Below are 72,089 nucleotides of genomic sequence, written 5' to 3'. Positions count from 1 at the left end.
AAAAAGGCAAAGGAAAGACAAAACTGGCAGCAGCAGAGAAAAAAGGTAAGTGTGTTCCTCCAACGTTTCCACAGCCATAGCTGCGGTGTCAAGACAGAGCCATCCTTTAGAGAACTGGTATTAAGAGAAGCTTAAGGAGTGTTTCTACAAGTTTTCAAATGTGGACTTTAAACATTCTAGCCCTGGCTGGTTTGGCTCAGCGGTTGGAGCGTCGGCCTGCAGACCAGAGAGACCCGGGTTCAGTTTCCGCTGGGGGCACATACCTTGGCTGCAGTTTGTCCGCGGCCCCGGTTGGGGTCTTGTGGGTGGCAGCCACTCGATGTGTCTCTCTCACTTCGATGTTTCTCTCTCTCTCTCTTCTTCCCTCTCTCCCTATCTGAAGATAAATGCAAAAAAAGTGTCCTTAAAAAAAAGTTATAAAAAAAATCCTATAGTCCATGAAATGATGGTAGAAAAATATGCTTTGCTCTATGTACATGGAAGTAAAAGTAGAAATTGTTTCCACTGATAATATTTGAGGGTAAAGCCCCTTTCCCTATCTTCACTCAGTGAGTCATTAGGAAACAGAAGGCAAAAAGATTGTCAAAACAAAAACAGTAATTCAAGTAACAATGCCCGGAATATAGGTCATTACTACACCCCTTCCTATCAGTTGGATTCTATCCAGGTGACTTCTCCTATTGATGTGTGTACTTTCATTGGGAGAAGAATGGGGAAAGGATGTGACATGTGTATGCAAGGACTTCATCTTCAGGATTTATCTCCTTCCTATGAAGTTCAGAGTCACTGCCTTTTGAAGAGGTAACCAGGTAACTAAAGTTAATGCTTCTTCCCTCGGGAAGTTATTGATTTCATGGAATAGGACCCAGGACCGTAAGCTGCATTTCCCAAATCTAAAATGTTAACTTGAGACACTATAGAAGAATTTCTGTAGAGAGATTATACCCTCATTGTTGTTAGGAGGAGAAGGCTGTGGCGGATTTTTCCCTCCTGGAACTCAATTCTAAGCAACTTTCAATGTCAAGTCATGTTGCTGTGGGCCTTTGCATGATCAACGGCCTTATCTAAAGATGAGAGAATGTTTTCCATCCTTTCTGTTCTCTCAGTACAAGCTGACTGCTAAAGAGTATCTTCCTTTCATTAATAGGTAATTATATGGATCTAAGTTATAATAAAATAATATTTCATTTTGAAAAGCTATCCTTTGGCTTAATATTTGTTGTCATATTAATTTTGAGTCAAGGAAAACTCTTATTTGCCTCTTTTGCAGATAAACCTAACGGAGTTGTCCCATTTAGTGGGAAAGGACATGTTCTAGGAGAAAGTTCACCTTCATCTGGGAAGTTGAAAACCCAAGATCTTTTAAGTCAAGATCATTCAGCAAAAGGTGTAAGACTGAATTCTAAAATTGAGGTGAAATTTGAACAGAATGGTTCAAGGAAAAAAACTTCTCTAGTCTCTCCTGTTCTTAATACCAGTCACCAAAATGTTTTAAGTAACTACTTTCCTAGAGCATCAGTTGCCAATCAAAAGGCTTTCAGAAATGTGACTGGATCTCCAAAAAACAGCACAGAAATTGGTGACATCAATAAAAACTCCCTCTCTTCTAGTTCTCCAAGAAGGACTTCGTCTTCTAAGATCGCCCTGAGAAATTCTTTAAAAGCAATAGAATCAACATCTGTGACTGCATCCCAGAATGCAGGTGGGTCTGAATATGAATTCCCAAGTAAACGACGCAGACTGGAAGACAAGACTGTTTTTGACAATTTTTTCATCCAGAAAGAGAAAACACAAAGTGGTGGTAACGATCTAAAATGTAGTTCACTTCCTGTGGCTGCAACTCAGAATTCCAGCAGTTCATCCGGTCAGAGCAAAATGGTTAATTGTCCTGTTTGTAAGAATGAAGTTTTAGAGTCTCAGATTAATGAGCACTTAGATTTGTGCCTTGAAGATGATAGCATCAAAGTCAAAAGCGGAAAAAATCTTTGAAAAGAAAATGGGTCTCACATACAACCAGTGCTACCTCACCAACAGAGTTTCAGTCACTCAGGAAGTTCTGGTTAGTACTGAGACTTGTAGTTACAATCTAGTTCATGTAACCAATACAGATGTGTTTTATATGCATATAAGACATTGTAATTTAAAACACTTGTCTGAAGGCGCCATATTTATATTCACTCTTGCTTTGCATACGGTAGCCCAGTTTGTTCTGCATGTTCACGTGCATAATTTTCAGATGCTTTTGTTCTTTCTGGCTCTTAAATGTTTTTAGATCTGTTCATCTTTTTATTTGCATACTTTCCTAAAACTGTTTAATGAGGAGTTAAATATTTGGTTATTAATATTAAAACTCGTTCCCAGTACTGTTAATATTTATAGTGTCAGGCATAGTAACCAAAAACACAATGTAGAATACAAAGTATGTTAGTTGTTAGGGTACTCAAGGTATTTTTAAATGTTTTAACTTTATCCTCCCAAATCTTAACAGGAAATATATTTTATATATTTGAAAGAATTTTATTTCTGTTTTACTTTGGTGGCAGCAGATTTTAGGTTAAAGTAGATAGAGTATAGTAAAACAAATTTCTTTTGACATATTACTAGTAACAAATAGCCACTAATAATTTTGTAGGCCAGAGTTTTAGTTTTCTCAAAATTTAGCAAAATGAGTGGCTAAAATTTGGTGCTAAGTAACTAATATATATAATCTAGCAGAGTTGCCTAGTTTCTGTAACAGTGGAACATTATCTGAAAACGGTATTGTGACCTTTTAAACCAAAGTTGAAACCATTATAATAAAAAGAATACTATTTGTTCATTTAAAACTATTTTAAAATTCTTTTTCAGGGATACATAAACTTTTATCAGTTTACTTTTGTCTCAGGGCTGTAGCTCCAGCATGTTGGCGTATTCCCAAAACGTTAGTTCACAAGTTTTCTTTTTTCTTAATTTTGGTACAACGTGACTTGTATACACATAAGGTGCAGAGATCCTAAGTGTGAAGCTGGGTGAACACATCAGTTACCACAGGTGTCTTCGTGCTGCCTGTACTGAGCCAGTGCCCACAGCCCCTAAAGGGAACACTGTTTTCTTCTGTCACAGCAGGTTGGTTGAGCTTGATCTGAACTTCATAAAGTAGTACTTGGTTATGTGTAGCATAAATTCTGTTTTTCACTGCCCTGTAGTATTTGTGTGAATATGCCCAAGTTTATACATCCATTCTAATCCTGATGAACATTTGAATTATTTCGTCAGAGCTGGCTATTATGAATAATGCTGCTAAGAACATTCTTATCATTTTTCCTGGGTTTGTACCCGGGATCAGATCGCTGGGTCACAGGGTATTTTTATGGTTAGCCTTGGTTAATAAATATTGCCAGTGTATGCTGCTACCAGCAGTGTATGAGTTCCAGTTGCCCAATTGTTAACACTTATCAATCCTTGTCATTTTAGCCCGTCTGGTTGAGAGTTCACAAGTTTTTATATCTCTTAAGTTTGAAGTTGAGAAATAGTATTTAATAAATAGTATTTAATAAATATAAATGACTTAAAACGTGTGTATTGTTACTTTCATAGATGATCAGTTTCACTAATTCAGTTTAACAAATGTGCAGTTATACATATTTGAGCCAAAATTGTACAAGGTTCTGGGGCTACAAGTAAATAAGACACAATGTCCTCAAGTAGCTTTACAGCTTTGGGAAGGAGACAGCAGATTAGGTTCCGTACAGCGAGTGCCACCACAGCTTCTGCTGGCTGCAGAACTTAGGGACTTCAGAACAGCCCAGGGCTTCAGGGGGTGTTTCTTGGAGGAGATGACATCTGAGTTGCTCTAGGGTGAGTCCAGTTGGCCTGGTATGAGAAAGGACGGAGAAGGAACCCAGAAAATGCAAGGAAATCGCCCATTCTACTGGGAGAAGTAAGCTCTTACAAAGGAACAGTATAAAATGTGGGATAAAATGGCAGAAGGAGAAAGTCTGAAGACAGACCCAGCTTAGAATTTTGAGGGCTGAGACCCTATCTTATGTCGTTTGTGTGGTCCAGGTGTGTGTGTGTCCACGGCGGGGCGGGGTGGGGGTGCACTGGGGACTGGACTGGTGTGTAAGCCAGTGAGCATCTGAGAAGTGTTTTTGATTCATTCTCTGGGGCGACACAGATGGCAGGAAGACAGGCAGTAGCAGGGATGGAGAGAGGATGAGCTGGAGAAATACTTGGGTGTAAAATCAACAGGTGGTCAGTTTTAAGGGATGATGGAGATACCATCACTAAAGAGAATACTGAAGTTTGTAATTAAGCCTTCACTTTAATCTGCTAAAACCTTTTGAGAAAACTTGCATACTAAGAATTCTATTACTCCCAAATATGAGTCATTTACTATATTATATCAGAGAAATAGTTTTCTGTTCTACTGATTTAAAGCAACTTTCCTATCCTAATAACAGAGCTGGTGATTATGGGTTCACCTTTAAATGCTATTGCCATTCATTTTGGGTAGATGGGGAGTAAACTTTATTTCATTATTTTTTTGTTGAAAGTATTACAGATGTCCCTCTTTTTTCCCCATTGACCCCCTCCTCCCTGTACCCACTCTCCCTCACCTCCTATTCTTTATTGATTTTAGAGCGAGAGTAAGGGAGAGGGAGAGATAGAAACATTGATGAGAGAACATCGACTGGCTGCCTCCTGCGTGCCCCCCACTGGGGATTTGGCCCATAACCTGGGCACGTGCCCTGAACAGGAATTGAACTGGCCACCTCTTGGTGCCTGGGTTGATGCTCAACCACTGAGTCACACTGGCCGGGTGTATTTCGCATTTTTAAAGTCAAGGTCATATGTTATCTAGCTAAACTAACTCTAAATTTAGAGTGTTTTGTCTCAACAACAAAACATTTACTGTTCCACAGCTCTGAGACTGTATTTTTTTCAAAGCTGATAGGATTTTTAAGTAAATTAGAAGGTCAAAGTGAAGCAGCTGCTATATCTCGGCAAACTTGGTTTCCAGCTGTGACCCTGAGGCACACAGTATTGCATCTCACTGGGCTAAACTGCAATTTGTTCATCTTCATCCAGAGACAATGGTCTTCTATTATTGTGCCTCTGTTTTGTCCTTTGAGGCCATTGTTGCCTTTCTAGCCATTTGTTGTGGTGGTTGTTGACTAGCAGCATATCCACCAAATGAAGTGAAATTCTCATGTTCAATTATCATTACAGATCAAATTGCATAGGGTGTTGACATTAACAGAAAAGGATGCAATGTGATTAGCTCTGGCTTGCTTTTTTTTTCTAACATTCCATTAAAATATTAAAAGTTATATGATTGGCCCGGTGTGGCTCAGTGGTTGGGCATCGACCCACGCACCAAGAGGTCGCTGGTTCGATTCCCGGACAGGGCACATGCTCAGATTGTGGACCAAAACCCCAGTAAGGGGGCATGCAGAAGGCGGTCAATGGATGTTCTTTCATGGATGTTTCTCTTTCTCCCTTTCCCTTCCTCTCTCTCTAAAATCAATAAAGAAAAAGAAAATAGAAGTTATGATTACATACATCGCCATCACATGAAATAAAAATTAAAAGACTTTCATAAGTGACTCTGGAACCATGTCATCACTAAAGTTTACAATGCTGTATATTGTGATATAGAAAAAAGCTGCTATTCACTTTCTTCAGTGCTGGTGTTAAACCTACCACAAGATTTACCCTCTTGTTTACTGAACACCAGGTGGCGCTCTTGGTAAGTTAAATTTCTCCGAAATACCCAGGGCAAAGTAAATCCAAATGGACGAGAGAAACTGCCAACTGTTAACAGTAATTGCCGGTTCTGATTCAGAGAAAGGAAAGGATAGCTTATGAGCTCAAGTCCTGTGAGATGGAGCACACCAAGCCAAGAGGTGTGCTTGTTCAACAAACAAGGACTCACCTACAGGGCACATTCATCTCCCTCAACGTATTTCTATTTCATTTTCACTCTAAACACAAGTCTTAATAAGAAAGAAAGAAACCAGTACTCACATATAGCAAAACATGGTCATTCCTGCCCTGGCTGGTGTGGCTCAGTGGGTTAGAGCATCATCCCCTACACTGAAGGGTTGGTGATTCAATTCCTGGTCTGGGCACATGCCCGAGTTGTGGGCTCGATCCCCGATCCCAGGTAGAGGTCATGCAGAGGGCAGCCAATTAGCGTTTCTCTCTCTCTTCCTCTTTCTCTAAAATAAGTCTTTAAAAAAAAAAAAAAAAATTGGTAACCCCCAACAGGAAGCCTTCCTGACAAGGAAAGACCTATATGCTTTTCCACTGCTTCTGAAACGTTAGTACTCTTCCTTTCAGTATGTCTGTCACTGCTCTCTGTCGTATACTTAGTCAGAAAGTTTCTGCCCTTTGCCCCTACATCGGAAGTCCAATAGAACAAAGAGGAGCCTCTTAAGATTCTTGGTGTTGAGTGAATGAAATGGCTACGCATTTCTCAAATTCCACTGTTATCTGTGTTTGCAAAAACACCTTAAGGAATACTGATCCTTCTCTTTAGTTCTCAGAAGAATCAGTTTGTGTATTTTCAAGCCAGATTACTCTGAAGCATTCCCCGCAAACTACATACAACTGACCCTTGCACGTGGATTTCTTTTTTCAGTATGGACTGGAGTGTATTTTCCTTGTGATTTTCTTTAAAGTTCTTTTGTCTGGCTTACTTTATTGTAAGAATACAGTATATAATACACATAACACACAAAATATGTTTTAATCAACTGTTATTTGTAAGGCTTCCAGTCAGCAGGCTATTAGTAATTAAGTTTTGGGGGAGTCAAGTTACCGGTCATTTTTTACTGTGGGGATTGGCGTCCATACCCCCTGTATTGTTCAAAGGCCAACAGTATGTGAAAATCTGTATCAACATTAAAGCTGGGAGGGTATTTGTTTTTTTTACAAAAGATTACTCACAGGATTCTTTTATGTATTTGTATACATTTAAAATAATGAGATAAATATAAATGTATATACACATATAGTTTCCAGTAAAAGACCCACCCACACTTACTTGTTCAGCTGCATTCTTAACACCAAATGTTCAAATAGCCACCTCCATAGGATCCGCAAGATGAAGTCTAGCTTCCTAACATGCCTAGGAATCATCCGTATTGTACCTTTGCAGACTGTTCGTGCTCCGAGCTGTGCAGTATTTCACCGTGTGCGCACAGCACAGTGCATGTGTGTGTCCGTTCTTTCCGTTTTGAACTCTTGGCTGCTTTCCTACTTTTTTTGTTTCACCCGAGGATATTTTTTCCATTTATTTATTTATTTTTTAATCCTCACCCAAAGACATTTTTGCATTTATCTTCAGATAGGAGGGAGACAGGAAGGGAGAGAGAGAAACATCGATGTGAGAGAGACACATCAAGTGGTCGTCACCCACATGACCCTAACAGGCTGGGGACAAACTGCAACCGAGGTAGGTGCCCTTAGCAGGAACCGAACAAGGGTTCTCTGGTCTGTGGGCCGACGCTCTAACCCCTGAGCCAAACCGGCCAGGGCACCGTTGATTTTTTTTAGAGTGGAAGGGAGAGAGGGAGAGCGAGGGAGACAGAGAAACTTCGATGTGAGACACATCAGTTGGTTGCCTCCCGCACATGCCCCAACTGGGGCCAGGGATTGAACCTGCAACCCAGGTATGTGCCCTTGACCATGAATCTAACCTGTGATCCTATGGTGTGTGGGCCAATGCTCTAACCAGTGAGCAACCTAGCCTGCTTTCCTACTTTCTACTACATTTCATTATATTTTCAGTTGAATCTATTATTTGGGGGTGGGGGGTACCTTATTCAATGTTAATTTGAGGTAGTTTTGTCTTTTTCCATTTCCTTGTTGAGTTATATCAACTCTTGTTTCAAAGCTTCCTGAAGTTCTTTTTCCCCTTTTGGTCCAATTTTGGTTGAGATTTTGAATTTCTAATTTCAAGGGTTTTTATTTCTGCAGAGTCCTGTTTAAGGTGTTTAATTCAGACTGGGTATTGTTCCAGGTCTCTTCTGCCTGCCGAGTTTTCCTGAGCTGTAATGGATTTTGTTTTCTTCTTATGGTAGGGTTTATATACATCGTCTTCCTTGTTCTGCTCATTTGAAAGGCATAGTTTTATTTTTTACCTGCAAATACAGTTAGCTCTCTAGGCAGGGACAGGGGTGTGTGTCTTCTGGGGTTTCTGACTCAAGTGTTTACTGTTGGGACAGATAAATGCAGCATTTCTTTGTGGAATGGGGGCGGGTAGCAAAATTACAGTTATGAAGTAGCAACGAAAATCATGTTATGGTTGGGGGTCACCACAACATAAGGAGCTGTACTACAGGGTCACAGCATCAGGAAGGTTGAGAACCACTGCTCTAAGGTTTGTTTTTTTGCTTCCTTCTTTCACTTGGTCATCAAGCCTCCAGGAGACCTCGTCCCCCCTCAGAAATGGTATGCTCCCCAACAGGCTGCCTGCAATCTCATGAACTTTTCAAACGTCCTCTTCCTGATGCACTGGTGTCAGACTTATCAGTGCTTCCTTCGCTCGAGGTAGGGTCCCTGTGTCCCCCGTGTACTGCCACCACTGGCCCCGTGGCCCTCGTCCCTTCCCCAGTTTCCACCTGACTCGCCCTCCACGAGTTCTGAAGCTGGCTCTAGTTCCGGTGCACAGTTCTGCTTTCATGTAAGCAGAACTTTCCTGCGTCTCCATTGTGCTGCGGGTACAGGTGAATGGTGACTTCGTTCCCCTTGTCTGTACAGTGCTGAGAAGATCATGAAAGTGATTCAGATTTAGGCAGATGCCGATATTTATTGAAAAAGCAGAGGCCAAGTACCTCGCTGTAAACATGAGCACACAGCAGGAATTACCAGACTTGTGAGGGAAACTTCCAACAGAAAGAAACTAAAACAAACAGAACAGTTAGGTATCACATCCATTATGGAACAGGTTGGTATTTATTTTCTTTTTTCTTTATTGATTCCAGAGAGAGATGAAGGGAGAAGGAGAGGGAGAGAAACATCGATGAGAGAGAACATCAGTTGGCCGCCTCCTGCATGCCCCACACTGGGGATCTGGCCCACAACCTGGGATGTGTCCTGACTGGGAATCAAACCGGTGACCTCTGGGTACATAGGTCGATGCTCAATCACTGAGCCACACCAGCCGGGTGGTATGTATTTTTTTAATTTAGATAAAAAAGAGAGCTCTTGATTAAAACCCAATAGTAGACATGAAAGCCCTGCTGGGAGGACTGGAAACAGATGTCTCCAACGTCAAGGACAGAGACACACGGCAACAAGAAGAGCAGCAGCAGGCCCCAACCAGCAGCTGTTCCACAAAGAGCAGAGAACAGAGGAGAGAAATGATGTAATGCTTTAAGAAAAGGTCCCCGAAGGTAGGGCACAAACTCAGTTTGCATGCCTAGCATCCTGGCTGAGCACAGGCCCACACCAATGTTGTAGGGCTGCCGAGCCCCGGGGAAGAAGGATGATTCTATGAGCGTCCCCAGAGGAAAAGCAGATTTCATTTACAGAAACAGCAGTGGCAAAGGCTTCAGATTTCGCAGCCTCCACACTGGAACCTAGAAGCAGTGAGGCAATGCTTCAGAATTCTGAAGGAAAACCATTTCCAAATTAAAATTTGAAACGCATACAAATTGACCAATTAAGAGTAAAACAAAGACACTGGTCTCAGAAACTGTACCACCCACGGACTCCTTCAGAGGAAGTCTCCAAGGGCATGCTTCACCAGACTGAGGCAGTCAACCAAGAAAGAGGAACTATGGGATCCCGGAAACCTTACAAGATCCAACCCAGTGGCGAAGGGATCCCCAGAACAATGGTGAGAAGGGATCCAAGAAAGACAGCTGTGTGGCTGGCACAAAGGGCATTCACTCCACAATGTCGCAGGGTAGAGGCCAGAGGGAAAATGATTAAGAATCAAGACATTAAGGAAAAAAGTAAATTGTGGAAGACAAGTCATCCTGGTTACTGTTGTCTCCGCTTTAAAGTGCACATGCAGTCTAACTGTTTCCCTGGTCTTGACCTAACATAACAAGGAAAACGTGGCGTGTGCTTGCACACTGTGGCGGGGATGGTGAAGGCGGGCTGGAAAGAGGCCTACACGCATATCCTCGTGCTGGGAAGTTAAAGATAATGCCTGATGCTGGAAAAAACGAGGCACAGCGATGTCATGATGGTTTAGAACTAACTGGGCAAATACCCAAGAATCACTTTGGCAGCAGATACTAAAACTGGAACAATACAGAGAAGGTCAGCACGGCCCCTGCGCAAGGATGACCTGCAAATTCATGAAGCCATTCCATAGGAAAGTCACTTCCCGGATCCTGTCTTTTTTAATCCTCACACAAGGTTATTTTTCTCTTTATCATCAGAGATAGAGTGGGAGGGAGGGAGAGAGAAAGAGGAAGAGAGAAAACATCGGTGTGAGAGAGACACATCGACTGGTTGCCTCCTGCACGACCTGACCATGACCAGGGACGAACTGCAACCATGCCCTTGACTGGAATCAAACCCGGGACTCATTGGTCCGCGGGCTGACGTTCTAACTGCTGAGCCAAACCAGCTAGGGCCGATCCTGTTTTATTTATATGTGGAGATAAAGTCTGCTCTGCTGCCCTGGCCTGTTTGGCTCAGCGGTTAGAGCGTCTGTCTGCGGACCAGAGAGACCCGGGTTCAGTTCCCGCTAAGGGCACGCACCTCGGTTGCAGTTTGTCCCCAGCCCCAGTTGGGGTCTTGTGGGTGGCAGCCAGTCGATGGGTCTCTCTCTCTCTTCCTCCATCTCTATCTGAAGATAAATGCAAAAATGTCCTTGGGTGAGGGTTGAAAAAAAAAGTTTGCTCTGCTTATTGTGCATTCTGAGAGAAAATTGTAAGGGTATTTATAGAATACCATAGAAATATAATTTTGGCAGAAACAGTCTTAAACATAATGCAAAGGAGACCTTATCCAATAACCTCTATGACACCCTGTTCAGAGATAAAATATCCAGTAAAAAAAAACCAACTTCAGCTGCTGCAGGTAGGCTCTCCCTGTCTTGGGAAGTGGCTGATGTGTTCTTGTAAAAGTCCTCCGTCCACCTCACGAGGCCATGCCCTTTATGTATTTCACTGGCCCATGCATCCCCTTGAACACTGCCATATTTCAGGTGAAATTTACTTGCTGGTGATTATGAAAAGAATCTGCATTAAAACCAAAAGCAGAATCTGGGGAATGTATCCCCGACCTTAGAATGTACACAAAAACTATCTTTGAAGTAATGAAGACTGGGTATTTATAAACAGTTGAAAACAATCCAATGTACAATTATGTTATGAAGTACAGGGTTGAAGACGCGGCACTGCAGACTACGGCTGGAATGCAGCTCTCCTTGGACTATGTGCACTTTGGGAAATCCGACTTCATTAAGGTCTCTAAGTCTGGAGCTATTGTGCTTTTCAGATGAAAAAGGCTCAAAAGGTCACACAATCAGGTGGTTGAGCCAGAACTAAACAGATTTGTTAATTCTGTCTCTGCTTTTTACTACACTACCTAATTTAATGAGTTTCCATCTCTAACTCATTTGCCCTCTCCTTTAATTCACCCAGCTATATTTAGTACAATTTTCCAAATGCCCTAAGATAGGCTGAAAAACACACACCACACAAAAAATAGCTCAAGGAGAGAGAAAGGAACATGTACACTGATCTCACTTTATAAGAGCTCTGAAATTTTAGTCTATGACACAGAAATTAACTTTTTGCATACACAGGACACCTGTGACAACTAGAGACAAATGTCTAACGCCGTCCTTTTGCAGCAGAGCTGCTCGAAAGCATGAGTGTCAGAGTTGTTTTAAAAATCCTACTGAGAGACAAGTGCTGCGAATCTAAACACAAAGCTCATGGACCCCTGGGCAGTCCAGTGACCCCCAGGGTGTCTCACACCACTGGACTCCCCGTGTGCTGTTCTCTCCCCACCGTTATCATTTAGAAACAGTAAGAGCAAATGCTCTGGACTAAGCCAGAGCGGTGGGGCAGAAAAGCACATTGTCTGATGGAGGGTCCACTGAGAAAGTATATGATAAAGGCTTAAAAAACAAAAGAAGACAGATGGAAAGAACAATCATAATTTTTCCAAGAACATTTATACATCGTTTTAATTAGATTAGCTTTACAAGCAACTTGAGAGCTCTTTCATAATGAAACACTGCTTTTCAAATTACATGACTTTATAGTCTGTCTGTATATGAATCCTGATATTCTTTACCTGCTGTTTATAAAGGTCTGTGTTTTACAGCTGGTTAATGTGTTGAATAAAAACAGCATCAGAAGCTTTCTCTTTAACCAGAATTAAACACATATAGGCCACAAATAATTTTAAATTTTGTTTTAAATAAAAGTCCTGCTTGGTGACATGGTAACGGTCCCACTAACATGCCATGAACAGATTTTAAATGGATATTAAAGAAATGGCTATCCTGATTTCTTGATCCTTTCACAATGATCCCCAAGAGATTACATACACTCTACCAAGAAAATACAAAACGTAAGACCTGTCTGGCAGCGCAACCCAGAGCGGAGCTGCAGAGATGGACAACTGAAGGGCATGGGGCTCCCAGACTAAGAGGCTGTTGCTGTGCACCTCGACAATCGGACAAAGTTCCCATCAACACAATACAATGTGTACTAGACTTAAAAGTGATAGTGCTTGAGTGGGCTGACGCAGCGCACTGCACTGCAGACCGTGGCCAAGGCAGCTCGCACCCAGGTCAGACTGGCAGAGGCACTGAGTGCAGGGACGTTACACCGCATGACCTGGAACGAGGGGAGGAAGTAGCACAAAACTGAACACGAGCAAGGAAAACAACACAAACTCCAGTTTTGTCCTGCAAGTTCTCCTAAGTGAGACCACAGTACTGAATATTAATCCCACCCTAGGTCCACACTGTCGGTTTCATTAAACATTTTTTTCATGTTTTACATGAACAATATCAATCTTTTAATAAAAATTACTGAGCTTTCCATAGAAAAGGTTGCTAAGTGAATACAAACTATACAAATGCTAAAACTGTAGTAAGTTGAAATATACAGAAATAGTTCTGTACACTCACATTATTTTGGCAAAGAAGATCAAGGACAGAGATAGAAAACTGAAGTGAGCATTCCACCCATAATGCATGCAAAGTATGGATGCTACCTGTGTGCTCTGCCTAGGACACTGCAGTCTAAGACACCTGTTCCAATCGATACTTATGTAATCAAGCCTGGGAGGCCTTGTGTGATTTTGTCACATTTCCTCTTTTTCTGAAAAGTCAAAAAGAAAACTCATAAAACATTAACATTGTCTTGCTGTTCCCTTCTCTTGTTTTGTCAAGCTAACCACACCTCCCCTCTCGGTGCCGACAGAGCCCAGCACGCGTGGGCGCCTAGCCGTGCTCCGAGGAGTCGCGAACACGAAGCCTGCGATAACTCGGGTCAGTCGCGAAGCACGCGGTCTCCCCTCGAGGCTACCAATGGGAGCAAGGTTCTGATCTGCGGATCAGATGGATCATAGGAACAGGACAACATAATAGCAAAATTGGACGTGCAATCAACCTGCAGGAAGCAAGAGGAAAAGTCTTAGGAAGGGGGCTGTTTTCTACACTACAGGACACTACACTACAGGATACACCTGAATGCTTAAGAAAGCCCTTATGCTGGGAACTTGATGCTGAAGATAACCTCAAGTTCACTTAGTGCCAGTCACTGTCGTTTTTTTAAAATTTAACTTAAACTATATAACTATTTTTCTTACGGTGTATTTTTTCTAACAAAACATTCAGAACGAAAAGTTATTGGTAGTAAATGGTGATGGTTTTACTGTTTAGTTTCATTATTAACAATGTCAAAAAAACAACAGCAACAATTTTTAAGAATTCAAATTAGTGTAAGACAGGACTACAAACAATCTGATTTTCAGCTGGTAATTAAAGTGCTCCTTATTTTAAGTAAAAAGAAAATTAAAGTAATCATCAGTCACTGGCAACAATCATTATAAGAGGTCTTTTAGGGCAAAATTTAATAGTACGAAGAGGTTTACAAAAATAGAGTGATGCTATTTTGGGGAATAATACTGTAATTTTTTCTCAATTCAGTTTTGATAAATTGTACCTGATCATACAAAAATTACTTCAAATTCAAACTTGACTATATAAAAAAGGGGAGAGATGAACTGAACTCAGCTAGATGGCAGATCTGACAAAATATAAGAATGAAACAATGCTACCTAGGGCACTTATTTCATGTCCAGATGTAAATACCATTCTCAGTTGATAGCTTATATTCTTCCATAAGCAATCACAGGTTTGGAGTCAGTCATGCAGTACAAAGCCACACAGTCAAATCTTCTTTCTGATGCAACACAAAAAAGTTGTTTCTGTTTCCTTATTAATATGTCAACTGGTTGTCTATTTTTCTTTATCCCATTTATTTGCAGTCACAAGTTAACAAACAGCATCAACAATTATTGTAGGTGAAGTGGGATATTGCTGGATCAAAGTCTCTCTATAAGACGTCTTTACTGATTGAATCAGAAGGCTTATTTAGTTCAACCCTCACACCTTTCTCACCTGCAAGGTAAAACAAACAAAAAAAACAACAAAATTCATTCGTTAAGCACCAGAGAGCTTCTGTTACTGCTTCCCACTGAGTTCCTAACCGTATGCACAAGGTTTCAACTTTGCAAACACATGTCATCTGCAAACTATCACCTTGCTACCCTCGGCACTGTACTATGGGGAATGCATTACTCTGAGCTAGTAAACCTTCAAAGGGAAAAGACATTCTCTACACCAAGATTTTGTCTTTTTATTTAAAAAGTAATTTGAATTGTTATAAAATAGCAGTGTGTTCTGCGTCACTAAAAGCACACTACTGGGCTTCTTCCAAAATACATAGAAAACATATAAACATCCTACTTTTATAGTTTTATAAAAGGTTGGTTCATGAAAATACAGCCAGTTAATCAGTAACATGAACAGTGAGCAGACTTTGGGAGATATAAGGTAGGGTTAAAGAAAAGACAGGTACGGGGTCCATCAGATGGAAAACTAAGACCGCCTGCCCTAGGAGACAGTCCGTAAGCGGGGAGTGGACGCTCTGGCACAGAGGACCTCATGCTCCGTACAAGTGTGTTGACCTATGGCCACCACGGCAGATAGGGACTCTACACACCTGTCTGATTTACTGATTCTGGCATTTCCATTCACCTCTTTGTATCAATTTTCTTCCTGCCCACATTCAATGTGAAAGACCTGGAGTACTCTTTAGCGCATATTCATTTAAAAAGGGAAAGATATTAACTTCCCTCTAAGGGGAGAATGAGAGGAAGCCAGATGGCAGGTACCAAGAGTTCAGCAGCCTATGATTGAAAATGATAATCACAGAGAAACTCCGTTCGTATTGGAATAATTTTCTCAGACTTCTTTGCCTCAAACTTTCCTAAACTTTGGACAATTTGGGGGGTTAAAGATAACAATAAAGATGACTTCAGAGAAGTCCTCTTTTAAATAATAAGGGAATTAAGGAATTTGACAAAAGCAAGGACTGTGGGCATTGTCCTTCCAGTGTACCCTGGCCCCAAATGCTATTTACCTGTTTGATATTTTACTTTAGCTCGTGCTCTCTCATCTGCATCAAAATACCAAACAGTTATTGCGTACCTAAAAGAAAATTTAGAATAGGGTAAGAATGATCACACTGGGGAACAAAAGTGATATGCTGTTGCAATGGTCTATAAAACATGTAATGTCAAAATAATGTCTCAATCGGAATTATTACCAGAGGATAAATGAGCACAGTAACAATCCAATTATCCAGTAGCCTCAATGCTCAAGAGTACAGCAGAGAAGCAGGAGCAGCTAAAATTGATGTTGCAAAGTTGATGAGTTTTTATGACTTTCATAATGCCTACTTAACCTCCTTGATCTGTTCTGCAAGCCCAGAGCAGACCAGAAACACACTGAGAAGGCAGAAGAGCGACTGCTGGACCACACAGCACGAGCTCTGAAAGAAGACAAGAGGAACAGAAGGACAAGAAGGCCTGGGCTGCTTCAGTGACAGGAAGGGCTGACAGTCTCCACAGCTTATGAGGACATCACTATATAGCAAAGAATCATGATGGATGTTTACAATTTTATAACCTCGAGTCATCAAGAAAGATTTAATTATGTTAAGAATTTTTTAGGATTTTTATTGAAACAATTAAACTAGGTTTAGACATAAAATTTAGCTAAACATCTTTCTGAAAAATGAGGAATCTCTGGTTTATTAAAAAACTATAAAGTGCAAAGTTATACGTTTTGATACCAATAATGGGGAAAATGTATACATACTATAGGAAGTGACAGCGTACTATGATCACTTCTTAGTAGAACACCGCAATCAGTTCCAGTGTCTTGCAGACTCTGGCCAGTTTTCACTGGCGGGAAGCAACACTGACCACATGAAGAGCCAGTAAGCATGACAGAGCTAGATCATGTCAAATATTTGAAGTGAAGAGTCAAAGGCAGAGTAGAGTCTGAGTCTGAGAGTTTGGACAACTGGGGAAACTGAGGCCCACAGTCACTCAGCTGGTGAGTGACAGAGCTAAGGTCACACAGTCCAGTCTCCTGACTTTTAGATTCTGCTGTTTCCAACACCTTTCTTAACATCTAGACTCTTCTATTTTTCCAAGGGGCCCTGGTAATATGAGGGGGGCACAGATACATGATTTTATATCTCTTTTGCCATGCCCCTAACTTTTAGTAACTTAGTAATCAGAGTTCTAAATATCTGGATCAACTCCCCTCTCTAGTCCTAAGTCCTTACCAGAAAACAATGGTAAAGTACTACATGTCATTCTATGTCTCCCTCCTTATCTCCCATTGATCTACTTAAAGAACCCTTCAAACCGGAACTGGAACCATCCTGTCCTTTCCTCCCAGGGCTTTACTGACACTAATGTCCTCCTTGCTTGGTGACATTCTAGGCTCAGCTGAGCTCCTCTTTCTGCTGGACACCTGACCAATCTCTACAATTCATACTGCTGTCTCCCTTCCTAGAGACTCCTCCTATAGCACTTATCCTCCCAGACCATTCTCAAGATTCCATGAAAAGGGAGGTCTGTGAAGGGGTTTCTGGGTCCGAAAAGGTTCTAAAACAGTCGTGGGAGAACCGAGCATGGGGTGCCCAGAGGAGAGATGGGATTCGGGCAGATGTCAGGTTATGAGCAGGGCTCCCCGGTTTCCAGTCTCTGTTTCTTAAGATCTCAAGCCACAAACTGCTCAGCTTGCTACTCATAATATGAATTAGGGCTTTTAAAGACAACAGTGGCTTGACAAGAAGAAAAAAGTAAGAGATGACAACGGCCTTTTAGAATCTGAACTTCATCCAAGGCTGGCCTGTCTCTAAAGTCCTTATTAAAAGCCAACTCTTCTCAGATGCCTGAGGGTATGCCTCTTCTCACCAGATCCAAGCACCTGCTTGCCAGTAATTCGCTATAATGATGTTCAAAGTCCTTTTGATAATGAAAAATAGGTATTTAATACACAGTGCTATTTTTTTTACAAATATTTATTTTTACAACAATTTCTATAACATCTTCCATTTTAACAATCTTAACATTTTAATTGAGCCACAATAAATATAAAAAAAATACTTAAAGAATACATTAAACATAATAGGTTTAGAATATTAAACCTTGTAAAAAAATATATATATATAATGCAGAAAAAGAGATGATATTAAAACTAAAGGGTTACTTTTCTAACCTTAATTCCCACATATGACAATCTTTTCTTTCCTCTATTCTTTTTTCTCTTTGCTTCTACTCCCTGGTTACCTCTCCTATCACTTTTCTACATCATCTCTCTGTCTCTCTCCCCACGTCCCCTCACCACCTTTTAAAAAACTGCCCTTTTCCTTTCTCTATCTCTTCTTTCTATTCCAAGTGAACAGAGTTGACCTTTGAACATCACAGGTTTGAACTGTGTTGGCCCACTTACACACAGATTTAAAAAAAAAAAACTGTATTATTTTATCTTCCTTGTGATTTTTTAAATAACATTTTCTTTCCTCTGGCTTGCTTTATTGCAAGAATACAGTATAAATATATATAACGTATAAATGTGTTAATTGTTTATATTATCAGTAAGGCTTCTCGGTAGGCTATAGTTACAGTTTTGGGAAGTCAAAAGTTACAGATTTTCAACTCACAGGGTCTGCACCCCTTTATCCACACACTGGTCAAGGGCCAACTGTACTCTCCCAAAATCACAGGATGGACAGCAGTTAAAAGATGAACAAAACAAGGAGATGGGACTGGAAAGATGACAGGGCCTGTGCTTCCATTCTTACCCCGAACAAGGAGTGGCTGTGCCAAGAAAGTCGCATGTGGTGCTAACTGGGAACAAATATTACTGAATTATTCAAATTAAAAGTTGTGATGGAGGATTATAATGCAAATAATTGAAGAACAGAAAAATACTCATTAGAAAACTGAAGTTTATCTTATCTACCTATCCCCTTCAGTCTTGCCATAATCCTTAACAATTGTTTCTTAAAAGGAATACTACCTTGTAGCATATGCTGGTTGTACTTCGTGAGGGTTGCGACGGTCAGACCAGAAAAACAGCAGTCTATCAAATTTGGGTTCAATGTCAGCAAACTGGGCTTTGCCTTCTGGAAAAATTCGAAGTATACCTCCACTTACCTAGGAAAAGAGCCAAATAGCTAAATATGAATAATCAAGAATGCTACAAAATTAAAGGGGGAAAAAGACTATCACAGTGAATAGAAATTCTTAATTGGATTATTTACAGAGAGATATATATGTGTGTATATATGTTTTTTATCCTCACCTGAGGCCATTTTTGCACTTATCTTCAGATAGAGCAGGAGGGAGAGATGGAAGAAGAGACAGAGAGAAACATCGATGTGAGAGACACACTGACTGGTCGCCAGGTGGCGACTGGGGCTGGGGACAAACTGCAACCGAGGTACATGCCCTTAGCACAGCTGTTCTCAACTTGTGGGTCGCAACCCCTTTGGGGGTCAAATGACCCTTTCACAGGGGTCACCTAAGACATAACAGTAGCAAAATTACAGTTATGAAGTAGCAACAAAAATAATCTTATGGTTGGGGGTCAGCACAACGTGAGGAACTGTATTCAAGGGTCGCGGCATCAGGAAGGTTGGGCACCACTGCCTTAGCAGGAACTGAACCTGGTACTCTCTGGTCTGAGGGCCGATGTTCTAACCGCTGAGCTAAACTGGCCAGGGTGCTTAACCTACTCTTAAAATGTATACATATCAAATCATCTTGACTAAATTACAGGCATACCTTGCTTTATCGTGCTTCACAGATGTATTGTTTTTTACAAATTGAAGGCAAGATCTTCTACCAACAAAAAGATTATGACTTGCTCTGTTGCGACAGTCACTTTATTGCAATATTTGCTTAATTGCGGTGGTCTGGAACCAAACCCACAATATCTCTGAGGTATGCCTGTATTATAAATGGTTAAGTGTGTCACATAAGTAGTTTACAAATTTAATGCCTCTTATTTAAAGAATTCAGTGTATTAGCAGAATGTGTCATCATTTATTATCATCATCACCTCCACTGTGGTCCATTATTAGAAACTGAAGCCCTCCCTCTCCAGACTGAGATTGACACATGGATGACTGCCAGCTTAAAAAACTGGATTCCACCCAGAAAGGATTATTACTATTTACCCAGATATAGATCCTTCTCCGTTTGGGATTAGATGGACCTACCTACTCACTGCAATACTGACTAAGTATCTACTGTTCTAGAACTAGAGGTGGGCCCAGGGTGAAGGGTAGGGAATAATGCAGACAGATGTCCTCGTGGTATTTACAGTCTAGAGGGAATTAAAGCAAGGCAAACCACTCAACTGAGCAGCTCTTTACCCTTGAAGAACTAAACTCCCAAGCAGGCAGACTCTTAAATTGAAAGAAACTTGAATACTTGATCATCAAGAAGGTTGAGCCTATTCCTAGACTCTACAGTTAGAGAAGCTATTGATCAGGCTCATCCCTAACAGAGTTAAATTCAAGTTCCTTGGTACCCTTGCCTGCCTTCCTCAGGTTCCCATGTTGTCCAGAGTGGTTCCTGCAGCACCCTTGCACACATCTGAAGAACCTTTAGACTGTGACGAGGACATGTCTTCTTTCCCCCTGGCCTATTCCCTGACTGAAGTCACTGGGAATACCCCAGGTGGTCTGCTGAAAATGTTTAAGAAGAGAGAGGTAGTTGAAGCTACGATCCTCCTCTGGGAAGCCATCCCTGACAAAAGAAGGTTTACATAATACAAATAAATAATATTACAAGAATAACTTTTGAGCACTTACAACTGTAAACCTACTCTTGCCCACCCTATATAGTCTCACTGGTTTTACAGGATTTTTCAGTATTGATACACTTCCAGTTTTTCCATAATTAGGAATAGAAGGGATTCTGCCTACAGTATTCAGTCCAACAACCCCAATGCCAGATAACATCTCTACAACAATGTAAAGACTAAAGTAGGAGTAAGGAGCAAATAAACTTTAATAATTATTTCTACATAATCTCCTTCAAAAGCCATTATAAAACAATCATTCACAGAAGCAATTTTATAAAAACTATTAAAAGGAATATATTTTAATAAAAGATAGTTTTGTAGAAATTGTATTTTAGATAAATACTTCAATATCTGAAAATAAAGGAACCTACTTTTTGAGATACATTAGTATCTGCTTCACTTTACAAAGATCCACTGCTAATAGCTAAGACTGAAACAAATCTAAAAAATTTTGACTGTTACATGTGTTAAAAAGACAGTCTTACCCATGAGGAGTATGAATCTTAATACTTATGAGAAAAAAATACCCATGAGAAAAAAAATAAATGTTAAGTTGCATACCTTGGCATCCCAGTCTTTATTAAGATAATATATACATGTCACACATCTTCCATCTCCATTTGGATTATCAACATGACGCACATATCCCGTTCCATTGCCTGGATAACAAGCAACCATGGCCTGCAGTAATAATAATGATGATGATTTTAAAAGTCCATGTATGAAGTAAAAGAGAAAACAGCTTATAAAAGAGATCTCTGATTTTTGACTACTCTTATACTTAAATTCTTCTCCCCAATAAAAATCACACTTTGTAGATAAGAGGCAAAAATACCCTGTGCTGACACTATTTTAAAGAATACAAGGTATGCTGGGAAGAGCTAACCCTGAGGAATCAGGGAGCAACATGCTATGGACATTCAGCTGTCACAAGCCAAGTGCCCTGCTTAAAACCCCAAAGGCCAGAAGGATGGCAGGACCCCCGGTTCACGATCTGATCCATACTGACATTCCACTCCAGTGAGTTCTGTCCTCCCCAAGCTCACAGCAGAACACCTACCTTACCGTCGGTCTCACAATCAAACATCCATCTAACACTGTCTCTGAATGGTCCCAATTTGGATAGGCATAATTTAGGTCAATTTCAAACATTAACTTAATGTCAGTGACTTTTTTTTAAAAAAGACTAAATGACAAATTAGCATGTGACTAACCCCTCTTCAAATCAGAGAGAAATTCATTTTTTCACTCAGATTATAAGAAGATACAGGTTTAAAAGATTGCTGAGTCTTAAACATAAAGGCGGAAGAGAGGCCCAAAATAAAAAGCACCAAATAACTTATATGTTCTAGGAACATAGTACATAATAATCAACTGGATAATTTAAAAAAAAACCTCAGCCCAGCTGGTGTGGTTCAGTGGTTGAGTGTCAACCCATGCACCAAAAGTCACTGGTTCGATTCTCAGTCAGGGCACATGCCCAGGTTATGGGCCCGATCCCCAGTGGGGGGCATGCAAGAGGCGGCCAATTGATGTTCTCTCTCATCTGCTTCTCTGTCTCCCTCTCCCTTCCTCTCTCTTTAAAATTGATAAAGAAAAAAAAATTTTTTTTTCAATCTCAGAATTAGGAAGAAGACAAAAACAAAGATGCACAAGGTTACCAGTTATTCTTGAAATCCTTTATTTCTCCAGTTTCTTTATGTATTAAAGTCAATGGATCAGTATTAATACAAAATTATCAAGTAGTAATTAAATTAATAATTAAGATCAATGCTAATTTTTAAAAGCTCATATTCAATTGGTTAGTGACTAAGTCACGCCAAGGTTTTCAACCTACATAATTGAGCGAATGGAGTTAACTGTTTACTAAAACAGAAATTACTAGGTAAAGAGTGGCCTTAATAGCATTCATAGAATAGGAAAGGAGTTTCTCAGCAATGGCCATAATAAGCCAAACACTGAGAATCAATCAAAATAGAAGACACCAGGATTATGCCTCCATATGGGATCTGTTGGTATCAGCCCATCTGAACTGCTTTCTTCAGAGCCCTAAGGGCTGCATGGAGATCCGTGGGGGTGGAGACTGATGGGTGATGCAGTGGAACGAACCTTCAACTAGAGGCTGCATTTATGTTTCCTTCATTTGAATGCCAAGTGAAACTTTTTGAAAAAATAAAAGATGCCATAAGTGAAAAGTTTTAAACAACTGTGTTATTTAAATTTTACAATCCCTGTTACAACTCAGTTACCTCCATCTAAATGTATTTTTGAGGCGGCCATTACCACTTTAGACTTATCTGGTGTTCCCTAGTTCCCTTTAGCTCTGCTCTGGTGATAGCGACTCTGCCAAATGAGAAGAAAGGAAGGAAGGGGGGGGGTGGTGGTAAGCGCCACAGGGCCTGCATGTAATCTGCCACCTCGGCTTGTCAATCCCACCCCAGGAGAGGCAGCAACACATGATTACAAAGGATAAAATGAAAGACCCTCAATGTGGAACAGCAAACCAGAAAGCCAGCAGTGACTACAGCTAAGTGCTGGCGACTGCCAAGAGTGCTTCCTCGACGAGGAGCAAGGAGTCCTGCTCTGGCAGTAAGAGCCCCAGATCACAGACAAGTCCCCAGGCCCTGGAACCAGAGACCAAGAGAAGACAGTAGAGTCCAAGCACACCCTGGAAAAACCAGACTGTCATGAAAAATCTCAAAACAGCCAAACTCCTAGAGGTTCTGGGGGAAGAGAAATTTTGTAAGAAGCCTGCAAACAGCCCTGGCCGGTTTGCCTCAGCAGTTAGAGCATCAGCCTGCAGTCCAGAGAGACCCCTGGGTTCGGTTCCCGCTAACGGTGTGTACCTCGGTTTGTCCCCGGCCCTGGTTGGGTTGTGTGGGTGGCAGCCACTGGATGTGTCCCTTTCACGTTGATGTTTCTCTCTCTCTCTCTTCCTCTCTCTCCCTCCTATTCTATCTGAACAAAAAATGGAAAAATGTCCTCGGGTGAGGATTGAAAAAAAAAGAAACCTGCAAACATTTGGAAGGGTTATGAATTTATTCAAATAACCATGTGGCCTAATAATGATACAGTGAAACTACATTTAGTAATTTGTAAACGTGCTGAGACTCCCCACAGTGGGATTTTAGAAACGTAAAAAGGTACTTCTGTAAGTCTCATGAAATCTGGTAGTTACTATATTTAAAACCAGAATTCATATTTTAACAAAGCTATCCTTAGCTATGGCTGGATTATCAAAATTTAAAGTTCCTTAAATGCAGTATAGCTTTTCTAATTTTGAAATAATACCAATGCTCTATTTCTTAATTGGTAATTTTGTTGTCCTGGTGTATTTTATATGTTTCTGTGTAAAAAATACTCTGATGTTGCTGTTATTTTGCTTAGTTTATTTTGAATATGCAGAACACTCTAGCATACTCTTATTCACAATATTTTTAGTAAATTCAGTTTATTCTCTTAATCTCTTGGTAAAGCAACTAGTAACTCATTCTACACGTGATCCCACCTGCTTAAGCACCTTATTAGTAGAGAAGTCATTAGCAACATTAAAAATATTTATGGAATACCTACCACAGCACACTACAAAAAAGGGTCAGCGTGGTATCTGCCTGAAAGGACTTAACTGAAAAGAGAGAAAAAACGGGGCACACACAAAACAGATGATAAGCAAATAATAAACAAAAAAAGAATTTTGGAAAAAGGACCTACTCGTGTGGGATAAAATAACAGAACAAGGCTTTGAGCTACACACAAGAAAGACCTACGCTTATCTTTAAAGCAGGGGTGGGCTGTATAAGGCCCACAAAATCAACGCTAGCTAACATCACACACCTCACCAAATCAGCCTGAGCAAATATAGAAGGCTCATTTTTAAAGCTGATAATTTTGTATGTCCCGCAAATGATGTTATAAACATTGGCAGAAAAAAAGGTTCCCCACCCCTGCTTTAAAGAATAGACATGATTTCAAAAACTGAAAGGAAGAAAAGCAAAACGTATGAGCATAACAAATATAGGAAACAGTTAAGTGGCAGTGAGGTACTTTTATAGGTAAAGTGAATTTGGCAGAAATAGGATGAAATCTTGAAAATGAAGCAGAGGAAACAGGATGTGAGCCCCTACAGTCCTTGGCTGGGGATGACCACAGTGAGAGCTTTTAGGAAGGCAGCTTCTTTATTCTAGGATTTATACAAAAGATTAGTATAAGACAAAGTGCACTGCTATAGTCTATTTGTGTCCTTGCCCCAACCACACCCCACATTCCTGTGTTGAAACCCTAAAGCCCCAAGATAATGGTATTTAAAAGAGGCCTTCAGGAGGTGCTCAGGCCACGAGGGTCGAGCCCTGAGGAAAAGGGTTACAGCAGTGCCTGCCTTCTAAAAGAGGCTCTGGAGGGACCCCTGTCCGCCCTCCACGTGAGGACACAGCAAGAAGTCACTGCCTATGAACCAGGAAGGCCGCGCGGTCTTGATATGGACTTCCCAGCCACCAGGACTGTGAGCAATACACTTCGGTTGCTTATAAGGTTACCCAGCCTGTGGCATTTTAGCCCAAATGGACTGAGACACACCTATAAAGGATAAAGTTATTCCAAGAGATTTACATTAGATGTATTAATTATAAGGATAAGGAAATGTATCAATGTCTATAAAGAAAAATTAAAATATCTCCATCTACAGAGACCTGTCAGGGATTGAAGTAAGACTCCCCAGTTGTCTTGTGTCCTTCCTGAGGAGAAGCAGGACTAGCCATGACGACACTCCTCCAGGTTTGGGGTGAGGCAGGAGAGGCTAGACATTTGCCTGAAGAAGAAACAATGCAGTCGCCCACTATAGAATTCTGAGGTATGTCCCTTATCTGATCTCTTTGAGACACCAACTTTAAATATTTCAATTTCCCATTGGGAAAAGGCTATTTAAACATAAGCAAAACAATTAAATACTATTTTTTCCTTTTTGATATGAAAATATACATGATTGAGGGCATTCTTAAGATAAAAAAAAAAAACCATAATTTTTTTTTTTTTTTTTTTACTCTGAGAATAAAAGGAAGGAAGAAGTTTGAGATATTTCTTTGGAATCTGAAGACATTTATTTCTGGCATTGGAAGGCTTGTTTGTATTCAATATAAATCTGAACCAGGAAACTTTTTCTTTTTTTTTAATTCTCCCTTTTGAACTGAATTATTTTAAAACACTGATTCAAAGCTAAAAGAACTAAATTTTTATGAGCTATCAAAATACTATTTTTGCCCTGAATGAGGGGAAACAGTTTACTATCTGAAAATTCTCCTAGGAAAATATATTGCCTAGGGTTTACAGAGCACTCTGCCCTTTGTAATATTGACAGCTAACAGTAAATAATTTTTCACAACAAATGTATGAGGTGGATATAATTAATCTCACCATTTTAGATATTAGAAAACTGAACTACAAGGAGAATAAAAAACTTGTCAAAAGTCACAGAGACACTCAGAGGTGCAGGTGAGACATGAACTGAGGCTATCCCGAGGGAAAATCACCTCCTGTGTCCTTGCTCCATTCCTGGTTCAGTAAGGCTGTGTTTAGTCTGATGGAGGAGTTCAGATGAAATTGGAAACACAGGCTCCTACGTGACCCCACCTGCTACAGTAATACACACTTCATGCATAATGCTCAATTCTCCCACAGATGGACTGCATAAGGTTTTTTCCAACTCTCTAGTCACACCTGTTAAATCTCTTCCCCATTCACTCCCAAAGCACACCCACCCACCACTATGCCTACCTTGGGGTTTATATAAATCTAGCTCAGAAGGGGGAAAAAAATAGGTCATTGAAAGACCTGGACTGAGAGCAAGTTGGTATTTACTATAAGAAAAAGTTTAAAACTCCAGATTTCAATTATATCTCCTTAGTTTATGTACATCTCATTTCCTAAAGGTACAATTAAAACCTTTATTAAAAGTTATAAATTTTGTTCATTACATTAATTAGCATACTGAATGAGGGTAGTTGGGAAGGGCAATCTATGTGCATTTAAATCTTTTGACTTTTTTGCTAAATTTAATGTTATAAATAACATATTGCACCATAAATAAGCTCAGACTTTATGTTTTGAGAAGTAAAATTTTTAAATCTGTATCATGGCAAAAATGAAACTAGCACTGAAAAAAAGATACAGCAGTAAGAACAAGGGCAGCTTCTCTTGGGACAGCCTCTAGTCCACACAGGGCAGTAAGGGTCGTTCAGAAGACCAGGCAGGATTAAAACCTACTCAACTAATTCCAAGTGGAAAGACAAGACCTTTAGTAAAAGGACGCACTTTGAGAATAAAAAACTTGAGAGCATTATGACAGCTTATGGCACACACTTCATGGAAGAGGCAGTGTCTGAGCTGAGCTTAAAAGAAATATAAAAGTTGAAGAGGGCATTTCCAACAGAGTGAATCATATAAGGGAAGTTTTTGTTGTTGCTGTTAATCCTTACTAGAGGATATTTTTCCATTGACTTTTTTAGAGAGAGTGGAAGGGAGGGAGGCAGGGCGGGAGGGAGAGAGAGAGTGAGAGGAACATCGATGTGAGAGAGACACATCAAATGGTTGCCTCCGGCACAACCCTGACCCTGGTCAACCCAGGTACATACCCTTGACCGGGAATTGAACCCATGACCCTTTGGCTCTAACCGCTGAGCCAAACCAGCCAGGGCTATGCTATAAAGGAAGATTTAAACACAAAATACAGAACATATTTGGTGATAAAGAATATTCGTATTTGCAAAAGCACCAAGTTCTTGAGAAAAGGAAAGAAAACTGAAAAGCTAAGAGGGGCCACGTTGTAGAGAAACCCAAGTGCCTACCAAGGAGAATGACCTTTATTCTATAGGCAGAGGGAAGCCACTGGTTTGGGGCAGGGGAGCAACATGATCAGAACTGCTTCAGAAACCAAGTAGAATGCATGGATTTGGAAAAGGGAGCAGGAAAAAAATGACACCGAGACCAGTCAGAACATAACTGCAATAGACAAAAGATATTCTGATACAGAGGAGGGGTCTTGGACAGGGCAGGGAAAGAGGGGAGGGGTGATGAACATGAGAGAAGTAAAGGGACTAGGTAAGTGTTTTCACAGACAGAGCAAGGGGCAGGATTGAATCAAAGTGGTGCTAAGAGGGTTTGTGTCTGATTGAGCCCAACAGACTGGAAGTAGGGAACACAGGTTTGGGAAAGGAGTTCATTTTTTTGAACATACTGAGTTTGCCATGCTGGTAGGCCATCCAGGTGGAGATGTTCAAAAGGCGAGTCTGGAACTCCAAAAAGAGGTCATGGCTGGAGAAGCAGATTTAGGAGCCATCTTCACATGGGATAGCTGAAGCATGTGGCTGCCAGAGATTGCCAAGGAGGAGAGTGTAGGGAGAAAAGAAGAGAACAAAGGACAGATTCTTATGGAATAAAGTTATTTAGAATAAGAGCTCATTGAAAGCTTTGTTGCTTTCCTGGACACAGGAAAATGGTTAAACAACTGATCAAAAGTTTACTCATTGTAAATGATTTTTGACTAATTATAAATGATAAACACATATTATAAAAAAGAATTTATAAAGGCATTAAAGTTTTTTTTCCTTAAAATGCTTTTAAAAACTTTTTGCTATTATAAACAACATTGTGATCAACAGTTTTGAAGCTCTACCGTTGTACATATCCTTGATATCTCCCTAAAATGAAATTCGTAGGAGTGAAGTTATAAGGCTCAAAATTTTTATTGCCAAAACTTTCTCCAGAATGGTTACATTAGCTTATATACACACCAGCATTGTAATAATATCCACATCTCCCCACCCATTCACCAACCCTGGATATTGATTTTTTCTAAACTGCTCAATTTGATAGGTAAAATTTTCCATTATTATTGTTTTAATTATACCTCAATTTGTAAATGTTTTTCATATTTTTATTGGCCATTTAATCTTATTTTGTTAATTGCTAACTCACATCCTCTATTCAGTTTCCTACTGGTTTATTCCTTCTTTCTCTAGTGATTTTTTAAAAAATATTTTTTCTTTATTAATTTTAGAGAGAGAGGAAGGGAAAGGGAGAGAGAGATAGAAACGTCGATGAGAGAGAACATCGATTGGCCGCCTCCTGCATGCCCCCACTGGGGATCGGGCCCACAACCTGGGCATTGCCCTGACTGAGAATCGAACAGGGTCCTCTCAGTCCATGAGCCACACTGGCTGGGTTCTAGTAATTTTTAAGAGCTCTTTAGCTATTAACCTTCTGTCATATGACACAACAATAATTTCAACATTTTTACTATGCTCCTGTAGAATATTTTAATGGGTGGTTATTATTTGTGCAGGAAGGCCAAGTATAACCATATTAGTTATTAATATAAATTGAAGTTTTAAAAAGTCCAAGAGATTCTTTTGACCATATTCATAGGAATGTGAAAAATGCAGGGGGAAGAAAGGAAAGATAATAAACAGCCTTGCTCCAAATTACTCCCTGAATAGTCCAAGAATGATGGACTGTTTAATGTAACTCCAGACACACTACTTTCCTTATTGGGCCCTAATTCTAGCCCAAGAGAAAACACTTCAATATACATTTAAAAATTGACTTGCTTAAAGGGCAGCGATCCCAACAGGCCATGCAATCTAGAGACATAATGATGCCTACTACTCTCCATCTCCCTTTTAGCACAGAACTGATGGAAGTTACTTTACAAATGAGGAATCCCTCTGGTGAAGCAGTTTATATTTGAGCTGCCTAGCTCTGCTGGGGAACAGAGACCTGTAATTTGTTAGCCTCAGCTGCACTCCCACCAGCCCCACAACTCCTCAGGCTCCTAAGCAGGGCTGTGAGTCTACACCACTCACCCACCACAACACCCAAACCGCAGACTGAGGAGGAGGAGGGCAGAGTAGCGTCTCTCCACACAGAGGTGGGGGATCCGAAGCAGGCCTCAGCTTGATCCCCACCCAGCGAGTTACACAATTTCCCCAGCTGTGCAAGGAGATGCCACTGGTAAGTCACAGGCTCGGACAGCTATGGCAAACTTGTTATGTTATTAATCTAACTCCCTGGCAGAATTTGTGATTTAATTTATCATGAAAAGAAACATAAAAACAGAACAAAAAACTCAGCTGCTTAAGGCTACAAACATTTACTTCAGCACTTCTCATGACCATGGAGCCAGCAAATACACTGGGCAAGCAGAGAGAGACAAAAAGCTCCATACCTGTTTAATTCCACAGAGGTGTGATCTATACTAGTGTGTAAATTATTTCAGCACAGAAGAATGGAATCCATATATATTTGTTTTGATAGACTGGAGGGCATGGATTAGGTTTCTGATATTCACCCTACAGCAGTGAGTTAACATTTGCTAAACCACTACTGGATATACAGGGTGGGCAAAAGTAGGTTTACTGTGCCATTGTGATCATCATAACCTGTATGCCCTTTTCCATCCGAACAATTGTAAACCTACTTTTGCCCATCACTGTACACAAGCACTGGTTAATATCAAGCTTCTAATAAAAAACCTCACTCCAGTAAGGAAAATCCAGTATCCTTATCTCTCCTCAAATCCGGACTGTGGTAATTAGCATAACAAATATTAGAAATGACTATAGTATCAGAAAAGAGCAGTGTTCAAGATACGTGGTCTGGCAATTGATATATCACACAGGGACCACTGCTCTACATGAGCACATACACATCCAGTGACCAGTGGCCTGCACTCTTTGGGATGAATTCCTGCTGGTTCTATAATTAGTTTTCTATAAGAAAAGTCTGTTGTGTGATTCCAACCAGGTTAAACTAATTCCTAAAACCAGATTAGCACTTATGTAGAACAAACCTTTCTTTTATAAAAGGTGTCTGTCAACTCAGTGTTGCTGAAAGGATGAAAAGTAGGAACTTCATCCAGTTTAGAAAACAGTTTGTAAGACTATTTTTGTGCTCGCTTGCTAATCAATTGTTACATGTGTGGCAGAACTCAGTCTGAGTTTTGCTGTCACAGTAACATGACATTTGAAAGCTAGGTTCTAGGGAAGCAGATCTATCTATATAGATAGATCTCACTTATCTGAAATGTGAGCAGTATTTCTCAAAAAGAACCTACCTAATCTAAACAACTGAATTGGCTTGGGTGAGGTCACAATAGGGAAGACAGTCATACAAAGCATCCAGCACAGTGTAATAAACACAACAGTCATACAAGATACCCAGACAGTAGAGATGGTTAACGCTCTCATGGAGGTGGGGCGTCAGAGAAGACTTTATGGAGAAAGTGACAAATAAGCAGAATTTTGAAGGATAAAAATAGAAATTTTCCAGAGTAGGGGAAGATTCAAGTAAAGGGAAGAGAATTTGCCAAAAGCAGGAGCAAATATGGCACCCTGAGAGAAATAAAAACAGTAAACACTGTTGGAAGATGACCTGAGCAGGAGATGGGACAGACAGGAAGGGCACGGAAGACAGGCAGGTGGGGCAGAACGGCTCTTGCTGACTTGCTAAGGAGCTTTGTTTTAGAAACCAGTATGGCCAAATGTGCTAAGAATCCCCTGGTCTACTTAAAATATAATTATTCCCAACTCCTCCACCTAAAATCATAATTTAGTAATGATGAGATGAGGCCTGGGACCTTGGAATTTTAAACAAGTATTCCTAAGGATTCTGATTAGCAAAAGGCCGAATTTTGAATAACAGTAGCAAAATAACCCTTCTTCAATTTTACAAACATCACTCGAGCTGCTTGTAGGGGATGAACAGAGTGACGTGGGGTAAGAGGTCACTGACTACAGGTGAGATGAGAGCCTGAATGAAGGGCAGGGAATGGGAAAGGACAGGACAAAATTAACAATGTGAAACAGGATCTGGTGGTGGTAAGAGAGAAGGAAGAACTCATTAAAGAAACAAAAAACAGCCCGGCCAATGTGGCTCAGTAGATTGAGTGCTGTCCCATGGACTGAGAGGTCCCAGTTCGATCCCGGTAAGGGCACATGCCCAGTTGCAGGCTCGATCCCCAGTAAGGGGCACGCAGAAGGCAGCCAATCAATGTTTCTCTCTCCCTTCCTCTCTCTCTAAAAAAAAAAAAAAATCAATAAAAAAATATTTAAAAAAACAACCAAAAAAAAAACCACCTTAAAAAGTAACTTTAAAAATATCCATTTTTCATGCCCTGGCCAGTTTGGCTCAGCAGTTAGAATGTCGGCCAGCAGACCAGAGAGTCCTGGGTTTGGTTCCCACTAAGAGCACATACCTCAGTTGCTGTTTGTCACCAGCCCCAGTTGGGGTCATGTGGGTGGCAACCAGTCGGATGTGTCTCTCTCACATCAATGTTTCTCTCTCTCTCTCTCTTCCCCTCTCTCTCCCTCCTGCGTTATCTGAAGATAAATGCAAAAATGTCCTCGGGTGAGGATTAAAAAAAAATATTAAAAAAAAATCCACTATTCGTTCATTTAACAAATATTTTCTGAGCACCTACTATATGTCAGGCACTGTTCTAGACCTTGGGGATATAAATAAACAGAACAAAGTGACTGTCTTCAAGGAACATATATTCCAGTAGAAGAAAAAAGGGCAAGCAATATAATTAAGTCAACAAAGAACAGTACGCTAGAAAATAAATATTGTGGGGACAAAAAGAGGAATGGGGAATACAATGCTGAGATATAATTATCAATAGGGTGGTCAGGTAGACCTCTCTGAGATGCTGACATCTGAGCAAGCTGGAAAGAGATGAGGAGGTGAGTGTTCCAGGCTCAGTGTGCCCAGTATGTCTGAGGGAAAAGGAGGGTATGTGGCTCAGAGGAGACAGCAAAGTTGGGGGGGGGGGCAGTGGAAGATAAGACCGGAGAGATAAAGGGAAGGGGCATAAATCACACAGGGCTCTGGAAACCACGGGCTGGTGAACTACAGCCCCCTGCCTGTTTCGTAAGTAGAGTTTCAGGGAACACTCCCTCGTTTACATACCATCTATAGCCATAGAGCTGAGCAGCTATGACAGAAACTGTGTGGGGCACAAGGACTAAAACTGTTCCCATCGGCCCTTTGCACAAAGTCTGCCAACCCCCGAAGTGGAAGCAACTGAGGGCTGGAGGGAGTGGAAGGCAGGAGACAGAGGCTGGGTCCTGCGGTAACTCAGGTGAGGCGTGGTGACTGCTCTGATCGGGTGGTAAGGAGTGGCTGGAATTCACTCTATTTTGAAGGCAGAATATGCAAGATTTCCAGAAGGACTGGTGTGGAGTATGAGAGAGAGGATGACCCTAAGATTGTGGATTGAGAAGCTGGAAACATGAAATTACCATAAATGGATGAGGACAACAGGTGGCAATCAGAAGCTCAGTTTTGAACATTTTCAGGTAGTGTATATGGAAGGCACAACGCTGGGAAGATGGTCCCTGTTCTTAAAAAATTTATATTCCAATGTAACAGAAAGGAAAACCAATCATTTCAACACAACAAACAATGAAAATGACCAGACGGGGCATGGGGGGGAGGGGGCGCATTGGGGGTTAGGGTCCAGGAAAGCCTCTTGAAAAATGGGTCTTAACGAAAGAACAGGAATTAGCCAGGCAAAGAAGAGAAAGAATGTTCCAGGAGAGAGCAAATCACAATGGAAGACAAGAAACAGCATGGTGTGTGTGCACAGACTTGTTCGGTGCATAAACTGCAAGCAAGGAGTACCCAAATGGTGAGGTAAGGGATGTGATGAGGCTGGTCACATCCAAGGTCCTTCCTGGAAGATTAGCACTCCTTCACAACTAACTTAGACTTTATTTTGTGGGCAAGAGGGAGCCACCGAAGAGTTTGGAGCAAGGAAGGGACACCATCAGTTCTCTTGAGTTTTCATTCACTTGAGTAGGTGGTATGAATGGCACCATTTCTAAAGCACAGCTGTAAAGTCATGAGTCTGCTGTTCTTATAGCAGCTGGTACACAGCTAGCTATTCCTTTTGGCTTACTCTACAAAGGTTGAGGATATTTTCCCATTGATTTTTAGATAGAATGGCAGGGAGGGAGGGAGGGAGAGAAACATCGATGTGAGAGAGACATATTGACTGGCTGCCTCCAGCCTGACCCCCACCAGGGCCGAGATCAAACCTGCAACCAGGTACATGCCCTTGACCAGGAATCGAACCCAGGACCCTTCAGTCCACAGGCCAATGCTCTAACCACTGAGCAAAACCAGCCAGTGCTGTTTTTAATTTTCTTGATGCAGAAGCAATGCCACGATAACAACAAAAAGCTGATTTTTAAAAATTTCCAAAATAAATTGAACTCAAACGTAATACTTAAACATTTGACCTTAGCCCTAGTCTTAATGCTTGGAGAGGTATTCTGTAATTGCTACAATGCTCAATTCAATGTAAGATACAGAGTCAGCATTCCTCAGTTATACAACTGGTCATGAAACCATATAAATCAGACCCTTAAGAAATCAGTAACTCACCCTGGCCGATCTGGCTCAGCGGTTAGAGCGTCGGTCTGCGGTCCAGAGAGACCCAGGTTCGGTTTCCACTAAGGGCACGTACTTCGGTTGCAGTTTGTCCCTGGCCCTGCTTGGGTCGTATGGAGGCAGCCACTCAATGTGTCCCTTTCACGTCGATCTTTTTCTCTCTCTCTCTTCCTCTCTCCCCCTCCTACTCTATCTGAACAAAAAATGGGAAAATGTCCTCGGGTGAGGATTAAAAAAAAAAAAGCAATCAGTAACTCTAATAATGAGCAGATATTTTTAAATAACAACAGCAAAACTCCCTTTATAGGCAGATAACCAAACATTGGTGAAAAGTTCTTATGTGTGTGAGATTCAAGTCACAACCTCTGTAAGAGTACCAGTTTAACCCTGGCTGGTTTGGCTCAGCAGTTAGAGTGTCGGCCTGTGGACCGGAGTCCCAGGTTCGGTTCCCGCAAAGGGTACGTATCTTGGTTGCAGTATGTCCCTGCCCTGGTTAGGGTCGTATGGGTGGCAGCCACTCGATGTATCTCTCTCACATCATGTTTCTCTCTCTCACTCTCTCCCCCCCACCCCCAACTCTATCTGAAGACAAATGCAAAAATGTGGAGGATAAAAAAAAAAAGAGTACAAGTTTATCTGCATATACCTCTAACTCACACAACTTGTTTACAGTGCTTCTCATTTCAGAGCTGCAACAACTCCGTACGTTATGCAGGCAAGTGACCATCTCCACTTGACAAGTAAATCTATCTGGTCTTTGTTTTAAGTACTGAAGTGTTTAATCTGCCCATCCATACCACCGCCCAGTAGTCTAATTAATGTGAAGGACCAGATCTGGTCTTAGAAAGTAGTGATGGCCCTGTTTTAAGTAACATGTACCTCTTTTCTACTTTTGCTACTCTGAATGAGTTCAATGCTCTTGGCTTTTCACATCATTCTTAGAAAAGTTGCTTAATTATTTAAAAATTGTCATATCTAGACACCCTTGTATATTTATTTTCTGGGTTTCCCCAATCAGATTTTGGACCCATACACAGCATGAACCAGGTCTTATTAATCTATGCCAAACATAGGGCTCAAATATCTGTTGAATAAACCCATGATTGGGGGTGGGGGGATTAGGAGAGGTGAGAATAATGTGAGAAGGGGAAGGAAGGAAGGAAGGAAGGAAGGAAGGAAGGAAGGAAGGAAGGAAGGAAGGAAGGAAGGAAGGGAGGGAGGGAGGGAGGGAGGGAGGAAGGAGAATAGAGAGAGAGGGGCAGTTACTAAATTGTCTAACTGGTTTCCATTCAGTACCATGTGACTTTATTTTGGCCCTAAGTACAGTTTTTTTTTTTAATTCTAACCGAGGACATTTTTGCATTTATCTTCAAACAGAGTGGGAGGGAGAGAGGGAGAAAGAGAGAGAGAGAAACATCTATGCAAGAGAGACACATCGACTAGCTGCCATCCACATGACCCCAACTGGGGCTGGGGACAAACTACAACCGAGGTACGTGCCCTTAGTGGGAACCAAACCTGGAACTTTTGGGTCCATGGGCCGACGCTCTAACCAGTGAGCCAAACTAGCCAGGGCAGTACAGCTTATTTTTAAGAATATTCAAGCCCTGGCTGAGTGGCTCAGTTGATTGGAGCATTATCCCATACACCAAAAGGCTGCTGGTTCGATTCCTGGTCAGGTCACATACCTAGGATGTGGGTTCAATCTCCGAACAGAGCATAGACAGAAGGCAACCAATGTTTCTCTCACATTGATGTTTCTCTCTCTCTCTCTCTCTCTCTCTCTCTCTTCCTTCCTTTCTCTAAAATATCAATAAAAACATATCCTTGGATGAGGATTAAAATAATAATTTGAAAATTTAAGAAAAAAAGAATGTTCAAGTATATCTAGTGAGTGGTTTATCAAAATAGTCTAAATGAAATTTAAGACTTCCACAACAACTATTAAGAAGTCAAGTTTGGCCCTGACCGGTTTGCTCAGCGGTTAGAGCATCGGCCTGCAGTCCAGAGAGTCCCGGGTTCGGTTTTTGCTAAGGGCACATACCTCAGTTGAGATTTGTCCCCGGCCCTGGTTGGGTCATGTGGGTGGCAGCCACTCAGTGTGTCCCTTTCAAGTCGATGTTTTTCTCTCTCTCTCTCTTCCTCTCTCTCCCTCCTACTCTATCTGAACAAAAAATGGAAAAATGTCCTCAAATGAGGATTAAAAAAAAAAAGAAGTCAAGTTTGGCCCGGTCAGTGTTGCTTAGTGGATTGAGCATCTATCCCATGCACCAAAAGGTCACCAGTTTGATTCCCAGTCAGGGCAGATGCCCAGGTTTTGGGCTCAATCCCCAACAGCAGGTGTGCAGGAGCCAGCTGATCAATGTTTCTCTCTCATCGATGTTTCTCTCTCTGTCTCCTTCTCCCTTCCCCTCTAAAAAATACATATATATAAAATAAAATTTTTTTTTCTTTGATTTGAGAGAGGCGGAGAGGGATAGATAGGAACATCAATGAGAGAGAACATTGTTTGGCTGCCTCCTGCATGCCCAGCAGTGGGGACTGGGCCCACAACCTGGGCATGTACCCTGACCGGAAATTGAACCACGACCTCTTGGTGTGTGGATCAATGTTCAATCAGTGAACCACACTGGCCGGGCATAAAAACATATTTTTTTAAAAAATTTTAAAAGAAGAAATCACATTCTCTAAACCCTTGTGCCCAGTGACGGCCAGGCAAACTGCCAGTAACTACGACATCTAATATTTCTCTCAGACCTCTCTGTTTCTGGCGTCCATCAGAACAGGTATCTATGCCACTGCGTCTCCCATCCTATTCTTCAGAATTACGTTTCTTTGATCTCCAGTTTTCTGCTGGTCCAGGATTAATCTTTATGTCACAATGTTCACTGAATCCCATAAATTACTCAACCTTTTTTTTTTTAATCCTCACCCAAGGACATTTTTTTGTTTTTTGTTCAGATAGAGTAGGAGGGTGAGAGAGAAAGAGAGAGAGAGAGAGAGAGAAATATTGATGTGAAAGGGACACATCGAGTGGCTGCCACCCACACAACCCAACCAGGGCCAAGGACAAACTGACACCAAGGTACGTGCCCTAAGCGGAAACCGAACCCGGGTCTCTCTGGACCACAGGCCGAAGCTCTAACCACTGAGACAAACTGGCCAGGGCAAATCCCATAAATTACTGAACTGACTTGTTCATTTGATCAACATCATTATATGTCAGTCTACTGTAGGTAGAATTTTACAGATTATTCAATATTATATCCAAATGTGTTGCTGATAAAAAAGGAAGTTTTGTTTTGGTTCCAGAGGGTGATGAGGCCCAGTGACACTAACCAAAGTTACTGATGGGCCATATAATAATTGAGGACCACCACTATGAGGATATGATTAATTTGAAGAGAATATTGCAAGAAGGCTTAAGGTAGAGTACCAAAGGTGAAGCTTCCCTTTGTATATAATTTGTGAGAATTTTAAGTAAATTAATTATGAAGGCAGAACCAACCAGATACATTTTATTTTTTACTTTTTAATCCTGACCCAAGGATATTTTTATTGATTTTGAGTGAGAGAGAGAGACAGACAGACAGACAGACAAGACAGAGACAGAAATGTTGATTGGTTGCCTCCTGCACACGCCCCAACTGAGGATCAAACTCTCAATCAAGGTATGTGCCCTGACTTGGAATTGAACCCACCATCCTTTTGTGTATGGGCTGACACTCCAACAAACTGAGCCACCTGGCCAGGGCCCAACCTGATACACTTTAAAGAATCTTGGGGGTAAAAAAATCACATATTTAGTTGATAAGGTGGTGAAATGTGATCTGAACACACTAATAGTTTGCTTCTCTATGAATCCCACATCTAGGCCTCTGTCAGCCTGGAAGGAGATTCAATGCTGTCTTTAGCCTCAAGCTAATCTACATTTTTTATCAATGATTTTGAATCACAGAAATAAATGAGTTTATCAATGCAATTTTTCTGAGTATGGAAAAGTTTAGATAAATATACATAAGAAAACAACCATTATTTACTGAGCTACCACTATGTGCCAGTCACTGTGCTAAGAATTTAGAGTCATACTTTATTTTTTAATCTTTATTTATTGATTTTAGAGAGAGGGGAAGGGAGAGAGACAAAAACATCAATTTGTTGTTCCACTTATTTATGCATTCAACGGCTGATTCTTGTAATATCTTGCAGAGCAAACTATAAAATGATGGTAAGACAGTTTGGCAGAAAAGATATCTTTAAAAAGAAAGGTCTAGGAGTTTTGGTTGACCATAAACTTAAACCAGCCACTGTGTTGCTAAAAAGCTATTGCGACCTTAAGCTACATTAAACAGATCTACTAGATTCTGTTCTACTCAGGCCATATCTGAAGGCTGTATTTCTGGGGACACATCAGAGGAAGGATACTGACAAAATGCAGTAGGTACTATAAAAAACATGGCCAAAACGGTGGGGGCTACGTGCAGTAGGAAGTGAGTAGGTTTAGCCTGGAGAAGACTCATTGCTGGTGGACTGTAATCTCCAGAGCACAGGGACCAAGTCAGATCAAGGTAATATACCAGGTGATATAGTGCTTTCCAGTTTGCAAAATGGCTCTGAACTTCCCAAAAGGCAGCATGAAATAAAAGAACAGAGATTAGGGACAGTGGGTCTCTGAAGCCAGACTGCCTGCACTTGAATTCCAACTCTGCCCCTCACTGGCTGGGTCACTCTGGGAAAGTGATTTAACTTTTCTGTGCCCAACTTCCCTTGTCTGTAAAGTGAAAATGATGGTATACCTGCATGGCTAATAAACTACTACATAAAAAGTGCTTAACACACATCTGGTGCGCATATAGGTTAACTGTTAGCTATGACCAATAGCTATGGGGCACTGGAGAGGTCCCAAGCCTTCAGAGCGGGTTCCTCATTGGAAAAATTAGGATTATCACCATCTACCTCACAGGCATGTGAGTTAACAAGACAACAAAGCAAAGTGTTCTTTAAATCTTAATTCCTTTCTTCTCTCATAATACCTCCATTATTATCTCTAAGAGAGTCTACTATGTGCCAGGCACATACATAATCTAAATCTTACTTAATCCCTACACAATATTATATAAAATGCCTACTACTATTATCCTCATTTTTTAAAAAATCCTCACCCAAGGATATACTTTGTTGATTTTTTAGAGAGGAAGGAAGAGAGAGGGGTGGGGACATGGCCCTGCCAGGGACAGAACCCGCAATCCAGGTGTGTGTCCTGACTGGGAATCAAACCCACAACCTTTTGGTGTATGTGACAACGTTCCAACCAAATAAGCCACTCAACCAGGGAGTATTACCCTCATTTTACAGACAAGGAAACTGAGGCCAACTTACCCAAGGCCGCAGAGCTAAATGGTAGGCTAGCTGTGAACCCAGGTTCTTTGGACTCAACAGCCCAGTTTTGAGCCTTCATATTAATATGGCATTTCACAAAAGCACATTTCCTCATTTATACATTTTGGCAGCTAACAATGTGCCTCGTAAAATGAGTATATGTATACATGATATTCAATAAATGTTTCTTTAATCAAATAAATAAATCCTAGCTATCTTCAACTTGGTAAAACTGTTTTGAGGAAAGGGGAGCGTAACGTGGCAGAAGAGAAAAGTCTGTCTCTTGGGCCACACACATCATCTGAGCCGGCTTTCCTTGAAGACTATGTTTCATCTGGCAGCACTTCTGACATAACAGAAATGTAAAATAGAAACTCTAGCCCTGGCTGGTTTGGCTCAGAGGTTACAGCATCGGCCCGCAGACCAAAGAGTCACCGGTTCCTTTCCAGTCAAGAGCACGTACCTTGGGTTGTAGTTCGTCCCCAACCCTGGTCAGGGTCCTGTGGGAGGCAACCAGTCAATGTCTCTCTCCCACTCTATCTGAAGAAAAATGGAAAAAAATATCCTAGGGTGAGGATTAAAAATAATAAAATAAAATAAAAACTCTAGAATTTTATAATGGAAGACACATTAAGGTCTGGTCCCACCTCTTTAGTAAAGAGATGGGAAGCCCAAAGGACAAACATCTAAGTCTCCTAATTTCCAATCCTATATTACTTCCTTTGAAATGACACAAAGCAAACATTTCAAACAGAATTAAAAGAAATATGGCTGACATCACAACACCCAAAATAATGCATGCCAAAAGTAAACAGCACATGGTAACTTTTATTACTCTAAAAGCTCAAACTTTATTAGTCATTATAAAACATCAGGTTTTAGTGCTTAAAATAAGCATCTCAAATAAGAACACATTGAGATATTATCTTTTAATTTTGTGAATACCCAATTCTAATAAATAAACAGGGTAACCTCAGAATAAATCATTCTGATAATAAAAGCCTTGCAATAACAGTATTCTTTTTTTTAATGTAAAAAGTATTTATAGAAATAATAGATAAGTTTTTGAAACTGTTGTTACAAAAATTGAGCCATAATTAACAAACATTTTAAAAAATCTCTTCTAAAGACACCAAAATGCAACTTTTCAACTAGAATTTTACACATTCAAGGTTGGCATAATAAGTCTTAAAAAAAAAAAGAAAGAGTTCTGAGGCTTAATATAATAATAAGCCACTTTTGAGATTAAAATATAAAGCATAAAACATTTTAAAAGAGAAAAGTTAGGAATTAAAAGAAAACAAGCAATTTTCACTGTAAGGTGACATGTAAGATAAATATTATTTAAGTCATATTAACAGTTATCTATTAAGCATATTAATATAGAATAAATGGTGGCTTAGGTCTGTCTGATTCACTATGCTCTCAACCACTGTTAACTCCATAACTCGAACACACAAAATGCGAAACCCGCAAATAAAATGTCTAGTTACAGCAATCAGACAAGATATAAAAGGCATCCAAACTGGAAAGAAGTAAAACTGTCTTTATTTGCAGATGAGATGATACTACATAGACAGAACCCTAAAGACTCCACCAAAAAACTATTAGAACTGATCAATGAATTCAGTCAAGTGATACAAAAATATTCAGATATTGTTGCATTTTTATAAATCAATAAGGAACTATCAGAAAGAAAAAAATTCCCATTTACAACTGCATAAAAAAAAAAAATACCTAGGGCCCTGGTCAGTGTAGCTCAGTGGTTAGAGTATCGGCCCAAGCACTGAAGGGTCGTGGGTTCAATTTCTGGTCAAGGGCATGTACCTGGTTTACAGGCTCAATCTCCAGTCCTGTTTGGGGCACATGCAGGAGACAACCAATCGATGTCTCTCTCACATTGATGTTTCTCACTCTCCTCCTCCCTCTACCCCCTGCCTTCATACTCTCTCTAAAAAAACAATGGAAAAATATCCTCGGGTGAGGATTAACATAAACAAACAAACAAACGAATACATAAAAATGCCTAGGAATAAGTATAAGGCACTGAAGAAGATACGAACAAATAGAGGCATATACCATGCTCATGGGTAGGAAGAATTAACATCATTAAAATGCCCATACTGTGGCTCAGTGGATTGAGCGCTGTCCTATGGACTGAGAGGTTCTGGTTTGATTTCCGGTCAGGGTACATGCCTGGGTTCTAGGCTTGACACCCAGTGGGGGGTGTGCAGAAAGCAGCTCATTGATGTTTCTCTCTCACATCAATGTTTCTATCTCCCTCTCCCCCTTCCTCTCTCCCTAAAAAAATCAATAAAAACATACTTTAAAAAAATGTCCATACTACCCAAAGCAATCTATAGATTGAATGCAATCCCTTAAAAACACCAACAGCATTTTTCACAGAACTAAAACAAATAATTCTAAAATTTAACCACAAAAGACCCTGAATAGCCACAACAATCTGCAATCTTGAGAAAGAAAAACAAAGTTGGAGGTATCACACTACCTGATATCAAACTATACTACAAAGCTATAGTTATAAAAAAAGAATGGTACTTGCATAAAAACATACACATAGATCAAGGGAACACAACAGAGAGCCCAGAAATAAACCCATGTACATATGATCAATTAATATACGACAAAGGAGGCAAAAATATACAACAGGATAAAGACAGTCTATTCAAATGGTGTTGGGAAAACTGAACAGATACATTAAAAACTGAAACCATACACCATATACAAAAAAAAACAACCTCAAAGTAGATTAAACACTTAAATGTAAAACCTGAAACTATAAAACTCCTAGAAGAAAACATAGGCAGTAAAATCTCTGACACTGTTGTTAGTAGTATTTTTTCTGATACATCTCCTTGAGCAAGAGAAAAGATTTTGCACATCAAAGGAAACCATCAATAAAACAAAAAGAAAACCTATGAAAATGGGAGAAGATAGTCATCAATGAGATACATCCCATAAGAGGTAAATATCCAAAATTTATAAAGAACTCAGACAACCCACCCAGCTGGTGTGGCTCAGTGGACTGAGCATCGTCCCATGGACTGAGAGGTCCTGGCTCGATTACTGGTCAGAGCACATGCCCAGGTTGTGGGCCAAATCCCCAGGGTGGGGCATGTAGGAGGTGGCTAATTGATGGTCTCTCTCATCAATGTTTCTTTTTTTTTAAATTCCTCACCAGAGGACATTTTTGCATTTATCTTCAGATACAGTGGGAGGGAGAGAGAGAGAGAAACATCGATGTGAAAGAGACACATCGAGTGGCTGCCACCCACACAAACCCAACCGGGGCTGGGGACAAACTGCAACCGAGGTACATGCCCTTAGCAGGAACCGAACCCGGGCCTCTCTGGTCCGCGGGCCGATGCCAACCGCTGAGCCAAACCAGCCAGGGCTCTCATCGATGTTTCTACCTCTCTCTCCCTCTCCCTTCCCTTCTCTCTAGAAATCAATAAAGAAAAAAAAAAAAAAAGAGCAACATGAACTTCTTAAAATTTTCCACTATGACTAAATTATTAAATGAGTCAAATTCAATAGTGAAGACACCGAAATAATTCTATGAATTGATAATATACACAAGACATACTATTGAAGAGTAAAGAAGCTATAAAGCATGAATGAAAAATAGCTAAGCTCCAAATATGCCACATTATTTTAGGGAAGAAAGAATTAACTTTTAGAAATTTGTTTTAAAAGCCTCCTATTATAGACTATATGGTAAATAAAAGAAATATTACATCAGTAATAGCAACAAATTACAACACAACCTAATCTGTTTACATAAATAACAACTATAAAATAAATATAAGCTCATTTGTATGTGATCTGATCCAATCTTTCACATAGGTACTAGCTTATTTGTACATGACCAGCTTTTAAAATTAATATCTTGGAGCATCTGTGATCTTGTTCCCTGGTATGTCGTCAATTTGGCTCAAATAAACTCTTTAAACAACTTTTTTAAATAAAAAATAAAGTGAATATCTAAGGGTTTTGATTTTTAAAATGTATCTTAAATAGTTAAATTAATGATTATGAATAAGATATTTATTGCTATTTGACTTCATTCTGCTAAGGGGAGGGTGTGAAGCGAGAAAAAAAGATCCCTTTGAGTTGCTCCATTACCCATGACCCGTATGAACTGACCAGATTCCTTTTCCGCAGAGCTAAGGCTGTGTGCCAACTGCCCGAGCAAAAACAGATTTATTTTAATTAAAAATAAGGTTCATTAAAGCAAGTCAAGAATTCAGAATCTAAAACTGAACTTTAACCAACACAATGAATGAGAGCAAAGGTTTATAGTTAAGGACAGCCAAGGCCAAGTCTTAATACTTTGAAAAGGCCTGATGAAAGTTAAAAATAAAACGACGTTTTAAAAGCTTCTTACAATAATCAATTACTCAACATTTCTTCTATTAATTAGGTCAACATGATTCCAATTTCATAGATGGAGACTGGAGAGGTGCTGAGTAACTTGCCAGGTAACAGGAATCTACAGCAGTGCCAGCAGGTCCTGCTTCCACTCCAGTCCAGTCACCTTTCCTGCTACTGTTCTCCCCACTTCCCTGAACAATTCTAGGATCAAGAAACACCTGCAAGAATCTTTAGAGTAAGTATACATTCTAGAAAAACTTCACAGCTATTATGCAACACCAAAACACAGTTCCTGAAAACTAGCCATATGAAAAAATTGTTTTATATATTTTTTATTTATTTTAAATCCTCACCCGAGGATACTTTTCCTTTTATTTTCCAATAGAGTAGGAGGGAGAGGGGGGTAGGAGAAGAGGGAGAGATTGACCTGTGGGAGAGAGCCACTTCAACTGGCTGCCTCCTGTAGGACCCCAACCAGGGCCAGGGAACGAACCACAACCAAGGTATGTGCCCTTAACAGGAATCGAACCTGCAACTCTCTGATCCACGGGTCAATGCACTAACCACTAAGCCAAGCCGGCCAGGGCATTTTATATATATTTTATTTATTTATTTTAAAAAATGTTATTTTCCTTTACTGATGTGAGAGTGAGAGGGAGAGAGAGATAGAAACATGGATTGGCTGCCTCCTGCATGCACCCCACTGGGGATCAGAACACACCTGGGGATGTGTTCCAACTGGAAATTGAACCGGTGACCTCTTAGTGCATAGGTCAATGCTCAACCACTGAGCCACACTGGCCGGTCTGTATTTTAAAAGATACTTTCTATCTGAACTATCTTCAAATCTAATAATTATAGAAATTATTTTTAATATAAATAAAACCAACCAATATGAATTCTAGTTTCATTTTTGGTAGTAAAAATACCCCTCCACCCCAGCCTTGGTGCACTATTATTACTAAGGTGCTTATTTTATTTTATTTTTTTCCCTCACCTGAGGACATTTTTCCATTCAGATAGAGTGGGAGAGAAAGAAAGGAAGAGAGAGAGAGAGAAACATTGACGTGAAAGGGACACATCAAGTGGCTGCCAACGGCACGACCAACCAGGGCCGGGGACAAACTGCAACCGAGGTATGTGCCCTTAGCAGGAACTGAACCCGGGTCTCTCTGGACCGCAGGCTGATGCTCTAACCGCTAAGCCAAACTGGCCAGGGCGAAGGTGCTTATTTTTTAAAGTTCAGATTAATCTTACTGAAATACCAGTTAGAAGTATAAAAACAAAACAAAAGCAAACGCATGTGAACATATGCAACAGGAGCAGGGAACAGGACTGTCTGAAGGGTTAGAGGGCAAAGAGAAAGAATCCCAATCCTGAATTAACCATTAGTGATAAAGGCTGTCAGCCCCTTAAGGGAAAATTGCACATAACACAGCAGATGTGGTTGGAACCATAAGCCCCTAGGGAAGACGGTCTCACTAAGGTCACAGTTTCCATCCTGGTACTTACCAATTAACTTTTTTTGTTTTACAGCCAGACTGCACAAGGCAAACATCTTTCAGAAGTCTATACTTATATAACAGTTATAATGTATATCCCTTTATCTGGATCTCTATTACTTAAATTGGCAACTATGGGAGGTGGGGGCAGGGAGAGACAAAGCATAGGTCTATAGACATGGGGCAAGAACAGCAACTGAGTCAACATAGAACCTTGTTCTGCCATAACCAGGCATGAAATGCTTAAAAATATTTTTTGTTTTCTTCTTTAGAACTCTTCCTATAACGGGTTCTTAACCTAGGGGTTATGGATAGGCTTAATTATATACAAAACTTTGCGTGTATGTTCATTTTTAGGGTGAGAAGGTATATATATATAGCTTCCATTAGATTCCTAAATGGGCCCAGAGCAAAACAAAGTTAAGAACCACTAACGTAATTACCTAGAAAAAACTTGTACACTTTCCGGAAGGGGTATTATCTATTATCATATATAATTTTTAGCCAAAATTTTCTTTATTCAAGAAATCTAATTCCAAAAATACTCTGGGTTATAACTACCATAAACTACAACCATTCTTTGCACATAATCTGTGGCAAATACTAAATCTCAGGCTACTTTCTTTACCAAGTAAAAAATTGTACTCAGAGAATGAAAACACATTTTATTTATTTAATTAAAAAAATTTTTTTCCTTTATTGATTTTAGAGAGAGGAAGAGAGAGGGGGAGACAGAGAGAGAAACATCGATGAGAACATTGATTGGCCACCTCCTGCATGCTCCTCACTGGGGATTTGGCCCACAACCTGGGCATGTGCCCTGACCAGGAATTGAACTGGCAACCTCTTGGTGCGTGGGTCGATGCTCAACCACTGAGCCATACCGGCTGGGCTGAAAACACATTTTTTTTTTATCCTCACCCAAGGACATTTTTTCATTTTTTGTTCACAAAGAGTGGGAGGGAGAGAGAGAAACATCAACGTGAAAGGTACACATCGAGTGGCTGCCACCCACATGACCCAACCAGGGCCAGGGACAAACTGCAACCGAGATACGTGCCCTTAGCGGGAACCAAACCCGGGTCTCTCTGGACCGCAGGCCGATGCTCTAACTGCTGAGCCAAACCGGCCAGGGCTGAAAACACATTTTAAATATAAAAATTAAGGCCCAGCAGGTGCGGCTCAGTGGTTGAACGATGACCCACGCACCAAGAGGTTGCCGGTTCGATTCCTGGTCAGGGCACTGCCCAGGTTGTGGGCCAAATCCCCAGTGGGGGGCATGTAGGAGGCAGCCAATCGATGTTCTCTCTCATCAATGTTTCTATCTCTCTCTCCCTCTTCCTTTTTCTCTCTCTAAAATCAATAAAGAGCCCTGGCTGGTTTGGCTCAGCGGTTAGAGCATCGGCCTGCAGTACAGATACCCGGGTTCGGTTCCCGCTAAGGGTGCGTACCTCAGTTGTGGTTTGTCCCTGGCCCTGGTTGGCTGTGCGGGTGGCAGCCACTCGATATGCCCCTTTCACGTCGATCTTTTTCTCTCTCTCTCCCTCTCTTTCCCTCCCACTCTATCTGAACAAAAATATGGAAAAATGTCCTCGGGTGAGGACACACACACACAAAAAATCAATAAAACAATGAAGAAAAAAAATTAAGCAAAATTGGGACATGAAATTCTTCATAGGCATAAAAATGTATGCAGTTCAAGACCAATTTCAAATGACCTTTATTTACACTGTCCAGTTTCTATCACTGGCACTACCAGTACTCTATTTTTTTATCCTCACCAGAGGACATTTTTCCATATTTTTGTTCAGATAGAGTAGGAGGGAAAGAGAGGAAGAGAGAGAAAACATCGACGTGAAAGGGACACATCGAGTGGTTGCCACCCGCACGACCCAACCAGGGCCGGGGACAAACTGCAACCTTAGTGGGAACCGAACCCGGTCTCTCTGGACCACAGGCTGACGCTCTAACTGCTGAGCCAAACCAGCCAGGACCCAGTACTCTCTTTAAACAGTTTCGACGAAGTTGATTAAATACTTGAATATGGTTAAAGCCAAAGGTTTCCTGATCATAAAGAAATAGTTTCGTCTTGATAAATCCATGTCCTGTTTTGTTAAACATAATTCTTAAACCTCCTTTAATGACTTGAAAATTTGAATAAATTACAGTTCTAAAACCAAATCAAAACTATAATTTTAGAAGCTTAAAATTTTGCTCTTGAAAATTTTTACCCTGCACATGAATTATGTGATATTGTTGTTGAGGCTTTGTGTCAGCTTGTTAACCACAAGCTTCTCTTCTAGGTCATCCAGAAGAGTATTCAAGAGGTCACTTCAACATCGTGTCTATTGTGTTTGTTTGTTTGGAAGTGACATGTGTCCCCATACCTTGGTGGGGCTGAGGGAGGTAAGATATGCAGGTCCTGTCCCCTCAAGATTTGTGGATGGGCAGAATTCTACTACAATCTATAATAAGATCCGAGTTTGGGCCTAGGCAAAGGCATAAAACTTCATTTCACCTTCAGAGCAGAACTTTCTCCCAGTATCTGGAGTTAAAAATAGTTCAAGCCATGTTGGCCTGGGTTATTTTTATCTGGAAAATAGGGACTAGAAACAGCACTGTAAGCATAGTATGGAGTTGACCACAATAGGACCAAAACACTCATAAACTTTCAAATAGTCTCACCATAGTTTTAGACACTGGATTAAAAGAAGAGGAAGCAGCCTGGCAGGTGTGGCTCAGTTGTTGAGCATCAACCCATTCACCAAGAGGCCGCCGTATTGATTCCTGGTCAGGGCACATGCCCAGGTTGTGGACTGGAACCCCAGTGGGGGGCATGCAGGAGGCGGCCAGTCGATGTTCTCTCTCATCGATGTTTCCATCTCTCTCTACCTCTCCCTTCCTCTCTCTCAAATCAATGAAAAAGGACAAAAATTAAAAAATAAAAGGGGGAAGCAGCCCTAGCTGGTTTGCTCAGTGGTTAGTACATTGGCCCACAGACCAGAGAATTGCAAGTTCGATTCCCGTCGACGGCACATACCTCGTTGCAGTTTGGTCCCCAGCTCTAGTCGTGGTCGTGCAGGAGACAAACAGTTGATGTGTCTCTTTCCCATCAATCTTTCTCTCTCTTTCTCCCCCTCTCCCACTCTGTCTGAAAATAAATAGAAAAAAATATCCTCAGGTGAGGATTTAAAAAAAGAAAAAGAAGGGGCTGCCCAGCCAGTGTGGCTCACTGGTTGAGCACTGACCCAGGCACCAAGAGGTCGCCAGTTTGATTTCCGGTCAGGACACATGCCCAGGCTGTGGGCCCAATCTCCAGTGGGGGGCACGCAGAAGGTGGCCAATCAATGTTCTCTCTCACTGATGTTTCTATCTCTCCCTCTCTTTCTAAAATCAACAAAGAAAAAAATACCAAAAAAAAAAAAGGAGGGAAGCAGAGGTGAGGTACAGGGTCGATTCACTGAGGCATTCACTAAGTGTTAACATGACCACCACCAACAAAGGTGTTTTGCAGGAGAAATAATAGTATAAAACAGTTCCCCTGCCCTTATAACTTTCTGGAGAAGATACTTCAGGAATAAAAGGTATATAAAGTTTGTGAGAAAAGAAAGCTCAATGGAGGTTCAGAGTTGAGAGAGATATTTGGGAATAGGACTCAAACTAGATCCTAAAGAATGTATGAAGTTTGAATGGCTGGGGCAAGGGTGTGGGAGTCAAAGAATTCACAGATGTGTTAGCAGGAATGAGAAGGGAACAATAAGGAAGAAATCGTTTGGCTGAAATAGTGGTTGTATTTCAAAGAGGAGTAACAGATCAGAGTGGGCCTAAGAAGCAGAGAGTATTAAATACGTAAGAAACAAACTGTAGCTTTTAAATAAATCTTGGAAGACTCTGAGCAAGACTTGTGTAAGTGCTGATAAATCTATGTAAGATGGATGGATGGATGTAGGCGATACATGGAGAAGAAGGGGAAAATATAACACTGTGTAACAATCCAGGTATCAACTGATTAAAATCCCCACTAGTGCAGTGGGGATTCAAATACAATACGGAGTGTGGGGCTCAAGAAGCTGTGTATACCAACATGAGTAAGACAAGTGTCCTACCTTCAAGTGGCTCACAATTAGCACAGGAAACCACCATTACAGAGGTATTCTATCAGGGATAAAAAATGCCACAGCCACAGACAGAATACAGTTGTAGTTCCACTTAGGGACTGAAGCAAGAAGCAAATTAGAGAAAGCTCCCTACCACCTTTTCACACAGAAAAATCCAGGGAAATACAGAGGTAGAAAATGGAACCTACAAGTAGGTTGGAATAGAAAGTCTGTGAAGAAATGCAATGTTCTTTGAAAAAAGTTGTCTATCATACCAAGACTTTAAGATGAACAAATCTTTTCAAGAGACAGAATAATATGATCTGTGTTTTGGAACGATAACACCAAACCAATGGATAAAATGAACTGGAAAGATACAAAAGAAACAGATTTAGACTTTTCTAATAATCTAGGACAGAGATTAAGGTGGGTTTAAACAGGAAAGTATAAACGGGAATGAGGAATAAGAGACAGAAAAGAAATAAGTTTTAAATGAGCAAAATTTATATACTAATAAAGGCATGCTAAATTATGCTCTTTCAGACCTGGAGACATTCAATGGACTTATTCCACTGAATGGGTTCACCCTTCAGAAATCTTAGTCTAATTACTACTTCAAGGAAGGCTTTTCTGGCTTACAGACCAAGGTAGGTCTCCTCTAACTGGTTCCCATAGGACGCTGTACATTTCACAGAAGCATATCATACATGGGACTACAGGCTGTCTTCCCCTCAGACAGATAACACTCCAGAGGGCAGGGGAAGGACCCTGACCGGGCACGGTGGTATTCACAGTGCCCAGCACTGATCCTGGCATATATTAGGCACTTTGTAAACAGCTGTTAAAAAAATAATGGAGTTCAGATAGGATCAATTTTAAACCTGTTCCCCCATTCCCCCACCAAACAGCCCCACCCTCATGTTCTCCAAGAGGAAGCTTCTTTCTTAATCATAATGAGTCTGCAATACTTCCAGAACACTCAGGTGGAGACGTCCACCAGTTCTCTGTAGATGCCAGAGTAAGAGACAGATCAAGGAGCTTTTAATACACCCTAACAGCTGAAGTCATGGTTGCTCCAGTCCGCCTCCTCTTCCACCTCCTCTTCCTTTAATTAGAATAGTTGCAGCTAATAATAAGAGAACAGATCACCTGCAAAGCATTTCTCAGGTATTATCTATCTTAAAACAAACAGTATTGAATTAAGTACTATTATTAACTCCTATTATACTGACGAGGAAGCTTTGTTAGAAAATTTGCCTAAACTAACTTAAGAAGTTATGCTTCCACAAGTACATGTGTTAGCCCAGGCAGTAAAAAGTGCAGACTAGAGGAAAAGAGAAAACAAACCACAGGCCATTAAGAACAATTACATTTCAAGGGCAGAGCAAGAAGCAACCTAAGCAATGGTATTCACACCCTTGAGTGTGAAATCAATCTAGTGCCCTGCTTCTAACCAAAAGAATACAGTACAGGTGATGGGACATCACTTCTGTGGTTAGATTTCAAAGACTGGGACTTGCTAGCAGACTCTTTACTTGGCTTGTGTACTTTGAAGAAGCATGCTACTGTGATGGAGAGACTCACATGATGAGGAACTGAGGTCCTCATCCCAGGAGCCCACAAGAAACTGAATGGTGCCAGTGGCCACTAAGTGAGCTGGGAAGCAATCCCTGGCTGACACCCTGATTGGAGCCTGTGAAAGAGGGTAAAACAGAGGGTGCAGCTTGGCTATACCCAGACTCCTAACCTACAGAAACTGAAAAAATAAATGTTGTTTTAAGTCGCTACGTTTTAGAGCAGTTTGTTGCGTAGCATTAGATAACTAAGCTCAGAAGAAAAGTCCAGAAATATATGTTTCAAGTTCTCCCTACATATATCTTCTGACAGGGATGAGCAGAAAGCTAAGTACTGAGCTTCAAGAAAAAAACTAGTTAGAAATTGAGAAAAGAAAAACTAAAAGATATAATGAGAAAAATAATTGAAAAACTCACACCCAGGCTTGAAAACGAGTGGACCAAGATTTCAGAGGTGGGGTGGTTGACAGTACTATTGAAGCAGCAGGAAGACCTGATCTAAGGGGGGAAAACCTGATCTAAGGGGGGAAAACGGCTATATTTTCTAGTCAATAAGTAATTTTCAAGACATCTATTTCAGAGCAGTGCTAAGAGAAGTCAGTAGAACACAGAATAGTAGGTAAAAAAAATGCCCACAGAGAGAAAAAATAATTACATGACCAAACTAAAAACTCAGAACTTCTAGTTCCCATTAAAATAAAATTTTTATTAATGAAAAATTTCAAATCTATAACAAGGTAGAGAGAATAGTATAATGATCCCCTTATACTTATTCAGCTTCAACTATTCAGTTCAAATTTTGTTTCATCCCGATTATTCTGAAGCTCTATTTACCATTTATAGATGAGTTGAGTACCAATATTAATAAGAAAAAATTATGACCCATGGTCAGTCTGTTAATACTTCAAACTCCTGATTAGACCTTTTTATTTTATTTTTTTTAACTTTTTTTTTTATCCTCACCCAAAGACATTTTTGCATTTATCTTCAGATAGAGTGGAAGGGAGAGAGAGAAACATCGATGTGAGAGACACATCGACTGGGTGCCACCCACATGACCCCAACTGGGGCTGGGGACAAACTGTAACCAAGGTACATGTCCTTAGTGGGAACCGAACCTGGGTCTCTCTGGTCTGCAGGCCGACATTAACCACTGAGCCAAACCGGCCAGGGCTGATTAGACCTTTTTAATTATCTGACTAGATTTGGTGTTTCTAAACTAGGTTCTACATTTTATTACACAAAAATCAGTCTGAAAGTGAAGTTGTTTAAATTAAATTGAGATTATAAATTCCTGGATTCCACAGCTCATGACTGACAGTTCAGGTCTGTTTGTTGTTTTTGGCTCTTATACATGCCAACCTTTCAGGTTTTAGTTTTCTAAATCCATTCCATACTTGGCAACCCACATTTTTGTGACACCCCTTTGCCCTGGAGTCAAAAGCAAAGGCTTCCTATGCTTAAAAGTCCTGGATATTATATTCTAATTTTAACAGTATCAGCTGCCATTTGATTGTTGGTACTTTTATTTCTACTGCAGTGTCAGACTCCACATCAAGGGGATGAGGGATTATATTTCTCTGATATCTTTTCAGACCATCGAATATCATCAACTTCCCCATTTTTTACTACTTTAGGAAGCTGTCCCATAGTCGTTTGTATTTATACATCAATGGAATTATTTCTGATATTTTATCCTCTTAATGTTCTATAGCACTTCCATTTTGCAACAGCACGTTTAAATGAAATGTTTTACTTCTGACTTTATTTTGATGTTTATTCTAAATTTATGCTTACTTCTCTGAACCACCAAGTTTTCCCCAGTGTTTCAGAATCTGTGTACAGTAATTCTTTTTACATGAATCTGCATCCACAAGCCATCTTAAGTGAAGAGTTTATGCAAGAAAGCAAACATTCTTGTTGTCAGCACCAGAAATGCTGCAAGATTTCCTGCAGTAATCCCTGGGCAGCCCCGGTGGTAAAGCCGATGGGAGCACACTATGCCAAGAAGCCATAATGCCTTTGGAGAAGCAAGGATAGGGCTGTAAGGTCAACCGCAGTAGCAGCAAGCACAGCCAACGTGAAGGAATGTGGAAAAGGAGAGCATAGAACTTTTTTGTTCAGGCTTTGGCTGCAAAGTAAGTGTCGACAATCTGCTATAAATGGAAACTGAAAAAGTGGGGCAAGAGAGGAAAAGCAGAAGAGTCAGGGCAAGATAAAATAATAACTATTTCCTTCCAACTGCTAAAGCCAAAAACCTTGGCATCATTCTTGACTTCTTCCTTTCTCTCATACCTCACATTATAATCCGTCAGCAAAGTTCATGGACTCTACCTTCAAAATATATCCAGAATCCAACTAATTCTCACCACACCTGCAACTACTACTCAGAGTACCCTTGTCCTTAATTTGTTTGTTTTTTGTTGTAACATTAACCACATAACATGTCCTGTATTTACTTAAACATATGTCTACTGTCTCCTTCCACACCTCACCCACCTCAAGTAGAACTTAAGCTCCATGAAAATGGGGGAGGGGGTTGGTTCCTGTTATTCAAGTATTCCTAGCTCCTAAAACAGCACTTGTACACAGAAAGTATTCACTTCATATCTGATGAGTGAACAAATGAATGAAAAGATTATCAAAACAGGACTCAGAGAATACAGTAAGCAGGGGCCAAGAGTACATGTATTTTCCTTTGGTAAAGAAATAGGACTTGGAACAATAAATAAAGAAAATAAGAATTCTAAACGCTTGAAAATTTTGTGACAATTTTAATAAGCAAACAGAGGCTATAGGTACTATCCAAGTTCTTTAGAAATAAAACCTTGACTTGGTTCTTGGAAAATGTGATAATGAAGTACAAAACATTCCAATAAAGGTAAGAGAACAGTTCAGAGTTTGGACTAGAAAATACAAGTGTGAAATAAACTACTGTAAGGGGAGACTCTGGTTAACCATCTATCAGTTTTTTGTTTCTTTTGTTTTGTTTTTTAGAACAGAAAGGTTTTAGCTGGAATAAGAGTCAAAGACAAGCTATAAATATGGCTCAATAAATTATCTGAATGCCATCCTATAATTAACAATGTTTCAAGTGCAGAAACAAGGGCATAGTGGAAAAGGAGATAGAATGCAAGCATAGCAGTAAAATGCGTCCATGAAAACTGTTTAAGAATGTGCTCAAATGAAAGGGAGACTGAAATATTTGGTGGCATGTGAAAGGCCTAAAGCAAAAAATTAAATAAAATAACTAAGCTGATAACAACATCCATCCAAAGGCATACCAGAAAGGAACAGGCATCAGAAACATAAGAGGTGAACAACCATATAGTTCAAGGCTGATAGAGGAAAACAGAATAAACATGTAAATCAGAAACACAGCAGAAAAACAGTTCCTGCTCAGGAAAAAAGAAAGACTAGGGCTATTTCAGGAAAAATGGCTTTAATGTTGGAGGAAAGGAAAGAAGAATAAAGAACATCTAGGGAAATTAGGGAGGAATGATCTAAAGGAGGAAAATTTAAACTACAATGTCAGATAAACCAAAGTGTAGAATGATAGCTGTAAATGGGAAAGGAAAAGGAAGTCATAAATGTTCAAGCAATCCTCAAAAATGGCGTAAAATATACCAATTAGTTAAGTGAAAATATGTAATTTTTACACGAGATGCAGCATCAAGTTACAAATATGAGAATGAACTAAATCAAACATCAGTCAGTTTTATCACTAACAAGCTCTATGACCTTAAACAAGTAAATCACTTAACCTCTTTGGGACTTATTTCCTCTGTTTAAAAAGGGGAGCGGGGTGTGTGTGTGGGGGGGGGTGTGTAAGCAGGTCAAAAATGGATGCTCAGTCTAAGTTTTTTTTCCCCTCCAGCTTCTAAGAGGGAGAAAGAGAGGAAAGGCACAAAACTCTTTTAAAGAGTCTGAAAAATAAAGAAATGTTTAAATGGGAAGAGCAATAGTTAATGACAGTTTTGTATAGTACTTTACAATTTAAAAAGTGCTTTTCCGTTTATGTACTCACAGCAAGCTGAACATTTAACACCATTTTATAAATGGAGTAACTAAGGCTCAGAAAGATTAAGCAACTGGTTCAAGGACACAGAAACCGAAACAGTGGCAGATCCAGGATCCAACCAAGATCTAACAGTAGCACAAAGTCCACTATCCATCTATGTTTAGATGCCCTCCTGTGACTAAGGTTTTGCAGGGTATTTTTGTGGAGTATTAGGTAATAGGTAAGTGAAGAGTTACAAACATGTCAAAAAAAAAAACAAAAAATACTCTTTTAAAATAAAATTCCTTTAGAATTAAAGGAGTTACCTTATACACAAATTAATTATTATACAAAATGTTTTCCTTTAAAGTTGAACTTGGGCCCAGCTGGTATGGCTCACTGGTCGAGTGTTGACCCATCCACCAAGAGGTCCAGGGTTGGATTCCTGGTCAGGGCACATGCCCCGGTTGTGGGTGAGGTCCCTAGTGTGGGGCATGCAGGAGGCAGCCAATCGATGTTCTCTCTCACTGATGTTTCTCTCTCTCTCTCCCTAAAATCAATAAAGAAAAAATATAAAAAAAATAAAATTTAACTTGGTTCAGTCACAACCTATTAAGACTACTCTTTCAGTTCACATGTATCTCTTAAATTTTAAAGCACTAAATAAAAATCATTAAAGTACTAATATTTTCAGCCTTTCTGCATACCGAATAACTAACTTCGATCTTGAATTCTAATATAGCTATTAAAATATTAAACAAGCTGCTTCAATTTGTACATGCTAGATGCCGAGAGTATAGAGAAAGGGCAGAAGTAGACTGAGAAGGAAGTTTTATTTGGTTCTGTTTGTGACATCTAAGAGGTCTGTCACCACCACCTCTACGGTAGTTATAGCAAAGTAACAGAATTTTCCTCATCCTATTCTTTTCTCTAAAAGCCATAACCAGCCAGAGCTGAGTAATTATAGTACTAAGAGAAAAATCTTCAGAATATAATCTGCTGCTTATTGGTCTCAACCTAACTTTTCACTCCTTCTCTTTATGTACATTTTAACTGAACAGAGTAAGTTTGAGATAAAATTCTAATAATGTGTATAGAATTTTAGTATTTTTATTTTAACAGGAAATTTTTTTCCTTTAGAGTGGCTAAGAATCTCCAACTGATAATAGTTTGATACTTTCCCAAGATCTTTAGTTGTCAGTATTCCTTTTCTTCCTCTGCCTCCAAGTACAGACACCTATGACTTCTTACCGGACACTAGTCTTCACAAATCAGCAGACCATGATGCCTCCCTACTGGACATCACTGCAAGTCTTCTGGATGGAAGAAAGGATGTGAGACAGGATCAAGGACAGTTTAAGGGCAAGGGAGGGGGGAACCCCAAAAAGGACCAGAGAAAGTGCAAACAAGAGCTTAGTTACAGTAGGAGCTACAACTGTGTTCCTGTTTTTCTCCTGTATCACTTCATCCTTCCCTTGTAGTTCCTCTTTTAAAGTAGTTGGACAAACTGTGGCCAGATAAGCATATCTGAAGTAGAAACTTGGGGGAAATCAAAGTCTACACTGAATGAGCCACAGCCAATTATATATCACGTGATTATCAGTCCCTGACATACTTATCCCTATTCATAAATCAGAATAGTGAGCCTCACAAAGACCACACAGGATAATGTAAATGAGAAAGAACATCAGAATCTTGTTTAGAAACCTGACTTTAAGTGCTGGTATGCTGTATGATTTCCTTGTAACAAGTAAACTAACTTTCCTGAGGCTCACTATTCTGATTTATGAATAGGGATAATATAGCAACAATCAAACTATTTTATAGAGTTGCTGTGAAAATCTAAGTGTGAAAAATACTACACACTGAGGCAGGGAATGTTTCAAATCACTATAATGTTGTAAAGGATAATCAAGTTCTGCCTCTCTTAAAGTTACTATACTGAAATAAGCATGATTCAGGTGGATAACTATAAAGTGGATTTTCAGCCACCATCTGAAATAAACATTGTATAGTCACCCAATTAAATGTTTATATAGCCCAATGGTAACATTCAAGTATTCATAGACAAGGCTAAAGCTATTCACTCAGTATCAACAAAATATGTATATCAAATTTTAGTTCCAGTAGTATGTAAGTAATCTACATCTTCTCTAAATATCCTACCTATGTACAGTGTAGTTAAAATAAAAACATGGAGTTTGATATTTGAAGAACCTAAGCATGAATCCCCTAGGTTATCCTAAGTATAGGCTTGGACAAGTCTTAGTTGAAATATCCTCAGATGTAAATTAGGAATGATACTACAATACTACCTACTTCACAGGATTCAGATGATTATGATCATGTCTATACTGAACCTAATCTGGTGCCTAGCACACTGTGGTTGCTCAATATAGTATGATGGCTGGTAATTTGACTGCCTTTCCATTCCCCCAAAGCAAGCATCTTTGAATTTTTTTAGGAATAATTAATAATATTTAATTAAATTAATTAAATTACATAATTAAACATGCATGTTTAGCAAAAAGTCTCTCAGACAAGAAGTACAATGAAATCTAAAATCATTTATAGATCCTGAGGTTATGTCCTTAAAATTACTGTAAGCATAAGATCAAATCTAAAGAGTTTAAAATCCATCCTTCCTTCGGCTAGTCCCTTATCACATAAAAATATGTGTAGTCAAATAATTTAAAACCTGGACTACTGTTCCCTTCAGCCACTGGGACATCTTAGGAAGGAGATGGCTATTTTCTAACAAGCTCTTCACAAGAAGCAACTGCTCTAAGAGATAGGCTGACTACTGCTCCTTCCGAGAGCAGGATAGCAGTAACCCGGAAAACAGGAGAGGAGAGGACTGCGCTTAACGTGGAAAGCTAAATTAACTACAGAAAGCAGATCAAGGAAGATTTAGGACACTATCTTCTTCATGACTTCACCTTAAGCTTATGCCCCAACAATATACTTTGGTCAGTCTTCACCAGAGCTATATTAATAGTCCCTCAAACTAGTTCCTTTCCAGCTCTAGGGTTCATGACTACACTCACATTAAATCCATGTCAAACTTATTTAAAAATATATCAATGAAAATATCATTAAAGACCAAAGTTAAAGTTGAATCAAGCCCCCTTTTTTCCTTCCAGCTTATTAAGCAACTGTTCATTTTTTTGAGACAACATATAAGACTTGTGCCTTCGTTCAGCAATGAAGCAGCAATATATAAATCAGACTTCCCACTGTATTTCCCTCTGCAAAATTTTCATGTTTAGAACTTTAACTGCCTATGCTCAGCCTCTCCACCACCTGAGAGTCATCCGTAATGATTATCAAAATTGATGGTCTCACACACACAAAGAATTACCAGGAAGAGTCAGTGTGTATGTACAAACACCTAACGGTGTGATGATCTAAGATAAGCTCTCAAAACTTACAAAATCAGATAGAGATTGATGAAGGAGGATGGTGGAGCAGGGTGGCCTGGAATAACCTGGATACAAGGAAAATATTAAGATGTGGAAAGGAAAATGCAAAAGGACTGCAGGAGATTTGAAGGAGTAACAAATCTGTTTACTATACTGAGGCAGGCAGGATCAGTAGGTAGGAACTAAGGAATCTGTTGGGGAAAAACTACAATAGTAAAGAGACAACAAACAAATTTCACCAAATTGAGATGTTAGAATGAGCCCTCACTCCTGCTCCAATTCCATGCCCCCACCCCCACCCTCGGAAGTTACAAAACAGTTCTTTTTCAACAGAGGGATTAACAAAGCAAATAAAGGAAACCTATGCTAAAAATGTAACCTACCTAGACTGAGAAGTCTGGAAACGGAAACACTTCTTTCCCTGTTGTGTAGTGGGTTTCAAAACAGCAGAGACAGAGAAGGGGAAGGGAGCAGGCAAGCTCTTCCTGAATGAGGACTATGGACTACATGCTTATTTTAAATTTATCTTTTTGTGGTCGGCGGGCAGATTGTTAACTAAACACAGCATTCGACTCCGTAGGCCGGAATCTGACAAGTGGTCCAAAGACCAGAGAAGGGAGGAGTGAATGCAAACACAAGACAGATGCAGAACCAGCACTTGCTTTGGGCAGTACTTTAATACCCCCGCTGGGTGGCTAAAACTCCAATTAGGTTTGAACTCTCAGTGCAATGGAAGAGAGAAGACAGAAGTTAAAGGGAGAGCCTAAGTTCAGCCGAAAACAGTGCAATGAGACGGAGAAGTTTGCAAACGGGCAGTAGGTGGGAAACAGTGGACACAGAGAAAGGGGCTCACTAGATAAACCTCCTGACGGCTCTCATCCGTTCCCTTAATGGGGTGCTGCCCACGGGGATCGCTTTTATACAGAGACACCGTGCTCCTCGCTTAAGCGGCTAATGTCGCGGGCAGGGGCTGAACACACACTTACTTTCGTCCGGCCATTGATTTTGTAGTTGCCCAGCTTCCCGTTACAGTGGCGGATCAGGTCGTCCATGCTGCTCATGAGCAGCCCAATGGTTTCGCAGCCGGGCTCCTTGCCCTCGATCCAGGTGATCTTATCGCCTCGGATGTCCTTGGACGAGTCGCTCTTCTGGCTGACCAGCTGGCCGTCCGTGAACTTGCCGGTGTCGTGCAGGGCGCGCACCTCCTCGCCGATCTGCTGCCCGGTCTCCTTGCCCAGGAAGTCGTCCACCACGCAGATGCCGTGCTTGTTCATGCACGGCACGATGTACTCCAGCGCCAGCTTCTGCGCGGGCAGCGGCTTCGTCTGCCCGTTGGGCCGCAGGCCGCCGCCGTGGCTCAGCCCCTCGCCCGGCGTGTTGCTCGGCGGGTACAGGTTCGCCTTCTCCTGGAACAGCGACGAGCGGCCCAGCGGCTCCTCCTTCGCGGGCTCCGCTTCGGCAGTGGCCGCCGCGGCCGGGCCGCCCGGCGCCGCGCGAGGTGGGGACGCGGCCGCCGCGGGCTTGGCCTTCGCCTTGGCGGCGTCCCGGGCGGCGGGGGCGGCGGCGCTGTCCCGGCGCGGCGCTGCCTTCCTGCCCGCCCTGGTCCCGGCGGCTCTGGGCGGCGGCGCGGCGGCGGCCGGCGCGGGGCCGGGGTGCGGATGCGGCTCCGCGCCGGGGCCGGGGGCGCCCTCGCCGCTCTGGCACACGAGCTTGTGCTTCTTCCAGTCCTGGCGCTGGTGCTCCTTGCTGCAGTAGAAGGAGCTGCGGCAGCGGCTGCAGCGCAGCAGGTTCTCCATCTTCCCGCACAGCTCGCAGTACTGCCGGTCTCGCTCGCTCTGGCTCAGCCCGCCGGGCCCGCCGCTGTCATTGGCCATGGCGGCGGCGGCGGCGGCGGCGGCCGAGCAGGAGGGGTTGCAGCCGGACGGCCTCGCCCGAGGCAAGAGAGCGGGCGGAGCGACAGGGCCCGTCACTGCGCCATGCACCCACCGCCCCTCGCCTCGGGGAGGCCGGCTCCCCGCCCTCGGCCCGGCCGCTTCCTTGTCCTCGAGTCCGACTGCGGAGCGCCGGCCGCCGCCTCAGCGCCGCATCGCCCCGCGGGCGGAGGGAGCGCGGCCTGCACGGCGGACGGCGACCTTCGCTCCGGCGCGCGGGCCCGGGCGCGCGAAACCGGCCTCCTTGGCCGCCTCCGCGTCCCGGGCGCCCGGCGGCCTGTGGAGGAGCGCAAGGCGTGCGGGCGCCACTCGCTCTGCGCGCTCCGCACGTACACCACGGCCCCGCCGCGACCCGGGCGGGCGGCGCGCGAGGGCGGGGGCGGCGCGCGGGGGCGGGGGCGGGGCGGGCCGAGGGGCGGGGGCCGCGCACACGCGCTCGGCCGGGCCGGGCCTCCGAGCTGGTTGGGGCGCCGTCCCCCCGCCCCTCGCTCGGCCGGCCCCGCCCGGGGTCTGCGCCGGGACGCCGAGGGGCCGGCCTGCGAGCCGCGGGAGGGCGGGGCCGCCTCGGCGCTGCGCGGCCCGGCCCAGCGGACGGTCCTCCACCTGCTGGGCGAGCGCCGGCCGCGAGCACCGGATCGTAATATGGCCGCTATTGGCTTCACTGCCCCGTGTGTTGTAGGAGCGCTCGGCCTCGGGGGCAAGGTGGCTACTGCAGCCCTCGATTTGCATAGGAAACGGAAATTCAGAGAAGGCAAGTAACTTGGCCGGAGTCGCGCAGAACTGGGACTGACTCCAGGCATTAGACTATCAGATTCCAAAGCTCCTTTTTCCATTACACCAGGACAGCCTCTCTTTCGACCAAGTCGGAAATGACTGAAAACAAAAATTAGTATTGCTGTTAGTGTTAGTCCAAGCCCTCATGCCCCGTTTTGTAATCTAAAGATACTGAAATTTGATGTACAGGGGTGGGCAAAAGGAGGTTTACAGTTGTTCATATGGAAAAATGTATAGTACAAGATTAAACTGTTTTACGTTCTCATAACTGTAAACATACTTTTGCCCACTCCTGTATTCTTACCATTTTCAAACCCTGTGAAATCTTTGCAAGTTTGAAATCTCTCGAAGAAGTATTTGGCTACAGAATAAAAGTAATCAGTGCTCGTTCCAGTATCCACGTTCAGGCACTTAAATTCAATGTGATGGAACCACTCCTTAGAGTTGGATTGGTGAGGTAAATGAGCAAGCATCCCTGCATTATGCTGAGGAGTGCAATTCTTTGTTTTACAGAACATGAAAATCTTAACAAAATAAGCCAAGGGTGTTTCTTGCCGCCTGCCATTTACTTTAAGAATAAAAAGGGCTGTGATTTTGGATTTTCGCAATCTGTATTGAACACCAGCTAATGCGGACAATGCTGTGCTAAGCTTGGTATCATCTGAATAGACTGCAAATAACTTCAGTGGTCCTAAATGATATATATGAGATTAGAGCCTTCCACACTTACAACACAAGAGCTGAAATGTGGCCCTGGCCAGTTTGGCTCAGTGGTTGGAGCATCGGCCTGCGGACCAGAGAGTCCCGGGTTTGGTTCCAGCTAGGAGCACATACCAAAAAAAAAAAAGAGCTGAAATGTGTAGGACAAAGGCCGAAGAATATAGGGAATTACTATAAATCACTTTGTGGAATTTTTTTTTTAAACTAGCCTGAATCCAAAAACATGAAAGCGCTTCATCGACAATACAGAACTGCAAACTGTCATTAAATTCTGCTGTATAAATAAACAGTATCCACCCTGGCCAGTTTGGCTCAGCAGTTGGAGCTTCTGCCTGCAGACCAATGAGTTGGGGGTTCGATTCCGGTCAGGGGCACTTATGGGTGGCGGGTAGGTCTTGGCCCTGGTCTGGTCATGGTGGGGGTGACCAGTGGGTGTGTCGCTGTCATCTCTATGTTTCTTGCTGTCTTTCTCTTTCCCTCCTTCCCACTCTGTCTGATAATGATTGGAAAAGTGTCCTCAGGTGAGGAATATAAAGAAAAAATAAATAAACAAACAGTATCCTGGGGATCCTTCCTGGGGAAAGAGAACAGCAATTCCAGTTAGCTTGGCCTCTGAGAGACGGAGACAAGTAAGACAACTCACAGCTTTGAATTCCAGACCAAACTAAAATCCAACTTTCTGTAAAGAATCAAGACCTGGATCTATCTCAGATGTATAGCCAACTTTCCCAGGGCTTTATTTAATACATGCCAGACTGTCCCTGGCACACAAATGAAGTAGTTATAACTCTACAGGTAATCAGGAGGTGTCCAATCCCGTTGGGGGGGGGGGGGCGGGCAGGGGAGTGGACATGTAAACAAATAATGACAACCTAAGAGAGGATGGTAACAAAGGGAAAAGAACTGCTACTTTGCCCCTTGCACTAATAAGATTTCAAGAAAATTAATCTAGTAATTCTTGAAAGTTGCTTAACGAAAGTAAACTTTTTGTTGTTGTAATCCTCACCTGAGGATATTTTTTCCATTGATTTTTAACGAGAGTGGTGGGGGTGGGGGGAGAAACGTCGATGTGAAAGAGACATATTAATTGGTAAATGAGACCGGGGCTGGGGATCAAAGCTACAACCCAGATAGATGGCCTTGACCAAGAATAGAATCCAAGACTCTTTGGTCTGAGAGCCAATGCTGTAACTACTGAGCCACACTGGCCAGGGCAGAAAAGTAAACTTTTAAAACATTTTTAGTATATATTAATTATGTAAAGTATAATGCTAATTAATACAAGTAAAATCAAATACTTCTCAGGGCTCCTTTTTATAGTAATTGTAAATTATTAACTATTCTCAAAGGCAGGAACTTCACTAGGGAACACTCATTCACAAACACTTGATTTTTCTAAGTTTAGTCATTATATATTAAGAGTAAGCCAAGAATTTCTTTTTTCTTTTTTTCTTTTTTTTTTTTTAATCCTCACCCGAGGACATTTTTCCATTTTTTGTTCAGATAGAGTGAGAGGGAGAGAGAGGACGAGAGAGAGAGAGAAACGTCGATGCGAAAGGGACACATCGAGTGGCTGCCACCCGCACGACCAACCAGGGCCGGGGATAAACTGCAACCGAGGTACCCGCCCTTAGCGGGAACCGAACCCGGGTCTCTCTAGACTGCAGGCCGACACTCTAACCGCTGAGCCAAACCGGCCAGGGCTCTTTTTCTTTTTCTTTTAATCCTCACCCGAGGACATTTTCCATTTTTTGTTCAGGTAGAGTGGGAGGAAGAGAGAGAGAGAGAGAAACATCGATGTGAAAGGGACACATCGAGTGGCTGCCACCCGCACGACCAACCAGGGCCAGGGACAAACTGCAACCGAGGTACGCGCCCCTAGCGGGAACCGAACCTGGGTCTCTCTGGACCTCAGTCCGACGCTTTAACCACTGAGCAAAACCGGCCAGGGCAAGAATTTCTTTAAAAATTACTACTTAGTTCTATAATATGCAAGCAAGTGTATCTACATCTCTATGCTCTTTTCATTTATCTTCACTGACAGCTACTTAAAAGAATAAAAATGTTCAGCCCTGACTGGTTTGGCTCAGAAATTAGAGTGTTGGCCTGTGGACTAATGAGTTCTGGTTCGGTCCCGGTCGAGAGCACATACCTCGGTTGTGGTTCGTCCCTGGCCCTGGTCGGGTCATGCGGGAGGCAACCAGTCAATGTGGCTCTATCACATTCGTGTTTCTCTCTGTCTCTCTCTCTCTCCCTCCCTCTCACTCTAACTGATACTAAGTAGAAAAATATGCTCAGAGTGAGGAATAAAAAAAAAAAGAATAAATGTTCCTATCAAAACCTTTATTAGCCTCTAATTTTGTTCCAATTAAGTATACAAAATCATGGACTTAACATGTATACCTTGAAAATAGCTAGTCGATGCCCAGTCGGAGTGGCTCAGCTGGTTGAACGCTGTCCTGTGCACCCCCGTTGCCGGTTTGACTCCAGATAGGAGCATGTATGGAAGGCAACTGACTGATATCTCTCTCTCTCTGTCCCCCTTCCTCTCTCTAAGTGTGGGGCATCTATGGAAGATAATTGATTGATGTTTCTTTCTCTCTTTCAGGTGAGGATTGAAAAAAAAAACTTAGTCAAATATGACACAAAGTTTTCACAATTAGAACAGTCAAATATAAAATATGATTTCAAATATTTACAAAGACTTCTAATTTCAGAATTTTCACTCGTTCAGGCTTAATAATCTGTGAACTAATTCGAAATGAGTGATTGTCACTAACCCATCTGCTGGCCTATGCAGCAGCCAGTGACGTTCACCAACAAGGTTCTAAATGTCACCCGTGCCTCTGTGCCAGAGTCATAAAGGATTCACACTTATGTGGTGCTTACTGTGTGTTCCAGTCCTGTTCTAAGCATTTTACAAATATTAACTCATGGAATCCTCAACAACACCCTGAGCTGATACTGTTGTTACAATGAGTGTCCCTCCCATTTCTTACTTTATAACATCAGTAGCACTAGGTTTATTGCCTAATACTCCAGGAAGAACAAAAGCTTGTGTCTCTCAAAGCCAGGAATTACTATACATTTTTTCCTGCCCCCAACCTAATCAATTGTTTTAGAAGCTGAAGAATGCGTTAAAGTAAAAGTGCTGCCCTGGCCGGTTTGGCTCAGCAGTTAGGGCGTCAGCCTGCGGTCCAGAGAGACCCAGGTTCGGTTCCCGGTTCCCTCTAAGGGCGCGTACCTCAGTTGCAGTTTGTCCCTGGCCCTGGTTGGTCGTGCAGGTGGCAGCTACTCAATGTGTCCCTTTCACGTCGATATTTTTTTTCTCTCTCTCTCTTCCTCTCTCTCCCTCCCTCTCTTTCTGAACAAAAAATGGAAAAATGTCCTTGGGTGAGGATAAAAAAAAAAAGTGCTGTCATCTCCTTATCACACCAGCTGGGACCAAAGTTAATTGAGCACCTATTGGTTTCCCCTTGGCTCTTCTGGCATTGCTTAAACTATAAAGCAATAACCACTACACGCAGGCAGGAAATTTGCTAAAAGATAGAGGCAAAGCTGAGATTACATGCAAAGGACAGAGTTAAGTGAGGAAATGAATTTAGAAATGACTGTTTTGACTCTTGAAGGAAACCCAGTAAACAGAATTTACCTTAAAGGGGCTAGACCTAGTTCTCCTTTAAAAATATGTTTAAAATTCATATGAGAGGATCTGTTCTGCTCAGGAAATCAAATATCTGATTGTTAACCAGTGATCCCTTGTTTCCTCATCTGTGACAATCTCATTTTAATAAGTTACAGGGAACAGAAAAATCACAAATATAGGCATACCACCAAGATAAACAGGAAGATGATCTTTGAGTTCTGGGACAAGCAACTAAAAATCTGAGCCATTTTCTATCTATAGTATTGGGACACGCACAAGTAGGTGTCGTCGGGAAACAGCACCTGCTCTTCTCTGTACTGGGGGTTCTGCCAGACGCACACATGAGCTGTGTGCTTCCCCACAAACGGAGAACTGGCTTTATTGTCAGTTAAGGTTGTTTTCCTATGAACACAAAGTAATTAAATAGGCTTCTATATATTCGGAGAAACGTATCACGCGACTTTTTGAGCTTTTAAAAATTACCCACTAATCCAGTTAAAAATAGATCATCTCATTTCAGGAAATATAACATAAAACTTTACAACCATTTCTCAATACAGTGAATTTTTTATTACAAACATGGGAAACTATATATTATGTGTTAAAGTAATTACATGATGAGTTTTTTTCCCTAACAAACATTGCCTTAATGTTGAACTGACTTTTACTGTAGTCATAATCAGTAACTTGTACCAATCCAGTTTGGAGACAGCTAAGTAATTTTTTTTGTTTTGTAATCTCTCTTTTTTTTTTTTAGGTGAAAAAATGTAAACATACACATAAATAGAGATAATAGTATGATCAACCTCAAACTGAAATAATTCAGCAATTATCAACATTTTTACATTCTTATCCTCTCAATTTTGCCATTTTTAAAATTTAATTTTTATTGAAATATAATTGACATATAATATTACAACAGTAACAGGTGTATAGCATAACAATTTGATATATATAAATACTGTGAAATAAGTTAACATCTGTTGCTCCATATATTACAACATTTTTTTTAAAAGCTTTTAAGAAGTACTCTCTTAGCAACTTCAAATAACAATACAGTATTGTTAACTATTGTCACCGTGCTGTACATTAAACCCCCAGGACTTGTTTATCTTATAACAGGAAGTTTGTACTTTTGACCACCTTCATCCATTTCACCCCTGTCTAACCCCTGCTTCTGGCAACCACCAGTCTGTTCTCTCCATGTATGAGTTCAGTTTTTTTTTCTTTTAGATTCACGTATAAGTGAGATCATATGGTATTTGTCTTTCTCTGTCTGACTTATTTCACTTTGCATGATGTCCTCAAGGTGGACTTCCACCAGCACCAAGCCAAGGGCAGATCAGCAAAAAGCCCAAGGCCTCCACCTGCCTCCACCTGCCAGCTGCCTGTTGGGCTCAGTCACTGAGAGCCTCTGGAGGTACACACCTTGTGTAAGGTGGGTTCTCGATGAGTCCCTGGGTAGGGGTGAGTGGTATTCACCAGGTTGATACAAATTCAAACTTGGTGCCAGTACTGGTCTAAGAGCAGCAAAAGTCTCAGAGTACACAAAAGCCAGCTGCCAACTGTAGGGGCCTGTGGATCTTTGTGGTGGGGCAGGGGCTGGGAGTGGGGGGGGTCTCAGGAAGTTGTCAGGGTGAGGCCAGCAGAGTTCATCAAGCTAAAACAGACCAAGATTTGCTTGTTTGGAGCTGGGCCAGTCGGGCATGCAAGGGTCAAATGACCCCTGCCCTAGAGCCACACAACTCAATCTTTCCCTGTTTGTCTCTGCCAACCCATGAGTCTGCCCAGACTCCCTCAAAAGCCTTCCAAGAAAGTCTGCACCATGGGTCCAGGCTGGTCACAGCCAGCTGACTCCTCCTCAAGCCAAGAGCTCTGCAGGTTGGCACCCCGGGCTGTCAGGAGAGTGGGGCTAGAACATTACCCCAGGCTGATGCCATATGGAGTGCTCAACCCTGGAAAGATGGCATCTGCGGGCAGTGTGGGAGAGTGGCTCAGAACAGCGACCTCAGTGGCTGTTTCTCTAACCCTCTCCCCGAAGCCTCACTGCCCAGTCTCTCCCTGTATGACTCCAGTATGCTCTGAGCTGCTCTCCCTCTGCTGGAGCCCCGGATGAATGGTCGGGAACAAGATTTTCTGCTGGCCGTTTAAGAAGGCACTTAGGCCCTGGCCAGTTTGGCTCAGCGGTTAAAGCGTCGGCCTGCGGTCCGGAGAGACCCGGGTTCAGTTCCCGCTAAGGGCACGTACTTTGGTTGCAATTTGTCCCCAGCCCTGGTTGGTCGTGCGGGTGGCGGCCACTCGATGTGTCCCTTTCACATCGATGTTTCTCTCTCTCTCCCCTTTCCTCTCTCTCCCTCCCACTCTATCTGTACAAAAAATGGAAAAATGTCCTCGGGTGAAGATAAAAAAAAAAAAAAAGGCACTTGGGTTTCTAACAGACTCCTGTCTTTCCCTGGTAGAGAGAACACCCACTGCTTTTCACAACAAAATATTATGTGGGCTCCTCTTCCTGTCTCTGGTGCTTTGTGCTGGGGAGCACACTCCTCACAGGGGACCTTTGCAGCTGAGCTGTCCCTCCGGGTTCTCAGCCACCTCACGTGGATGCGAGGCCAGCCCTTCTTACCGGTCTCTATGTGACTTCTTCTGTAAGTCCTTGGTAATAAGACTTCTGTTCAGCTAGTCTTCAGGTGGTTATTCTGGAGAATTGTTCTATGTAATTTAGTCATAATTCCTCTTTGGTCCTGGCAGGAGTTGAGTATGTCTACCTATTCTGCAGCCATCTCGGATCCAAAGACAAGTTTGTTCTTTCTTTCTTTCTTTTTTTAATGTATGTGTGTTTCTAATCTTTTTTTAAGTTAAATTTATTGGGGTTACATTGGTTAATAAAATTATATAGGTTTAAGGGGTACACTATATACTACATCATCTATATATTGTGTTATGTGTTTACCACCCCGAGTCATATCTCTTTCCATCACCATTTAGCTCCCCTTACCCTCTCCTACTTTTCTCCACCCCCATTTCTCTCTGGTAATGACTATACTGTCATCTGTCTAGGAGATTATTTTTTGCATAATCCCTTTATTTTTTTCACCAAGTGCCCCTCCCCTCTCCTCTCTGACAGCTGTCATTCTGTTCTCTATATCCATGAGTCTGCTTTTATTTATTTTTTTGTTAGTTTATATTTTGTTCATTAGATTCCACATATATATGAAATCATATATTTGTCTTTCTCTGATTGACATATTTCATATAGCATAATAGTTTCCAGGTCCATCCATGCTGTTGCAGAAGGTAAGATTTCCTTCTTTTTTATGGCTGAGTAGTAGTCAATTGTGAAAATGTACCACAGTTTTTTCTTTAATTAAACTTTTTAAAAATATGTTTTTATTGATTTTTTGGAGAGAGAGGAAGGGAGAGAGAGATAGAAACATCAATATGAGAGAAAAACATCAATCAGTTGCCTCCTGCATGCCCCCAACTGGGGATGGAGCCTGCAACCCCGGCATGTGTCCTGACCAGAAATGGAACTGGGACCTCTCCGTCCACTGAGCCACACCAGCGGGTGAACCACAGCTTTTTTTTATCCACTCATCTACTAACGGGCGCTTAGCCTACTTTTAAATCTCAAAGACAAGTTCTTTTTATATAGGGTTTTCCAAAAAATGTATACACATTTTAACAGCTGATAACTCACTGAATTCCCACTACTTTTCAGGTTTAACCGATTTGTAATAACAGATGAAGCCAGACGAAGCTTTGAACAGAGAAAATTTATCCACTAGGCTTTTTTATGGGGATACATAAGAGATAAAGTTTACAGTACAAAACCTGCTACAGTCGAAGAATTGAGGGCAGCTACTGAAAGAGAACGCGCATAAACACTGAACAAAATGATTCTTGATGTTTGCGATTCCATTGCTTTGCATTATCAGCACTGCCTGGACCAGAATGCTCGTAAGTTTGAAACAGGTGTTGACAAAAAAAAAAATTATTTATTTCTGCAGATTTTTTAAAACTTTGAAAACGAACAGTATGTTAATAAACACTGACTTTATAATCATTCAAATCGTATATACATTTTTTGGGGGACACCTAGTATTTTGGATACTTGTTCATTATCATATATGACATGCAAATATTTTCTTCCATTCTGTAGGTAGTCTTTTTAATTTAATTATTGTTTGCTTTGTTGTGCAGAAGCTTTTTAGTTTAATGTAGTCCCACTTGTTTATTTTAGGTTTTGTTGCCTGTGCTCTTGATGACTTATCCACGAAATCATTGCCTAGACCCATGTCAAGGGTCTTTCCCCCTGTTTTCTTCAAGTTTTCATGGTTTCAGGTCTTACATTTAAATATTTGATTCATTTCAAGTTAATTAAAAGTAGTTTTTTTTATTTTAATGAATTTTTTAAGAGACAGAAACATAGATGTAAGAGAGAAATATCAACTGGTTGCCTCCTATACATGCCCAAACAGGGATGGAGCCCGAAACTTGGGTATGTGCCCTGATCAGTAATCAAACCCGCCACCTTTTGGTGTACAAACGACACTCCAACCAACAGAACACACTGGCCAGGGCTCAAGTTAATTTCTGTGAGTGGTGAAAGTTGGGGGTCCAGTTTCATGTTTTTGCGTGTAGATATTCAGCTTTCACAGCATTGTTTATTGATTGATTGATTTGTTATTTTTTGTTAGTCCTCACCTAAGAATATTTTGTTTCCAGTGATTTTTTGAGAGAGTTGAAGGGGGTGGGGGGGCAGAGAGAGAGAGAAACATTTATGTGAAAGAGATATGCACCTGACCAGGGCCAGGGAGCAAACCTGCAACCCAGGAACATAACCTTGACCAGGAATCAAACCCAAGACCCTTTGGTCCACAGGTGAATGTTCCAACCACTGAGCAAAACCAGCTAGGGCAACAGCATCATTTATCAATGAGACATCCCTTTCCCCATTGTGTGTTCTTAGCACCCTTGTCAAAAATTAGTTGACCATGCACTGGCCAGAGTGGCTCAGTGATTAGAGTGTTAGCCTGTGCACCAGAGGGTCTTGGATTTGATTCCTAGTCTAGGGCATGTACCTACCCTGGTTGGGGTGCCTGCGGAGACAACCAGTCAATGTGTCTCCCTCACATCAATGTTTCTCTCTCTCTCTTCCCTTTCCCCCTCCCTTCTGTGCTCTCTAACAATCAATAGAAAAAATATCCTCCAGTGAGGATTAACAAAAAAAAATTAGTTGACCATATATGTGGGTGTTTATTTTTAGACACTCTAATTTGTTTCAACAATCTATGTGCCCATTTTTATGCCAGTGCCATACTGATTTGACTACTATAGCTTTGTAATATAGCTTGAAATCAGGTATTGTGATGCTTCCAGCTTTGTTTTTCTTTCTCAAGTTTGTTTATTTGTTTTTTGCTATTTCGGGCCTTTTTTCATTGATTTTAGAGAGAGAGAAGGAGAGAAGGAGAGAGAGAGAAACATTGATTGGCCACCTCCCACATGCACCCCAGCTGAGGAAGAACCCACAACCTAGGTATGTGTCCTGACCAGGAATCGAACCCACACCAGATGATGTTTCAACCAATTGAGTCACACTGGTGAGGGCGCTATTTAGGGTCTTTCGTGGTTTTATACAAATGTTAGGATCTATTTTCTAGTTCTGTGAAAAATGCCATTGGAATTTTGATAGGGATTATATTGTATATATAGATATCATTAGGTAGTATGGACATTTTTACCAATTCTTCCAAGAACACAAAATATCTTTCACTTATTATGTCTTTTTCAGTCTGTTTAATCAATGTCTTATAGTTGTGAGTGTGTAGGTCTTTCACCTCCTTGGCAAAAATCATTCCTAAGTATTTGATTGTTTCCATTTTTTGTTCATATAGAATGGGAGGGAGAGAGAGAAACGTCGACGTGAAAGGGACACATCAAGGGCCGGGGACAAACTGCAACCGAGGTACACACCCTTAGCAGGAACTGAACCCATCTCTCTCTGGACCGTAGGCCAACACTAACAGCTGAGCCAAACCGGTTTTCAATGTTTTTGTAAATGTCATTGGTTTCTTAATTTCTCTTTCAGGTAGTTTGTTGCTCATGTATAGAAATGGAACTTATTTCTGTATGTCAAGTTTTGTATTCTGCAACTTTACTGAATTCATTTAGTAATTCTAACAGGTTTTAAATGGAATCTTTAGGGGTTTGTATATACATTATATGATGTCATCTGTGAACAGAAATAATTTTACTTCTTTCCAATTTGAATGCTATTTATTTATTTGTTTATTGCCTAATTGCTCTGGCTAAGACTTTCAGTGGCATGTTGAACAGCAATGGTGAGAATGGGCATCCTTGTCTTTTTCCTGACCTTAGACAAAAGGATTTTAACATTTCACCATTGGGTATAATGTTAGCTGTGGTCTTGTCATATTGGCTTTTTGTTATGCTGGAGAAAATTCCTTCTATATCCAATTTGTTGAGCATATTGTGTTGTGAAAGGATGTTGTTGTATTTTTTCAATTTTTCTTCTTTAAAAAAATTTTTTTTTCCTTTATTGATTTTAGAGAGAGAGGAAGTGAGAGCGAGAGAGAGATAGAAACATAGATGAGAGAGAACATCAATTGGCTGCCTCCTGCATGCTCCGCACTGGGGATCATGCCCACAACCTGGGCACGTGTCCTGACCAGGAATTGAACCAGCGACCTCTTGGTGCATGGTTTGACACTCAATCATTGAGCCACACCAGCCGGGCAATGTTGTTGTATTTTGTAAAATTCTTTTATTTTTGTATCTCTTGAGATCATCACATGATTTTTATCTTTCATTCTAT

At 41.3% G+C, this 72,089-nt stretch overlaps 2 protein-coding genes and 1 non-coding gene across 20 annotated transcripts in view; 2 read left to right on the top strand and 1 right to left on the bottom strand.

The window, feature by feature from the left end:
• The window catches only part of SPRTN (SprT-like N-terminal domain), a 17,917-nt gene extending 9,421 nt beyond the window's left edge, over nucleotides 1-8,496 (top strand). Inside the window, exons 4-8 of one of the 14 annotated variants that reach the window (XM_036277384.1) lie at nucleotides 1-45; nucleotides 1,271-1,702; nucleotides 2,982-3,105; nucleotides 8,009-8,065; nucleotides 8,408-8,496. The exon at nucleotides 1-45 is cut by the window's left edge and continues 208 nt beyond it. In XM_036277384.1, coding sequence (XP_036133277.1) covers nucleotides 1-45; nucleotides 1,271-1,702; nucleotides 2,982-3,105; nucleotides 8,009-8,036 — 629 coding nt within the window. In that variant the 3' untranslated portion in view covers nucleotides 8,037-8,065; nucleotides 8,408-8,496. The other 13 variants (XR_004961407.1, XR_004961406.1, XR_004961408.1 and 10 more) reach the window with 13 other exon arrangements.
• Nucleotides 8,497-10,214: 1,718 nt separating this feature from the next.
• LOC118640794 lies at nucleotides 10,215-10,318 on the top strand. The gene has a single exon (XR_004961449.1). It is a non-coding gene; the product is annotated as a U6 spliceosomal RNA (small nuclear RNA).
• A 1,453-nt stretch (nucleotides 10,319-11,771) lies between these two features.
• EGLN1 (egl-9 family hypoxia inducible factor 1) lies at nucleotides 11,772-60,057 on the bottom strand. Of its 5 annotated transcripts, none has more exons than XR_004961410.1 (6): nucleotides 59,170-60,057; nucleotides 20,936-21,055; nucleotides 18,581-18,717; nucleotides 15,621-15,688; nucleotides 13,374-14,378; nucleotides 11,772-13,292 (listed from the first exon to the last, which is right to left on the bottom strand). XR_004961410.1 is itself a non-coding variant. In XM_036277392.1 (6 exons), the coding sequence occupies exons 1-5, from the start codon at nucleotides 60,055-60,057 to the stop codon at nucleotides 14,305-14,307; spliced, it is 1,287 nt and encodes a 428-aa protein (XP_036133285.1). In that variant the 3' UTR covers nucleotides 13,303-13,583; nucleotides 14,288-14,304. The 5 variants fall into 5 exon arrangements, 3 of the variants coding, with proteins under 3 accessions (XP_036133285.1, XP_036133284.1, XP_036133286.1); XR_004961411.1 differs by having other exon boundaries at nucleotides 14,254-14,378; XM_036277392.1 differs by lacking the exon at nucleotides 11,772-13,292 and having other exon boundaries at nucleotides 13,303-13,583; nucleotides 14,288-14,378.
• Nucleotides 60,058-72,089: the final 12,032 nt, after the last annotated feature.

Source organism: Molossus molossus, unplaced genomic scaffold (genome assembly GCF_014108415.1).
Source record: "Molossus molossus isolate mMolMol1 unplaced genomic scaffold, mMolMol1.p scaffold_m16_p_23, whole genome shotgun sequence".
In the NCBI taxonomy this organism is placed as follows: domain Eukaryota; kingdom Metazoa; phylum Chordata; class Mammalia; order Chiroptera; family Molossidae; genus Molossus; species Molossus molossus.
Note: the sequence above shows the minus strand (reverse complement) of the source record. Positions and strands in the feature narration are given on the sequence as shown.

Coding starts and splice junctions, on each gene's coding strand:
- EGLN1 (XM_036277391.1), bottom strand. CDS start 60,057: ATGGCCAATGACAGCGGCGGGCCCGGCGGGCTGAGCCAGAGCGAGCGA. Junction 15,689..18,580: donor CAACCAGCATATGCTACAAG/GTAGTATTCCTT, acceptor ATTTTCTTTTAG/GTACGCAATAACTGTTTGGT. Junction 14,379..15,620: donor TAAAGTAAAATATCAAACAG/GTAAATAGCATT, acceptor GTGTTGCATCAG/AAAGAAGATTTGACTGTGTG.